The sequence below is a fragment of the Schistocerca americana genome, chromosome 5 (genome assembly GCF_021461395.2).
Source record: "Schistocerca americana isolate TAMUIC-IGC-003095 chromosome 5, iqSchAmer2.1, whole genome shotgun sequence".
Taxonomy (NCBI): domain Eukaryota; kingdom Metazoa; phylum Arthropoda; class Insecta; order Orthoptera; family Acrididae; genus Schistocerca; species Schistocerca americana.
This window is the reverse complement of record NC_060123.1, coordinates 455,886,007-455,958,095: the sequence shown is the minus strand read 5'-3', so window position 1 is coordinate 455,958,095 and position 72,089 is coordinate 455,886,007.

The window sequence follows — 72,089 nt, the reverse complement described above, 5'->3', positions numbered from 1 at the left end:
GTTTACATAAATGCACATGAAGAATATTTTGATCAATATGTAGCGATCACTTTTAAAATCACATTCAATTATTTTAATGTATAATGATAGCGCTTATCCGGAACACAAACTGTTTTATTATCTATGGCTGAAAGTGAAGACATTATTACCTAAGAGTAATGTATGACGTCATTATCCAAAGCCGACGGGTTGTATCCCCTGTTTCACTAGACCCGATTGACCCTTAGTCAGTAGTGATTGTGCTCAGAGCAGGTTGCGAAAGTTTGAGATGTGTGTTCATTGGAAATGTGAAGAAAGGCTTACGCTAAGATACTTGCGTTTTATTTAGACAAGTCAGTTCAAATGAAAAACAATTGTGCTCATGGTGCACGCGGTTTTTGTGCTCTGTCGCTGCCAAGGCAGCAGTTAGCTTCGCAATGCCTATGGGCAGAACCCATATGAAACTGAATTTGTACTTCTGTTGGTTGTCAGTGGCCGGCCGGAGTGGCCGAGCGGTTAAAGGCGCTACAGTCTGGAACCGCACGACCGCTACGGTCGCAGGTTCGAATCCTGCCTCGGGCATGGATGTGTGTGATGTCCTTAGGTTAGTTAGGTTTAAGTAGTTCTAAGTTCTAGGGGACTTATGACCACAGCAGTTGAGTCCCATAGTGCTCAGAGCCATTTGAACCATTTTTTTGGTTGTCAGTGGTTGGAACTGACAACAAACTAGATTCGAGTGTCTTTAATACCATAACGCGATAATAAGTTAGTGGTCAGTTTTACGTTGACAGTTTAGTGTGTGACAAGCTTATGGTCATATTTGTGAAACATCCCGTTGATGGAATGACTGCCTTGTATCCATTTAGTAACACACATCCATTGCAATAGTTTCGTGAATCGTTTCCTATGGAATGCGTCCAGTCAGTTCGATTGTTATTTGCGTTAGGGATCTTACGATTTGAACATACTGTTGTCGTTAATAATAGCATGTCACTGGTAACTGGAAAATATTTTCCCGGTATTAATAACCTCCAACCTCTATCATTACGTGCAATACGCCTAAATGATTTGTTCGTAGCTTGCATAAGAGTTTCATGCGAGCATCATTTCCAGCGTGTAAGAGTGTGCTCGGGCGCGTGTTTGTAAGTGTGCCGGCATGTGTGTGCCTATGTGTTGAAGATTTCTTGACGGCATATGTTAATGAGTGGTTGCAATTGAGATTTTTACTTCGATTTGTAGACTGAATTGTAAGCATCATTGGCTCACAAAAAATTGCTTTATCTCAGTGCAAAGTGCCAGTGCGCCTGATCTGTTCACTCATTCTGATCTCGTTATCGTTTTTTCTTAGCAGTCATCCACCGTTCCTTACAAACGTTCTTGGAAGATATTCAAAAATATGTAACCTTTGTTGAATGCCAAATGGAACGTTTTAATACAGATACAGAAGAGTCAATATCTCAGCTGTCAGAAAATGCAATAGTTTTTAATTCGGAGAGCTCTCGTCTGTTAGGTGACTGTTACAAAAAACTGCAAGATGTCCGTTCGTAGTATTTGTCAATTACAATCACAGCGAATCTCCTGTTATGTGATCTGTTATACGCAGAAGAGCTTCTTCATTATAAGTCTATTCTGTAGGTTACCAGAAAACATGAGGACTCCCGTTTTTGCAGCAGATGCAGCAGGTCCTGTGATAACTAGGCAAGAAGCAAGTCGTTAAACCTACAAGATTCATCTGCTTCAAAAGGAAGTGACGTAAGAAGTACCACACCTTCCGCATGCGCAATGATTACTCTTTCCTCCTATTCTCAAACAGTTAAATATTTGTGACAATGAAGAATATACGTGCCCCTGGTGCTCATTTCACTCGCAATATTTTAAGCTGTCCTCTTAGGCTCTTACCTAAACACACACTTGAAAATCGCTACATATTCGGAAATAAACAGCAAAATATCTATTTCATGCTTCATTTTCTGATCACGTGCTGTAGTAAATAACATAGTATATTGCAGAATATACTTCTATTACATTTGTAAGATGTCATAGAATGTGTTGACAACGCACATATTTATAAGCACATAGCGGGAAGCTAGCCTACGAACCCAATTCCTTGGGCACCGTAATCCACCACGTTATCCATTACGCCACGTCGCAGCTATATGATTTCGTTCTTTTGTCTTGGGTATATAGTGCCACTTGAAGACTTATATCGTTGATGCGTCAATGACCGACATTTAATGATAAGGTGAAGAGTATGTTATATGTGGCGTTACTTTGAAACGGCATACAACAAGTTATAACACAAACCAGTTAAATTTCCAAAATATTTGTGGCGTCAGCTGCTCTTCCGTTTGGAGCAGATGTGTATTGTAGGTATAACACCTTAAAACCAAACACCTTCCGCTACATGACCCTATGCAATTGTGAAACCTAGCTTACTGTTTAGGGTTAATTGTTTGAAACAAGGCTTCGTTAGCCGTCCCGGAGACCGACGCGTCAATGTCCTAAGGCCGAGTAATCACCTTTGAGGAGACGGGCGCCACCTACGTTACGTTGGTCTCGTCCGTATCTGCTGGCGATGAAGAGGCTGAGGAATCGCCTGCTTCTGGAGGCCGCTTCTGTCGGCTATGAAGGAAAGAGCTGCGACGCCTTCGGTGAGAGAACTTCGTTTCCTATACGAACATCTTTTCAGTGTAAGTCATTATGAAATACCCGACCTATAGTGTATATCTGTTACAACGTTCGCCATGGGGCAGATCAGAATATTTCTGACTTCACCCCTAAATGTTTTACACGTGTCATCTCCTCGATTAAGGTAAGACAGAAGGTTGAGTACCAGGACCAACACCACTGTGTGCACACATTCAGGCTTTCAGTCAGGATCATTTAATACGAGGGACACCAGAGAGCACTAAAAACTGTCATCGATCTACTGATAAAGACAAAATTTATGACAGGGACAGCAGCATTTCAGACGAACGTGAGACGTGTTTATCCATTAATTACAATTCATTAATAATACTGAAACATCATTCCTTGAAGGGGTAAACAAACTAGTTTCGGCAGAGTTTGTAGTGAGTACTGATTTTTCTGATTGTCGGTTTTGCCATGGCTGTTTTTGTGAACAGCGTGCGGAGATAACATTCTTCAATTTTCTCTAAAAAAGAGGAACAGAAGCTCTTGAAATGTTAAAAACGGTCCACAAGATTGATGCTATTGGGAAAACTCAATTTTTTGAGTTGTTTTCCCGTTGTTTTCCTGTGGTGAAATGTCAACTGGTGACAGACCTCATTCTAGACTTCCTTCCACTGCCTGAACATATGAAAATGTTGAATGCAGTCATCAACGAAGTTCGACGCGGGACCACTGAAGAAATTGTGAAGCTATCGGAAACGACTTGGTGTTCAGTACAGCGAATTTTGGTTGACGATTTGGGAATGAAAAGGGTGGCAACAAAATTCGTGCCACTACTTCTGAAGGCTGAACAAAATGAAGGTCGCGTGGAAGCACGCTGTGCTATGAAAGAAGCTCCCTGAAATGATCCAAACTTTATTTTTCAAAGGTTACCAGAGGTGACGAAAGTTGGTACTATGCTTACGGTACTGAATCAAAGCAACACTCAAGCGACTGGAAGACTCGAAGTTCGAATCCCCCCAAGAAACCTCGTCAGGAGAGGATCGTCCATTCAGACTTTGTTCCACACGGTAAGACTGTAACAGGTTAAACAGTTCGTAGCGGAAGTGGCCTGATTTGTGGCAGTCTGTCCCTGCTCACACAGCAATGTCTGTACGACAGTTCTAGACCAAAAATGGTATGACCTCTGTTCCTATCCATCCCCCCTCCTCTTCCACCACACTCACCCGACCTTTCACCATGCGACTTTTTTTTTGTTTCGTAGAACGACAAGAAACATGAAAGGTAAGCGTTTTGCCGATGTCACCGAAATGAAAAAAAAAAGAAACAACACAAAACACGACGGAGGCCTCACAAAAGATGAATTTAAATGGTGTTTTGAAAAATACAGTAAAAGATTAGCAAGTGTATTAGTGCAGGTGGAGAGTACTTTGAAGGGGGTGGAGAGTACTTTGAAGGGGTTGATAATTTGTGCTTAAAATATGACTAAATGAGGCAGAAAAAAGTACGACTACTTTTGGGTACCCCTCGTACACCTGATAAGGCCACAAACCATAATTTTCTTTCCTGTGAAGCTTTTTTAATATCTGGATACTCAATGAACACATGATCAAGATTAGAGAATTATGATATAACAAACGTCCACTCGTAAATATTTTTATTTGCTCGACGTACTGACGCACTACATTGCATCACTGTTCTACACAAATTTAGACTTAGGTGTTCTGTTTACAGGAACATTAGTTCCAGTAAACCACAAATATGTTTAAGCCAGGGTATGAGAAATATGATATAAGGAATTTGGTAAGTTAGCGTCGCAAGTCTTGTAATGAATGTCATCAGTCTCTTAATGCTGCTGTTACCGTATTCCAGAAGCTGAAAAAATCACCACTAAACACCATTGCGTTGATATATGTTTCTATAAAAATTATTAGTATGTGAAACATCTTGCAACATTATCTAATAACTAATACAAACATTAAATTTCATGAACGATGTTTATACACTAATGAAATAACAAGAACAGTGCAACTAGAGATACTGAACTCGTTGTGCAGTATTTACACTGAATTCAGGTACAAGGCAGTAAGGACGTATGTACACTATCTTATCAGAAGTAGCCTAAAATCGCTATGTAATGTGAAATTGATCGTCAGATGTGATTGAGTTATCCGCGGTGTCTTTGTTGCTCTTAATTTTCCCTGCTATCTTCCTTAGTTTATTAGCAATCGTACGAGATGAATCGTTGTGTATTTTCTCTGGGATTGTTTTCGGTAGTTCTTCGCTCTTACGCAGTTTCGCGGAGTACTTGGCTACAACCTCACTTTTCTTTATTCTTCATTGACAGTTCCCACCGTCTCTCTTGAAGCTGAAACTTCTTGGTTGAAAGTCGTATAAATGTGTCTTGAAGGCGCTGTAGAGGTTTCTCTGGTTGTTCCTTCTGAATTCGGTTCTTGGAGATTCACAGATGGCCTTTGGAATTGCTTCCGTACTTCGTTGTACTCTGAGATTTTATCTTCTCTTTTGTCTGTGTGGCATATTTTGCATGCCGCTGTTATTAAGTAGATTGTCTTCTCAAAGTACTTAGTCCACGATGACAGTTTACGACTCCTGCGTAAAGGAGTTAATACGAGGGTAAGTCATTTGTTATCCGCATTTAGTTATACTTTTGTTTATCTTGGTAGTACTGTCATTTTACGTTGATGACGCATCCTTTGTTTACTTGTTGTTATATCTTTGCAATTTTCAAGCTGCTAGGTTAGTTTCGATATCCCTGCCGTCATATTAATAACGACTGCCCTGCTGTCTATTTGCACCAAAGGAGAGCAACGTTCAGTCATCCGTTTTTTGTTGTCTGAAGGCGTATCAGGGGCCAAAATTCATCGAAGACCTTGCGGTACAGTACGGAAACAGTATTTTGCCATAAGGGAGTATCTACGAATGAATGAAAAACTCCGAAACGGTCTCACAAGTGTTGCGCACGTTGAAGGAGCCGGGCGACCGTTTACCGCCACAAATGAAGAAACCATTGAGCGTTCACGTGAAATGATTCTCTTAGACAGACGATTAACTATTGAGGAAGTGGCACATCGTCTGCAATTTAGTCACGGTTCTGCCTACGAAATCATCCACAACAGACTTTGGTTTCACAAGGTTCGTGCAAGTTGGATCCCAAAACGACTCTCACGGTTGCATAAACAAACGCGCTTGGACATCTGCAAAAAAAAATTGGAACGCTATGGTAACGAAGGGGACAAGTGCTTGGACAGGATCATTACTGGTGACGAAACATGGATCCATCATTACGAGCCGGAGAGTAAACGCCAGAGTATGGAATGGAAATTTCCAAATTCGCCGTGCATGAAAAAGTTCAAGACCCAACCGTCCGCAGGAAAACTGATGCTTACGGTTTATGGGATGCACAAGGCTCAGTACTAGAACTTTTGGGGAAAGGGGCACAACAATAAACAGTGTACGTTACAGTAAGATGCTTACTACCAGGCTAAAGATTGCAGTTTAAAGCAAACTCCGAGGACTGCTGACAAAATGTGTTACGTTGTTGCACGACAATGCTAGTCCTCATACTGCTACCCACACTGCTGAAACGCTCCAGAAACTCAAATTTGAAGTACTGGATCATCCTCCATATAGTTCCGATCTTGCCCCTTCTGACTATCACTTGTTTGGTCCACTCAGACATTCATTAAGGGGCCGTCGATTTGCCTCGGACGAAGCAGTAAAAGAAGCGGTGTATTCCTCGCTCGCAGCCCATCCGGGAACTTTTTTTTATGAGGGCATCAGGAAGCTTGTACAACGATGGACCAAGTGCGTTCAAACGCACGGACACTATGTTCGTAAATGTTCTTGTAAGTTTCGTACTTGATTACAATAAAATTTTATAACTAATTTGTTGATAATAATTGTTTTACCATCGTCGTAACACAGGACGTACCATTATTTGGGATATCCAGCTACTTTCCGCGTTGCTTTTTTGGAAAGCTCTTGAAAATTAGCTTTGTTGGCACTTGTTTTTCAGTGTCGATTATTACAGTTTTATACTGTAGCATTGATACAGTTTTTTTCTTATTTAATGGGAGAAGTCTACAATTTACGCGGGCCATGATGTGAACTAAGTTAAGATTGGCTCCTTTCTTCACTTCTACATTGTAGTGATACTTCCCACTCCTTGAAGGAGAGATATTACGTCCTTAAATACTTATGTCACAGATAAGATGTTCGTGGCAGGGGGTAGGCGACCGTACCTGCCAAGGTGAGATAGGAATTCCACAGAGCGGACGGTGCGGAAGTAAGAGCTCCATGAAATCTAAGAACGTGAAATTTCAAAGATTATAAATGTGTTGTAACTGTTATCAAGTTGGATATCAAATCAGTTATGAATATAGTAAAGAGAGGGGGTATGCGAGTTGGTAACTATCCTCATTTATCATGTATTGAATTGTAATTTTGAAGATAATATAAGAAGGGGAATTAACCTCACTTGTTATTTATGTGGTGGAGTATGGGAGAACTAGAAGTTAATTTTCAGCAGTTTTATCCGCAGCTTGCAAGGAGGCGAAATCTGACCCAAGTTGGAGGAAGAAGGAACACGAATACAGGGCAGACATTTACCGGATACTGATTACTTAACGGCGACCCAATATTCAGGGAGCAAGATTTTTTGCATATAAAACAAGTGTTTAGGTGGCAACTTAATTTAAATGTTTTGTGTATGAGGTGAAATTTAACAAACAACCATGCAACTCAAACCAATCTCTAACACTCCAACATACGTAATCTACTACATTTATATCTACACTCCGAAGCCACATTACGGTACGGCGCGGAGAGTATTTTGTTTTCCACTGGTATTTCCCCCATTCCTTATTCTAGTCGCACACAGTTCGTGGCAAAAACCATTGCTGGTACGCCTCCGTACACGTTTGAATCTCTCTAATTTTATCTTTTTGCGAGATATATGTTGGATGAAGGAATAATTATATTGGTTGATTTTTCTAGGAAATTAGAATCTCACAATTCTAAAAGTAGACTATACCGTGATGCAGAGCGACTCAAGCAGCGTCTCCCACTGGATCTGACTTAGCATCTCGGTGACCCATTTACGTATAGCATATGAACTTTTAACGAAACGTGCTGCTCTTCCCAAGTATTCCAATTGCGTATGCAACGTGTTCCTCTGGAAATCACCAAAAACTTGAAGAGGAGATCACGAAGTATATTATTTTCTTTCTCTCTTGGGATGTCTTTTAAAATAAAACATATATACAGAGTGGTCCAATGATAGTGACCGGGCCAAATATCTCACGAAATAAGCACCAAACGAAAAAACTACAAAGAATGAAACTCGTCTAGCTTGTAGGGGGAAACCATTTGGCGCTATGGTTGGCCCGCTAGATGGCGCTGCCATAGGTTAACGGATATCAACTGCGTTTTTTTTTAAATAGGAACCCAGATTTTTATTATATATTCGTGTGGTACGTAAAGAAATATGAAAGCTTTAGTTGGACCACTTTTTTCGCTTTGTGATAGATGGAACTGTAATAGTCGCAAACGTATAAGTACGTGGTATCACGTAACATTCCGCCAGTGCGGACGGTATTTGCTTCGTGATACATTACCTGTGATAAAATGGACCGTTTACCAATTTCGGAAAAGATCGATACCGTGTTGATGTAAGGATATTGTGACCAAAATGCCCAACGGGCGTGTGCTATGTATGCTGCTCGGTATCCTGGACGACATCATCTAAGTTTCCGGACCGTTCCACGGATAGTTACGTTATTCAAGGAAACAGGAAGTGTTCAGATACATGTGAAACGTCAACCACAACCTGAAACAAATGATGATGTACAAGTAGGTGTTTTAGCTGCTGTCGCGGCTAATCCGCACATCAGTAGCAGACAAACTGCGCGAGATCAAGTGGTTCAAATGGCTCTGAGCACTATGGGACTTAACATCTGATGTCATCAGTCCTCTAGAACTTAGAACTGCTTAAACCTAACTAATCTATGGACATCACACACATCCATGCCCGAAGTAGGATTCGAACCTGCGAACGTAGCGGTCGCGCGGTTCCAGACTGAAGCGCCTAGAACCGCTCGGCCACACCGGCCAGCTGCGAGAGATCCGGGAATCTGAAAAACGTCGGTGTTGAGAATGCTACATCAACATCAATTGCACACGTACCATATTTCTATGCACCAGGAATTGCATGGCGACCACCTTGAACGTCGTGTACGGTTCTGCCACTGGGCGCAAGAGAAATTACCGGACGATGACAGATTTTTTCTGCGTTCTATTTAGCTACGACGCGTCCTTCACCAATAGCGGTAACGTAAACCGGCATAATATGCACTATTGGGCAACGGAAAATTCACGATGGCTGCGACAAGTGGAACATCAGTGACCTTGGCGGGCTAATGTATGGTGTGGCATTATGGGAGGAAGGATAATTGACCCCCATTTTATCGATGGCAATCGAAATGGTGCATTGAATGCTGATTTCCTACGTAATGTTCTACCGATGTTACTGTAAGATGTTTCACTGCATGACAGAATGGCGATGTACTTCCAACATGATGGACGTCCGGCACATAACTAGCATGCGGTTGAAGTGGTATTGAATAGCATATTTCATGACAGGTGTATTGGTCGTCGAAGCACCATACCATGGCCCGCACGCTCACCGCAGCTGACGTCCCCGGATTTCTATATGTTGGGAAAGTTGAAGGATATTTGCTATCGTCACCCACTGACAACGCCTGACAACATGTGTCAGCGCGTTGTCAATGCATGTGCGAATATTAAGGAAGGCGAAGTACTCGATTTTGAGACGAATGTCGTTGCACGTATTGCCAAATGCATTCAGGTTGACGGACATCATTTTGAGCATTTATTGCATTAACGTGGTATTTAAAGGTAATCACGGTGTAACAGCATGCGTTCTCAGAAATGAGAAGTTCACGAAGGTACATATATTACATTGGAAAAACCGAAATAAAATGTTCAAACGTACCTACGATCCGTATTTTAATTTAAAAAAAACCTACCTGTTACCTGAATTACCCGTATTTGCAGGAGTAGGTTTAATAATGAATAAAAAATAGGAGTGCGGGTAAACTACTGCAAACAGCATAGTGAACGCATTATTGAGGCCAAGATAGACACGAATCCCAAACCTACTACAGTAGTACAAGTTTATATGCCAACTAGCTCTGCAGATCATGAGAAATTGATGAAATGTATTATGAGATAAAAGAAATTATTAAGGTAGTGGGAGGAGACGAAATAGTCATGGGTGACTGGAATTCGACAGTAGGGAAAGGAAGAGAAGGAAACGTAGTAGATGAATATGGATTGGGGCTAAGAAATGAAAGAGGAAGCCGCCTCGTAGAATTTTGCGCAGAGCATAACTTAACGATAGCTAACACTTGGTTCAAGAATCATGAAAGAAGGTTGTATACATGGAAGAACCCTGTAGATTATAAAAGGTTTCAGATAGATTATATAATGGTAAGACAGAGATTTAGGAACCAGATTTTAAATTGTAAGAGATCTCCAGGGGCAGATGTGGACTCTGATCAAAATCTATTGGTTATGAACTGTAGATTAAAACTGAAGAAACTGCAAAAAGGTGGGAAATTATGGAGATGAGACCTGGATAAACTGAAAGAACCAGAGGTTGTACAGAGTGTGAGGCAGAGCATAAGGGAACAATTGACAGGAATGGGGGAAAGAAATACAGTAGAAGAGGAATGGGTAGCTCTGAGGAATGAAATAGTGATGGCAGCAAAGGATCAAGTAGGTAAAAAGACGAGGGCTAGTAGAAATCCTTGGGTAACAGAAGAGATACTGTATTTAATTGATGAAAGGAGAAAATATAAAAATACAGTAAATGAAGCAGACAAAAAGGAATACAAAAGTCTCAAAAATTATATCGACAGGCAGTGCAAAATGGCTAAGCAGGGATAGCTAGACTACAAATGTAAGGATGTGGAGCCTTATCTCACGAAGGGATAGATAGATACTGCCTACAGGAAAATTAAAGAGACCTTTGGAGAAAGGAGAACCACTTGCATGAATATCAAGTGCTCAGATGGAAACCCAGATCTAAACAAAGAAGGGAAAGCAGAAAGGTGGAAGGAGTATATAGAGTGTCTATACAAGGGCGATGTACTTGAGGACAATATTATGTAAATGGAAGAGGATGTAGATGAAGATGAAATGGGAGATATAATACTGCTTGAAGAGTTTGACAGAGCACTGAAGGACCTGAGTCGAAACAAGGCCCCCGGAGTAGATAACATCCATTAGGACTACTGACAGCCTTGGGAGAGCCAGTCCTGACAAAACTCCACCATCTGGTGAGCAAGATGTATGAGACAGGCGAAAAATCCTCAGACTTCAAGAAGAATATAACAATTCCAATCCCAAAGAAAGTAGGTGTTGACAGATGTGAAAATTACCGAGCTATCGGTTTAATAAGCCACGGCTGCAAAATACTAACGCGAAATCTTTACAGACGAATGGAAAATCTGATAGAAGCCGACCTCGGGGAAGATCAGTTTGGATTCCGTAGAAATGTTGGAACACGTGAGGCAATACTGACCCTACGACTTATCTTAGAAGAAAGATTAAGGAGAGGCAAACCTACGTTTCTAGCATTTGTAGACTTAGAGAAAGCTGTCGACAATGTTGACTGGAAGACTCTCTTTCAAATTGTGAACGTGGCAGGGGTAAAATACAGCGAGCGAAAGGCTATTTACAATTTGTACAGAAACCAGATGGCAGTTATAAGAGTCGAGGGACATGAAAGGGAAGCAGTGGTTGGGAAGGGAGTGGGACAGGGTTGTAGCCAATCCCCGATGTTATTCAGTCTGTATATTGAGCAAGCAATAAAGGAAACAAAAGGAAAGTTCGGAGTAGGTATTAAAATCCATAGACAAGAAACAAAAACTTTGAGGTTCACCGATGACATTGTAATTCTGTCAGAGACAGAAAAAGGACTTGGAAGAGCAGTTGAACGGAATGGACAGTGTCTTGAAAGTAGGGTATAAGATGAACATCAACAAACGCAAAACGAGGATAATGGAGTGTAGTCGAATTAAGTCGGGTGATGCTGAGGGAATTAGTTTAGGAAACAAGACACTTAAAGTAGTAAAGGAGTTTTTCTATTTGGGGAGCAAAATAAATGATTATGGTCGAAGTAGAGAGGATATAAAATGCAATGGCAAGGACAGCGTTTCTGAAGAAGAGAAAATTGTTAACATCGAGTATTGATTTAAGTGTCAGGAAGTCGTTTCTGAAAGTACTAGTATGGAGTGTAGCCATGTATGGAAGTGAAACGTGGACGATAAATAGTTTGGACAAGAAATGAATAGAAGCTTCCGAAATGTGGTGGTACAGAAGAATGCTGAAGATTAGATGGGTAGATCACATAACTAATGATGAGGTATTGAATAGAATTGGGGAGAAGAGGAGCTTGTGGCACAGTTTGATTAGAAGAAGGGATCGGTTGGTAGAACATGTTCTGAGGCATCGAGGGATCACCAATTTAGTATTGGAGGGCAGCTTGGAGGGTAAAAGTCTTAGAGGGAGACCAATAGATGAATACACTATGCAGATTCAGAAGGATGTAGGCTGCTATAGGTACTGGAAGACGAAGAAGCTTGCACAGGATAAAGTGGCATGGACAACTACATCAAACCAGTCTCAGGACTGAAGACCACAACAACAACAATCTGTTCGTCTAAAATTGTGAGCCATATGTTTGTGACTATTACAGTGCCATCTATCACAAACCGAAAAACGTGGTACAACTAAAACATTCATAGTTCTTTACGTACTACACGAATATGTTATAAAAAATGGGGGATCCTATTTTTTAAAAAAACTAGTTGATATCCGTTTGACCTACGGCAGTACAAAGACGAAAATCAGGTTTGCTTTAAATATTCGCTGAAATGGTCGAAAGCGTTACTTACCTTTGAGGTCGGACGTGGTGAGTTGATGTTAGCCAAGAATGCCTTTGAGACCACAAACAAGCTATAATCACTGACTTAGATGGGGGTCGTATATTAGGGCTACGAGAAGCAGTGTGTTCCTTCAGTGATGTTGCAGGAAGACTTGGCAGGAATGTAGCCACTGCATATGATTGCTTGCACCCGTGTCACGGGAATGCACAGTCGCCAGTATACTGGGCTCCGGACGGCCACGCGGCACTACCGAGAGCCAGGACCATTGTGTTCAGTGTATGGCTCTGACGCTTGGTACTGAATCTGTAGCAGCAATCTGAGTAGCATTTGGTACGACATTGACACAACGAACTTTTACAATTCGGTTTCTTCAAGGTCAGCTTCGAGCCAGTCCAGTGATTCAAATGTCTGTGAGCACTATGGGACTTAACTTCTCAGGTCGTCAGTCCCCTAGAACTTAGAACTACTTAAGCCTAACTAACCTAAGTACATCACACACATCCATGCCCGAGGAAGGATTCGAACCTGTGACCGTAGCGGTAACGCGGTTCCAGACTGCAGCGCCTAGAACCGCTTGGCCACTTTGGCCGGCTCCGAGCTAGTCGCCCAGTAGCATGCATTCCATTGATTCCAAACGACGGGTATTTTTGACTTCAGCCACGCCAAGCAAGAGCTCACTGGGAGGTAGGGGGGAGGTCTGTAGCGTTTCTTGATGGAAGGTCATTCTGCCTCTGTGCCAGTGATGGCCCTGTGTTGATTAGAAGGAGGCCAGTTGAGGGTCTACAGCCAACCTGTCTGCCTGCGGGATACACTTGACCTACACCTGGAGTTTGGCTCCTGGGTGCGATTTTGTATGACTGCAGGAGCACTCACGCGGTTATTCCACGCACCCTGACTCAGAATTTGTGCGTCAGTATAGCGATTCGAACTGCTGTGCTGCCCTTCATGGATAGAACTCCAGTGGGTGTTCTCCAACAGGACAACACTCGTCCACATACCGCTGTTGTTACCCGACATGCTCTACAGAGTGGCGACATGTTGCCTCGGCTTGCTAGATCACCAGAACTGTCTCCAATAGAGCACATATGGAACGTCATCTGACGACAACTCCCGCGTAGTTCAAAACCACCCTTAGCCATCCCTGTATTGGCCGACCAAGTGTAACAGACATGAAACTCTATCACATAGACTGACATCCGGCGTCTGTTCAACAGAATGCATGCACGTTTACATAACTGCATGCAACATTTAGACGTTTACACCGGTTATCACCATACCAGTATTTCACATTGGCAATGGCTTAGCTCGCGCTTACGTTAAACTATCACCTTACAATGTTACTCACTTAAATATGTTACCTAGTATTACACAATTTAATTACTTTACATTAATTTTTTTTTTGGTGTTGGAGTTTTTTCCTTTTGTATCTGCATAACATTTTTTGCGCATTTGATCTGTGAGTCGAGAGTCTACCTGAAGAGGAGCTGAAGTCTGCTATGGAATCAGTCTTCTGTGTGTGTATACATACTGCCGTGCTGAATTGCTGTAGATTACTTCTTTTCTTACGCACAGGTTTCCCGTTGATTATTCTGCAATTCTCAGAATCAAAGATGTTCGAATCCAAGAATCTTGCCTACTGAAAGGCAAGTATCAGAATGTTCTGGTTTTTCAACTTTTCTAAGGCTCGTTTTATTTTCCCAGTTTGAAGAAGAGTTCGTAAGTTGATTACCCCACGATAGTCGTCCTTCCTGGCTCGAAGATTGCACCTATTTGCTCAAAGGAGTTCGTTAGTTCGATTTCTATTGCTTGAATGAACTTCAAAATTGGTCTGGCTTCGTCTTACGTGTCTATGCAGGTTTCTGATAATCCGAAATTTTCTACGTGCCTCGTGAAAGCGACGACAGATTCCTGTTTCCTGGTATCACGTTATGTAGTTCTTCCTGAAACTGTTTCCACCGTGCTTATCGTCATTTCACAGTATGTTTTGGTGGACAGATTCTTCAGTTCTTTCTTAGAGTTACGATTGTAAGCCATACAGACGGTCGTTCTGCTACTTTGTAGTTCGTAACGTCCCTTTCCAGCAGTAGAAGTCCTTCACCGATGCCCTTTTGGTCTCAGTTGGTCCGCCGATGCTTATTCGGCCGAAGCTAAATGTCCTGTGTATCTATAGAAGGGTTTCCTGTCAGCCATTAGGATACGTCGATTTGGGTTTGAGAACTTCCACGCCTTTGTCCCATGAGCGTCACGTACAGCTCCAAATGGAGGGGTTGTATAGAAAGATGGAAACACCGAGAGAAAAGCATGGTAGAACGTAAGGGCAGGTTGCACATTCGTATTTGATCACGAACAGCACCTGTGCAATGTCCTCAACGTTGCAACTGTCAGTTCTGGTAAGAACAATGTTCTGTGTAGTTGTGGGTGCATTATGTCGGAGTTGAGTGAATTCTTCCGCAATGAAGGTAGCCGAAGTGCTTTGTGTTTCAAGAGACGAACGTTCACTGAAGAGGGCTGGAACGAAAAGTAAGAGGACAACAGCTACAGAAGCCACAGTGGAACTGAATGTCGTACTCGCGAACTCCGCCAGAAAAAAGAAAAGAAAACCTGGAAGGGATCTCCAGTAGCAAGGGATTTCAGAGCGAGCTGGAATTACAAAACCACTCGCAAATGATGAAAATACCCTTAACCGGAAAACTTGGACTGTTGAGCAATGGAAATAAGTCACTTGGTCGGCTATGTCTCTTTTCACACAATTTCTAACCTCTAGCCATGTTTACGTCCCAAGAGTAATTAATAGCGGGGGTTTCATCGTGATTTGGGTTGCCATATCATGGTCTTCCATGGGCTCCATGGGTACTCTGCATGGTCGCGACGGCCGGGGTGGCCGTGCGGTTCTAGGCGCTACAGTCTGGAGCCGAGCGACCGCTACGGTCGCAGGTTCGAATCCTGCCTCGGGCATGGACTTATGTGATGTCCTTAGGTTAGTTAGGTTTAATTAGTTCTAAATTCTAGGCGACTGATGACCTCAGAAGTTAAGTCACATAGTGCTCAGAGCCATTTGAACCATTTGAACCATGGTCGCACTACTGTCAACGATTACATGATCATTTTGGCCTATGTTTGTTCCCCATGCTGATGTAGTGTTCCAAGACCCCAGGGACTAGGCTCATACACCTCGCATTGTCCAGGACAGCTTTTGTGAGCACAAGACTGAAGTGTCGAATCTCCCTCTGACAAGGAAGTAACCAGATTTCAACGTTATTGAGCCGTTTTTTGTCTACTACGGAGAGAAGGGTGTGTGATTGCTATCCGTTATCGTTACCTGGAGTTGCCTCTCCTTTGTAAGAAGAACTGTATCACATTCCTTTGAGAACAATACATTTCGGAACAAGTCAAAGCTGTTTTGAATGTCAACTGTTTTCCTGCGCAGTATAAAACATGGTAACGTGTTGTTCCTTTTTGTGTCACCATATTTTTGTCCACATCTTGTAGCTTACAGCAGTACTCTAGAGCGAGTTTCGCTGTATTTATCGCGTGGTTAAAAAATCTGTGCGCCGTTATTAACGCAAAACCGACAATATTCGTAAAAATTATTTCTTTTGCCCTTATAAACCATTGGAAATTTTTAGGAGAGATGATTTAAAAGCTGATAACACAAGCTACTGACTTTTCGAAACGGTTTGCCCACGAACCGAAAAGTGGTTGTTATTGCTGTTAAGGAAGAACTGAAAGCGATTACTTCACCAGTATTAGTCATTTAGAGTCTCACAGTTTAGATTTGACCAAGCAATATTGGTCACAAAAGCTCGAAATTGTTAGAAATTTCTAATGTAAAGGATACATCCAAACAGAAGTATTTTTCTACAGAAAATAATCTTAATCGATTTTGACACTCTGACACTCCCCTCCAGAGATGATCACCGCCTCAAGTGGACGAAGTGCCTCCAGAGGGAAAAATGCGTTTTATACCCGGATGTAACATCTTTATGGAGATCAGAGATCTATCATCTTATTTGTGTCTTCTTTCCGCAACAGTGTGGTGGTGTTGTATCACAACGTGAAATGTCAGGTACGCTGAAACCACTTAAGATTCATAAATATGTGATACCTCGTTCTCCTTCTGTCCGAGGACACATTATGCTGGTGGTCCATACCGTTGGAGTAGGATATGTACGGAGATGGACAAATAGTGGGTGTCGTAGTAGCCTGCTGACCGATGGCCTTTGTAGTCCGGTCCCTTCAACCCCCACAAACCAACCAGTAGCCTCCTATGTGCAGAATTGAGTGGTGTGGTCAGTGATGCAAACTTTATAGAACATTATAATGTGGATAGAGCTCTAAAACTCATGTAACTTTCATAGTATTCTAAAGACAGTTTCTAGGGTTGTAAAATCCATAGATAGAGTCTTAGCAGAACGCCGTGGCCAGCAGATGTGCAGATGGCAGGGCACACGTGGAGAGAGCGATAGTGGTGGGGCCATGGGCAGGCACTGTGGAGGAAATCCTGAGTGCTGGATGAGACGTGCCGTTCTAAACTGAAGCCTATGCTCAATTTTTTTGTAAATATTACGTAGGGCCCTCGACACCCACATTTTCATGGTGGCCGTTCAGAAAGTCTGTCCATCTTTGCTTAGGTTATGATCTAAACAGAATTCTGCCGAAAATGAGGCGCCTGTTTTCTTAACCATTTGTTAATTTCGAAGAAGTGTCACGAGTGTCAAATTTTGAGTGAAACCTACACATTTCTCCTGCTGCCACTTTCAAATTTAATGCTTTTCCCAAAACACTGTGGAGTTTACACAATTTCACCTCACTAACATGTTGTGCAGACGCAACTGTGAGAGAATACTGAAACGGTAGTGTGTTATGTTTATTGAGTGAGGAACTGAGGAAAAGTACCAGTATTTTATGATAAAGCACATCCGCTGCACAAAATAAAAGTGTAATGCCTTCGCCGGCCGGGGTGGCCGAGCGATTCTAGGCGCTACAGTCTGGAACCGCGCGACCGATACGGTCGCAGGTTCGAATCCTGCCTCGGGCATGGTTGTGTGTGATCTCCTTAGGCTAATTAGGTTTAAGTAGTTCTAAGTTCTAGGGGACTGATGACCTCAGAAGATAAGTCTCATAGTGCTCAGAGCCATTTGAACCATTTTTGTAATGCCTTCACTTTGTTGTTCCAAAACCCTTCGCATTTCTCGTTTCACCAGCTATCGAAGACCCTTAAAAATTAGGTTATTTTATAGAAAAATCTTTGATTAGTGGGATAAAAAGAAAAGGGCAATTGAGCAAAATGTGGTGTTATGTTCGCGAAATTCTTATCGATTCCTGTTCAGGAGTCTGGGAATTCTGACATTTGTCTCTCAAGGTATTTTGTTTAATGTCGTTTGTAGTTAACTACATGGCATATTGCCAACATTGACAGCCTTAATTCAGTTACCACTAGGCAGCAATCCAGTCTGCAATTGGATCGCACCTTCTTCACTCTTGTGCAGAAGGGCGAGCAGTATTCTCCATTTTCAATAAATAATCACAAGAATTTAAAAAAGCCGCTGCAGTAATCGACGCACTTTCCTATCCAAATTGAAGAATTTCCTCATGGCTCACTCTGTCTATTTTGTCTGGGAGTTCATGGACAAAAATTAATGTTCAAATGGCTCTGAGCACTATGGGACTCAACATCTATGGTCATCAGTCCCCTAGAACTTAGAACTACTTAAACCTAACTAACCTAAGGACAGCACACAACACCCAGCCATCACGAGGCAGAGAAAAACTCTGACCCCGCCGGGAATCGAACCCGGGAACCCGGGCGTGGGAAGCGAGACAAAAATTAAGAAAATTCATGTGTTTTATTGTTTAATATGCTAGTTTTCACTCAGCAGCTTGTCATCTGCATACGACTGGCGTAAATTTTATCTGTTATTAGAATTTCTTATGTTAATTTCGTTGAATGACTCGTTTCATGACCGTGGATATTTGCTTCTCAATTTGATCCTTTGGAAGTAGATGTGAACGAAAAATAAAAATAAAAAACACTGATTACTTTCACATGGCCGAAGATCTGCCTTTACTGAACGAATTTCACTGTTTTTATTCATTTTTCTTCCTGTTTTAATGTTTCCTTATTTCTTTCCTTATGGCGCCAGGGCACCTTAACCACAGCAGCATTGCCCGGATGCCACAGCCTATTTACTTCCTGTTATAACAGGTGCGTTCTTTCTTTAATTGTGCGGTAATGATTGTACGCATACCCTCCCGGAGTAAACAACGCGGACCACGACATGGTTCAAAATGGTTGAAATGGCTCTGAGAACTATAGGACTTAACATCTGAGGCCATCAGTCCCCTAGAACTTAGAACTAGTTCAACCTAACTAACCTAAGGACATCACATACATCCATGCTCGAGGCAGGATTCGAGCCTGCGACCGCAGCGGTCGCGTGGTTCCAGACTCAAGCGCCTAGAACCGCTCTGCCACAGCGGCCAGCAAAACCGCGACAACAATACAGGGGGTATCTTTAACGCCTCATTCCGTAGCTTAGCAACAGTCTGAAAAGAGTCGAATGGCGAGCAACACGAATGTTTCCGTAGACATGAAGCAAATCTTACAAATCCGTGAAATGCCGTAAGAGCCATGATTGCAGTCTCCGGTAATCCATCAACCTGCATCTGATTGCGGCCAAAACAAAGACATCGAATGGTCTGTACCTTTTAGCAGATGTATTACATTAACTCTCACATTCATGTATGTTAAATGAATATACAGATATTCGCCACAGAAGTTGTATACGGGGCAATTTAATTTTACAAACCAGTCGTTTAGACTGTTTATTACGGCTTGTCTAAGGTGTTTTGTGTTGCAGAAATATTAATTTCATGAATCTTATAATTACAGGATGATCGAAATGCTACGAGGTATAAATGCTCTTACGAAGCTGCTATGCCACGTGCTTGCTGTAGAAATAACTCTCAACAACGTTAGTACAACACCATGGTGTCTTGAAACACACGTTCTCCGTGGATGTAAGTGGGCTTTTTATTAAATGTCATAGTAACTGGCGTAAACTATGTTGTTTATTACAAATCTGTCGCGATTTTAGAGGGTGTGGTTAGACAAGAATCTAAGCACAGTTTCAGTTTCTGGAGTCTAGGGAAGCAGGGGATACAACCCGTCGGCTTTGACCAATGACGTCATACATTACTCATAGATAATAATTGAATGTGATTTTAAAATAGATCGCTACATATTGCTCAAAACATTCTTAGTATGCATTTATTTAAATAATTGATTGTTTCAAATTCATTCGGTACTTGATTTCATTCTCAGTAATATTGAGGTAATTTGGACAATTTTCAGTAACTTATTTTCGTTTGTAGTTGTGGATTTATCTGTTCCGATGAATCTGGATTGTTTGAGAGAGGCTATGGAAGTGGACGTAGACAGGTTAACAACGATTTGTTTTTTACAAATGCGTGGTACCGTCCGAAATACGTTAGCTAATTTAACATTATGATGAGGGGGGAGGGGGGGGGGTGATGAATGTGTGTCTGTCTGGGTGTGTTTCCGTGATGTTTTGTTTGTTGTGTATGTGGTCTCGTTGCTGAGTATGTCCGATGTCGTGAGTGCGGTGAACATATGCGCCTCACAAGTGTATCTCGTCGCCGTACTCACGACTTATTCGTATGGCGCTGCAGCAAAGATCGGTTGTGGCGGTTCATTAGACGAGGGACGTGGATCGAAATATCTAAGCTCGCCTTGAAAGACATTATGAAAATCATGTAATGTTGGTGTCTGAGATATCCTGGGTGGTTGTGTGTTAATGAATGTCGTGTGAGTAAGCGTACAGTTGTGGATTGGTACTCTTTTTGTTGGGACGTTTGTGGGGAATACATGAAATATAGGGGGTCGTTGGAAGGGAGGGGGGGAGGTGTCATGGTCGAAATTGAAGAGTCGCATTTTGGCAAAAGGAAGTACAACAGCGGGGAGGATTTAGGGGAAGGGGTTATCAGCATGTCGTAGTTAATCACAATATTGAGTTCAGATCATTATCCACATGGGCTTGCACAAATAGGATAGAGGGTTATTGGTCAGCTGTGAAATCTCTTGTAGGGAAGGGGAAACGCCAGATTTCCACACTTCAACGTCACTTGGACGAATATTCATGGAGGCGTAGTCTTCCCCAAACATATTGCCCGTTAAATGTTTTGTTAAAAGTGTTGGGCAAATGTACCGTCCGAAATATGTTAGCTAATTTCACATTAGGATGGGGGGGGGGGGGGGGGGGGTGATGAATGTGTGTGTCTGGCTGTGTTTTCGCGATGTTTTGTTTGTTGCGTATGTGAGTATCAATTTTGGTTGATGTCTTTCTAGGCGAGCTTCGGTTCTTTTAAGAAGATCCCACGTTGTAAGTTCAGGTTACCATTTATTTTCTTTTACTGCATTTGACTATTTTGGCGTATTTCATTGTTGTATTACACCATTACGTATCTTTTCGTGTACTCCAGTACGTAATAGAAATTTCGCAGGTGTCGTTCTTCTTTCGTTTCTCACCACTAACATCAGTACGATTTTTTCGAAGCTGTACTAGCCATATTAAAGGCGAAACGCCCGACACCACTAAAATTTTTATCCCGTCCTTCAGTTGCCCTTTACACTGACACTACCTATTCGAAAAGAACAACATATGCAACACTGATAAGATTTACTTATATATGTCAACTGGAGACCAGTATACAAATGTTGTGTATAGCTAAACAGCTCAACTAAAGAATGGGATACTATCTCACTGCTGTGATGAAAACGATAACTTTCAGTCGATACTGTTAGCATCGAAGGCGAAATACAAGAACTGTAGCCCATAGTGAAGTATGGGATACAATTTGCATATGTGTCGTCTTATTGGCTCTTCGCGTAGTAACGTATGTCCCTTTCCACGTTTTTGTTAGCAGTGTACATATATATATAGGTCAACTGAAGTACAGTAGAACCCCTCTAATCTGTCACTTTCCGGACCGGGACCATGGTCGGAACGAAAAAATATGTCGGATTATCCGAAAAATCTAATATTTATTGCAAAAATAGAAAAAGACATTTAGTACAAAAAATTAGACGATTTAAGGACTAAAAGACGTCTACAGTAATATAAAAAGATGATTTTTTTACACAGTGTTAAACAATATATTAACTAAAAAACATCTACACACACTGTAATATGTATTGGTTTTAAAAGGAAAAAAGACAAACAAATTACAGTACTGCACTGTACTTAATAACGTGTAAATGATATATACTGTAAACTAAAACATGTTTATAGCACTGTATATAAAAAAGAAATTTTTTACAAAGAAATAAGCTACTGTATGTATAAACTAAGAAGTGATTATAAGTATGCATTGTTTTTACAGTAAGAACGAAAACAAATTACTTGGAAAAAAAGTCAGTGATACATCTTTGTATAGCAGATGTTATTCTAGATTTAGCTGCAGTATCCCTCCATTTTTTTATCCACAAAACGTCCACTGGAGTTGAAGTTCTAGTTATACTAGAACTGGCATGTGATTACATTTTCACGCAATTTGGGTGCCTAGATCCTGAGAAATCAGTACCCAGAACAACCACCTCTGGCCGTAATAACGGCCTTGATACGCATGGGCATTGAGTCAAACAGAGCTTGGATGGCGTGTACAGGTACGGCTGCCCGTGCAGCTTCAACATGATACCACTGTTCATCAAGAGTAGTGACTGGCGTATTGTGACGAGCCAGTTGCTCGACCAGACGTTTTCAATTGGCGAGAGATCTGGAGATGTGCTGGCCAGGGCAGCAGTCGAACATTTTCTGTATCCAGAAAGAACTCGTACAGGACCTGCAACATGCTGTTGTGCATTATCCTTCTGAAATGTAGGGTTTCGCAGGGATCGAATGAAGGGCAGAGCAACGGTCGTAACACATCTGAAATGTAACGTCCACTCTTCAAAGTGCCGTCAATGCGAACAAGAGGTGACCGAGACTTGTAACCAATGCCACCCCACGCCATCACGCCGGGTCATACGCCAGTATGGCGATGACGGATACACGCTTCCAATGTGCGTTCACCGCGATGTCCTCAAACACGGATGTGACCATCATGATGCTGTAATCAGAACCTGGATTCATCCGAAAAAATAACGTTTTGCCATTCGTGCACCCAGGTTCGTCGTTGAGTACACCATCGCAAGCGCTCCTGTCTGTGATGCAGCGTCAAGGGTAACCGCAGCCATGGTCTCCGAGCTGATAGTCCATGTTGCTGCAAACGTCGTGGAACTGTTTGTGCAGATAGTTGTTGTCTTGCAAACGTCCCCATCTATTGACTCAGGGATCGAGACATGGCTGCACGATCCATTACAGCCATGCGGATAAGATGCCTGTCATTTCGGCTGCTAGTGATACGAGGCCGTTGGGATCCAGCACGGCGTTACCCTCCTGAACCCACCGACTCCATATTCTGGTAACAGTCATTGGATCTTGACCAACGCGAGCAGCAATGGCGCTATACGATAAACCGCAATCGCGATAGGCTACAATCCGACCTTTATCAAAGTCGGAAACGTGATGGTACGCATTTCTCCTTCTTACACGAGGCATCACATCAACGTTTCACCAGGCAACTGCCGTTTGTGTATGAGAAATCGGTTGGAAACTTTCCTCATGTAAGCACGTTATAGGTGTCGCCACCAGCGCCAACCTTGTGTGAATGCTCTGAAAAGCTAATCCTTTGCATATCACAGCATCTTCTTCCTGTCGGTTAAATTTCGCGCCTGTAGCACGTCATCTTCTTGGTGCAGCAATTTTAATGGCCAGTAGTGTATTGAAGGGTGATGTCAAAAGCGTTTTTTGCATCGTTGTGTGAAATCCGGGGGGGGGGGGGGGGGCGTTCGTATTCGTTGTCTGAGTCCGCCTCACAGTTTTCTGGATAACAGCGGCAACAATCTGGTCGTCATTCACCTCTTCAAAAGTGTCACAGTCTTTGTCACTTTGATCCAGTCTTCAACTTAATTGGCAGAGACGTTCGGTTCCAGAGATTGTAGATATTTAACAATTTCCTGTGCGTCGTTGTTTTGTTCATCTTCGGTATGCTCATTTTCAGTCATAACTTGTGGCGAAAGCTTACGTCACGACCTCCGCAGTGTGTCAGGTTTCAGTTCATCCCATGCTGCAGCGATTGTATAGATAGCATATTTGATGTTCAGGGATTTCATTGCCTCAAATAAGTTATGACCTCCAGATCTTTCAAGATTCTGCTGACATACTTTCTGCGATATCGCCTTTTTAACCATTCGACGACGCCCTGATCCATTGGTTGGATGAGTGAGGTAACATTAGGAGGCAGAAAGAGACCTTTTATGTCCCCTTTCACCTAATCGCCCTCAGATGGATGTGACGGTGCGTTATCCAACATGAGTAGAGTATGAACAGGCAGATATTTTTGTTTAAGGTGTTCTTCACCCAATGGCACTAATTTGTTGAAAAACCAGGATTTACAAAGGTTGCAGTCCATGTAAGCAAATTTTTGACTACGATAATAAACCGGTAAGGAATGTAAGTTTCTATTTTTGAATGCCCTTGGCTTCTTCGATTTGCCAATGACGAACAAGGAGAGCTTGTGGGTACTATCTGCGTTGCTACAAGGAATAGCTGTCATTCTATCTTTTATAAGTTTCGTTCCTACCACGGATTCATCTGAAGCTGCGTTCGTTTTTGTTGGCAACATTTTAACGTTCAGCCCTGTCCCCGTCGATGTTGTGCACTTGGCAGGGTAAGAGTTCATTTTCTTCTACAATTTCTTGAAACCTGACAGAAAACTCCTTAGCAGCTGCGGCATCGGCAGACAGTTATTCACCGGAAATAGAAGCAAATCGGACACCACGACGAGTTTTCCAATGATCAATCCAGCCTTCACTGACAGCAAATTTACGTTCGGCTTCCAGTTTTTTGAGCTAAACTATCGCTTTTTCTTTGGGAATTGGCCCGGATATTGGAGTTCTTTTCCTTCTTTCTTGACAAAACCACATCCACAACGCGTTATCAAGCAGTTCAAGTTTAGGCTTTTTTAATGTTTTGCGATTCTTCAGTGTGTTTTCACCATCAATCGTAACTGTATAGGATTCAATGTCTTTCCGATTCTTCCTCCAATCCTTTATTGTCGCAACAACTACATTCAGTTCCTTTGCAATTTTTTGGAGCGATTCTCCTTCGTCCAGTCTTTGTAGCACTGCTGATTTTTCATTTTGTGAAAGAGTTACGTGTTTACGTTTGAATCCAGATGTGATGAAAAACAGACAACTGTACACACAATGAATCTACAGTAATAAGTACTGTAGAGAATACGGAATAAAACAAACAACGACGTTTTTTAATCCCCACAAAGGAAAAAACTGCACAATAATGTATAGTATAACAATATACACAGCTATAGACACCGCAACAATGGCCCGACAGGCGTCCAGTCAGTGACAAGTCGGCATAGGCTCGCGAGCCGAGCACGGTCGGACTGACTGGAGTGACGGACCATCCAAGGACGGATTATAGGGTTTCTACTGTATGGGATACACATGTTATGTACGTAGCTCCTTCTTCCATCGGTAGTACTACTATTTGCATTAGAAGAGACTATTAGTGTTAGCGGAGGCGAAAGAAACAACACATGTAAAATTTGTATCCCGTGCTCCACGATATGAATGCTAACGAAAACGAAGAATCGACGTAAGCTAAACTTGTATCCCGTACTGCAGTTAACCAATACAGTTCGAATGAGGTTCGAAATACAACCCATATACCGGTATATGTGACCTGAGGTATTCTACGCTACCAATATTTCCATCCATTTTTCCCCCTTCATTTTTCACAGAAATAATACGGTACAAACACACGATATCCTTCACGTGAAAGTACTACTTGCCTTGATATACGTCAACTATATTTTTCGTCTCTCGTATTCCTTTGGTTTTGAACATTCTTGTCAGCTCTTTCATCTGTGTAATAAATGATCTCTGGCCAATTCTGAAGTCATTGGTTAAAGCCGACTTTTTGTATCCCCTGCTTTACTAGACCCAATTTCTGCGAGGGAACCAAGTGGCAGTCGTATATCAACCTTGTTCTCATAGGTATGTGTCTACCTCTTTTCCTAACACCACATTAACTCCGTAGGTGACGTTGGGCAGAAACCTAAGAGCTCCGTTGTACGTTGCTGCGAGTGAAACGACGTGCAGTCATATTTATAATCCTGGTTCTCGCAATTATTTGGCTGTTTTTTCCGAATTTGGCACGATTTGTGAGGGTGAGATTAGGCTGGAATCTAAGAGGACAACTTAAATGTCAGCGAGTGAAACTATTAGCTACCACATTTATAATCGTCGTTCCCACAAAAAGATTTTCGTAGTTCTTTTCCAAACGTGGCATAATTTCCGTCGTTTAGGTTAGGGAGGTGCCTGACAGTACAGGTTACAGTGCTGCGAGTGAAACAATCTGCAGTCATGTTTATAATCATAGTTCTCACGGCTATCTGATTATTTTTTTCAGAATACGACACGATGTTCGCGAGTGAGGGTAGGCAGGAACCTAAGAGAAGTCCATTCTAGTTCTCCATTACACGGCTCGTTATTTTTCATGATTTTACATTAAGTGAATACTGTCGTTTGCTTTATGATATATTTCTGGTTCTTTTCTCTTTGACTAAGCTGCATAGGTCAAGTCTACTTGTCGATACCTACGTTTGTGCCGGCCGCGGTGGTCTAGCGGTTCTAGGCGCACAGTCCGGAACCGCGCGACTGCTACGGTCGCAGGTTCGAATCCTGCCTCGGGCATGGGTGTGTGATGTCCTTAGGTTAGTTAGGTTTAAGTAGTTCTAAGTTCTAGGGGACTGATAACCACAGATGTTAAGTCCCATAGTGCTCAGAGCCATTTGAACCAGCCAACCTACGTTTGTTATTTTCAGCGTTTTTGCAGTAGGTGTGGACTATGGATTCTTTTAAAATTTTCATACGTCTTGTTGATATAACAGTCGATTCCACGATCTTTATTATATAATTTTAATTATGTGTCGGTTGCTATTTCGTTCAGGATGTAACTGTATGGTATCACTCCCTGTAGTACTGCAAAACCGTGTTAAGTAACAAACGTTGGAATCGACAATTGCTATTGACCCATACAGGTTTGTTACACATCACGTTTCTGAAGCAGTACAGAAAGCGATACCATATAGTTAAAAGGTTTAGGAAATTGGCAGTCCATACACAATGAAAATGGCACATTATAAGACAACGTCGAATCGACAGTTAGATTGATACTGTATGTGACTGTTCTCAAGCAATGCGCAGTACGCACCCACTGTAGTAACACTAATACGGCAAGGAAAAACCCAAACAGAAATCCTATAACAAGCTTCTGCACACACCAATGGCTAGAACGCGAAAAATAATGAAACCAGGGAACCGGTAACTAGAACTATCCTACATAGGGCTATTGTACATAGGGCTTGCAACTTTTGTTGCTTAACGAAGAAATACAGAAAGCGATATCATATATCAAGGAGCTGCATACATCTACAATAAAAACACTGAAAATATTTCTTATTTTTCGCAGTAGTCCAGACAGCAAAAGCAAAAATGTACATCTTTCAACAAACCACTACACACTTCTACTGTGCATTATTTTAGAACTTTCCAGTGTGATTTCCTTCTAACTGTGGATTCCTCGTTACTTTATTCTATCATTTTCATTAGATGTGGGTTGTTAATTCCTTAACGATTCAACAGTATGGTATTGCTTGCTGCACTACTGAAAAGACTGCGATAAATAAGAAACACTGGACTCGACAACTAGTGTTCTACACAGGCGAATTCCACAGTTTCTGAATTTGTTATCCATAGCAGTAGAACAGAAAACAACACCAAAAATAGAAATTATGTAACAAAGAACTGCACACATCTGCTACAAATACGCTGAAAATAATGAGTCTATATATCGGTTTTCGTTACTTGTCTAGTGTCTTTCCTTTTAGGAAATTGTGTTGTTTCCCCTTAGTTTCCTCTTGATGCCCTTCTTATGTCTTTTGTATTTTACCATTTATTTCCTTTTGCGGTTTAGTTTGTTCCCGCCAAAAACCCTCACTTCCCTGCGGTAGTCATGTTAAATTAAATACTTATTATTAAGAATTACCGCTATTCAATGATATTACGAGTTAACGATGTGTAAAATTCTAGAGGACGTTAAATGTCGTCTGTGATTCTTGCCCTTACTTGAATCAACTGTGATAATAATTTATTTACCGCGTGTACAAAATGAGACAAAACATTGTGACCACATGCTTATTAACTTGTTTGTCCGCCTACAGAACGATATACATCTCTGATTCTACTTACCAGAGCTCCAGTAGTTTGTTGATAGATTTTTGCAGGTCTGGGCATTAGATGTCTACGCACAGGTAATTTAATTTGTGTAAATAACTGGCCGTAGATTTGTTTTCGCGGTGATGGCGCCCAGTAGTGACGCAGATGGGTTCCATAGGATTTAGTGTGGTGTCACGGCCAGACACCACACTTGCTAGGTGGTAGCTTTAAATCGGCCGCGGTCCATTAGTACATGTCGGACCCGCGTGTCGCCACTTTCAGTGATAGCAGACCGAGCGCCACCACACGGCAGGTCTAGAGAGACGTACTACCACTGGCCCCAGTTGTACGGACGACGTAGCTAGCGATGCACACTGACGAAGCCTCGCTCATTTGCAGAGCAGATAGAATAGCCTTCAGCTAAGTCAATGGCTACGACCTAGCAAGGCGCCATTAGCCTTACATAGCTTGTATCTAAAGAGTCTAACTTGTATCGTCAAGAGCGATGTACCACAAGGATGGATTAAAGTTAAGTATTCCAGGAGCTACGTACTTTTCTTTATAGCATTCATTACGTATCCTGTTGCAGACCTATCTCTATTCTGCGTGAGCTTAGCGCGTGCCTTTCGGCTACTTCCGAGTGGCGTGGTTGTCTTGTTACGCCACAACATTTAGATTGGGCGAATTTGCTCACCGAGACATCAACATGATTTCAATATAATGTTCCTCAAACCACTGCACCACGGTTCTGGCTCAGAGACACGGACAGTTATACAATTGGAAGTTGACATCACCGACGGAGAAGACATAAAGCATACATAAAGTGATGCAGGTGGTTCGCAGCTGTCAGCGTGACTTCGATTACTACCACAGGTCCTATGCAAGCGCAGGAGAATTTCTCTCACACCATAATAGCGATCTCACCAGCGTCATCTGTTGCCCACTGCAAGTTTTGAGCCGCCGTTCACCACAATGACGGCGTTTGTGGAGGCGACCACTGACCTAGTGTAGCAAAAATGTGAGCCACCCGAAAAACCGACACCTTTCCACTGATGCACGGTCGAATCCCGATGGTCCCGTCCATTGCAGTCGTAACTGACGATGTCGTTGGGTCAACATGTAAACACGTTGGGGTAGTCTGCTGAGGAGTTGGGTGTTCAACTATTTCCGATTTACGGTGCGCTCCGAAACACTTGTGCGTGCACCAGCATTATGCTCTTTCGGCATAGATGCCACATATCACCATTTATCCTACACTACAGATCAGACAAGCCTCTGAAACTCACGTTCTACGAAGAGTCGTGGACGTCCAACCATTTAGCGCCTAGAGGTAGTTTCGCTGTGCTTCTAAATCTTTCCGTAGGTGCTCATGACGGTAGCACATGAGCATTTGATCAGTTTCGCCGTTTTCAAGATACTCGCTCACAGGCTCTGCGTAGTAATTATAAGTCGTTTCTCTCAGTGGATTTCCCCATTTGCAGTCCATATCTCCGCTAGGGTGATTCCCTGTCTGTGTCTGCTCCGCTGACATACTCTTGTTGCCGCCTCGCGTCCCGCAACGCCACCAGGCGGCATGCAACATAACAATGGTCAGTGCAGATAAATGCTTTGGCTTATCGGCATATGTATGCTTTTTCTCTGCTATTTTCTTTTTCAGTTACCTCAGTTTCTTTGCGACATAATTCGTGGCTATATAACTAATAGCGTGCACTACAGTCTACATAATGATATACGCCGAAGCGCCAAACACTAGTATAGACATGCGCATTCAAATACAGATGTATGTAAAGAGGCAGAATACAGTGCTGCGGTCGGCGACACCTATGTAAGACAACTAGTGCCTGGCGCAGTTCTTAGATCGGGTACTGCTGATACAATGGCAGGTTATCAAGATTTTAGTTTGGTTCAAATGGCTCTGAGCACTATGGGACTCAACTGCTGAGGTCATTAGTCCCCTAGAACTTAGAACTAGTTAAACCTAACTAACCTAAGGACATCACAAACATCCATGCCCGAGGCAGGATTCGAACCTGCGACCGTAGCGGTCTTGCGGTTCCAGACTGCAGTTTTAGTTTGAAACTGGTGTTATAGTCGGCGAACGAGCGATGAGACACAGCATCTCCGAGGTAACGATGAAGTAGGGATTTTCCCGTACGACCATTTCACGAGTGTACAGTGAATATCAGGAATACTGTAAGACATAAAATCTCGACATCGCTGCGGCCGGGAAAAGATCCTGCGAGAGCGATACCAATAACGACCGAAGAGAGTCGTTCAACGTCACAGATGTGCAACCCTTCCGTAAATTGCTGCAATTTCAAAGCTGGGCAATCAACAAGTGTCAGCGAGTGAACCATTCAACGAAACATCATCGATACGGAACCGAAGGCCCACTCGTGTACGCTTCATGACTGCATGACACAAAACTTTACTCCTCTCCTGGGCCCGTCAACAACAACATTGGACTGTTGATGATTGCAAACATGTTGCCTGGTCGCGGACGTGTACGGTATGGAGACAACCTCATGAATCCAGGCGTCCTGCATGTCATCTGTGGACTAGTTTCCCTGGTGGTAGCTCTGTAATGGTGTGAGGAGTGTGCTATTGGAGTATGGGCCCTGCATGTCAACAGTGGACTATTCTTGCTGGTGGTGGCTCTGTAATGGTTTGGGGAATGTGCAGTTGGATCGATATGGGATCCCTGATACGTCTAGATATGACTCTGATAGGTGACGTGTACGTAAGCATCCTTTCTGATCACCTGCATCCAGTCATGTCCATTGTGGATTCCGACAGATTTGGGCACTTCCAGCACGGCAGTACGAAACGCCACACATCCAGAATTGCTACAGAGTGCCTCTAGGAACACTTGTTTGTGTTTAAACACTTCCCCTGGCCACCAAACGCAACAGACATGAACTTTATTGAGCAAATCTGGGTTCCTTGCAACATGCTGTTCAGAAGAGATCTCTGTTGTGTTGGCAGAAGAGCCAACACCGTGTTACTAGAGGAGGCCGAAATGCACGAGTCTTAGCTCACGCAGGCTGGCGTGAGGAGGGAAGAACTATACAGACGTGAGGTCTGGAACATGACAAGGAATTAGAATTCAGAAAGCGGACGTAGCTAGTTTGATGCTTAACTTTAATCCATTAATGATAAACGTCGCTCTTGACGGTACATGATTCACAATATTGTCTGTTCAGAATTCATTCTAATTACTGAATATGGCGCCTTGCTAGGTCGTAGCAAATGGCGTAGCTGAAGGCTATGCTAAACTGTCGTCTCGGCAAATGAGAGCGTATGTAATCAGTGAACCATCGCTAGCAAAGTCGGCTGTACAACTAGGGTGAGTGCTAGGGAGTCTCTCTAGGCTTGCCGTGTGGCGGCGCTTGGTCTGAAATCACTGCTAGTGGCGACACGCGGGTCCGACGTATACTAACGGACCGCGGCCGATTTAAAGGCTACCACCTAGCAAGTGTGGTGTCTGTCGGTGACACCACAATCTCCAATCCCTCGTGCTCTTGCGAATTTATGGACCGGAAGGATTCTTGGCGTCAGTTCCTTCCAGCACTACATCAGACATTAGTCGAACCCATACCATGTCGTGTTGCGGAAATTCTGTGTGCTCGCGGAGGGCCAACACAATATTAGGCAGGTGTACCAGTTTCTTTGGCTCTTCAGTGTATAATGATATGGAGAAGTTGCTTATATTTACAGTGCAGCTACTCATACAGATCCAGGGTATGCTGTAGTTATCGAATATCAGCGGAAAGTGATAGATATGCGAATGCGGAACCGATTACGCTGAAGAAAAATAATTTCCAATTTTAGCCATGAGCTGTAAATCTGGTGCTGTACGTGATTTTTACGACTGTATGGCATACACTCTGTCATTTTACAAGCTATAGCGTGAGTGGAAATTATGCGTCTCGAGAAGAGTGGCCGTGCACTGTCTACGACAGTGTTTTGTGTGAACGGTACCAGTTATAGCGTTGCACTGAGAACGTGTCGCCGACTGAAAGCCCTGACAAGGCGTCCGATATTATTAAACGCTTTAAAGAAGATCAGAATGACATTCGAAAACACAGATGAACTGTGTATGGTTATCTGTAAACGGAGGTGTCCTGTTCTGGCGGAAGTTACTGACGAGGTGGCTACTGCTGTCACAGAGCGTTCAGCTCGTGCTACGTGTGCTAGTGTTCATGCAGTGTCACGAGAAATGTCCATCCCACGGTCAACAGTACGGCAAGTTTTGTAATCTATTTTAAACTGGTATCCCTACAGGATGCTGACGGTGCAGCAGCTGAAAGCTCACGATACACAGCAACGTGCTCTCGACCCCTTACTCTCACGCCGATTACGTTGTATACATCTTCCTCTCTTTTGGTACGTAGTTGCATATGTATTATGGTTTTAAAGGTAAATTTTGGTATTTCAAGTGACAAATATAGATTTATACAGAGCTCTAGTGCCAGGTATATTTTATATCCTCCTGTCGCTTATCAGCAGGTTAACGTCCCTCTGTGGTTGCAACTTCTTACTATCCTATCTTAGTCGTTTCATCTGGAAACCAGGATACTCCACCGAAGTTTACGTTCACCTGTGGAGAACTTCGTACATTTTCCTCTCTTTTGATAAGAAGTTACACAGCTTTTATTGTTTTAAAGGTTCACATACGAATGTAGTAACTAATATACTCTTCTTTATTAGTAGGTAAACTCCATCTGTGGTTAAAACCACTTAATTTCCGGTCGGCAGCGGTTTATCTGCAGGTAACATTTATCTTTGGGGGGTGGGGGTTGGCGGGCGGGCTGCATCCGTCTTCTTTATTTTGGTATATTGAATACATATGGTTTATGCCCTTTAGAAATTAAATATTCGTATTTCACACGAGATTTAGAGATTCGAATAAGAAATACAGTAACATATATGACCTCCTCTCCTCAGTCAGCTGGTTAACTTACATAGGTGTTTGCCAAAAATTACCGTTCTATCGACAAAGTTGTATCTGGAAAGGAAGGATGACTCACCGACATTCGCCTACACCTGCATCGAACTGCAAATATCTTCTATATCTTCTCTTCTTTTGGCAAGAGGTCAAATATGGTTTTTTTATTTTCAGAAGATGAGACTTGGTCTTTAAAATGATGATTACACAATAACGCTGGACGTGCAGCAACAGACAGGTCTTTACCTCCTTTAAGACTAGGCTAAGTAGCATGTGGGTTTGCAACCAATAGACAAAGCTTTATCCTCAAACGATGGATAACTCACTGAAATTCTGAAATTCCCCTGCACCTGCGGCTATCTCATATGTCTTCCTTTGTTTCGGTAAGTGATCACTTATGTTTTTTTTTGTTTTTTGTTTTTTTCTTTTTTTTAAGGCTGAATTTTGGTAGTTCGCATGAGAATTACAAATTTACGTACGACGTGTAGTAAGTCATGACTTCCTGTTCCTTAAATGCACGTTAAAAATCGGGTGTGTTTGCAACCAATTACTCTCCAATGGACCGCGTTTTATTGTGTAGTAACTCACGGAACAGTCCTGTACATTCGGCGCCAACCACAATACTTCGTTTCTTTTGGTAAGTGACTATTTACGTTTTTTTTATTTTCAGATGTTAAATTTTGGTATTTGACATGATAATTACAGATTCATGTACGAAGTACGGCAACAGACATTTCTTTCTGTTCTTTATCAGCAGGTTCCGAATAGAGTGTAGTTGTAACCAATTAATCTACAATGAACCGCGTTTAATCTTTACAGGAAGTTTTCTTTTCTTTTGGTAATCGTTTGTTTATGTTTCTTTTTTCCATAAGATAAATTTTTAAATTTCACATAATAATCACAGATTCATATAAGAGGTGTAGTATCCTCCTTTTTGCTAAAAATTCTGTTAAATTGAGAAAGTTGTATTTCAGATTAAAAGATAACTCACTGAAACACCTTCACTCATCCAGAAATCTCATACGTTTGCTTTATTTTTGTAAATGGCTACTTAAAGTTTTTTTTTTTTATTTTCAGAAATTAATTTTGGTATTTTACGTGATAATTGCAAATTCATGTACGAATTGCCTTAACAGTAATGTCCTTCTCCTCTATTTCAGCAGGTTAACGTGCATGTGTGTTTGCTAGAAGCTATCGTAAAATATACAACGTTATATCTGGAAAGAACGGCTGCGAACGGCTGAAAGTAAGGGAAAACTACAGCCGTACTTTTTCCCGAGGGCATGCAGCTTTACTGTACGGTTAAGTGATGATAGCATCCTCTTGGTCAAAATATTCCGGAGGTAAAATAGTTCCCCATTCGGATCTCCGAGCAAGGGTCACTCAGGAGGACGTCGTTATTCACGAGAAATAAAACCGGCGTTTTACGGATCGGCGTGTGGAATGTCAGATCCCTTAATCGGACAGGTAGGTTAGAAAATTAAAAAAGGGAAATGGATAGGTTAAAGTTAGATATAGTGGGAATTAGTGAAGTTCGTTGGCAGGGGGAGCAAGACTTCTGGTCAGGTGAATACAGGGTTATATATGTATAAAATCGACTGGGGGTAATGCAGGAATAGGTTCAATAATTAATAAAAAAAATAGGAGTGTGGGAAAGCTACTGCGAACAGCATAGTGAACGCATTATAGTAACCAAGATAGATTCGAAGCCCACGCCTACAATAGTAGTACAAGTTAATATGTCAACTAGCCTCGCAGTTGACGAAGAATTGAAGAAATCTATGATGCGATAAAAGAAATTATTCAGACATTAAGGGAGACGAAAATTTAATAGTTATGGGCCACTGGAATTCGTTAGTAGGAAAAGGAAGAGAAGGAAAAGTGGCAGGTGAATATGGAGTGATGGTAAGGAATGAAATAGGAAACCACCTGGTAAAGTTTTGCAATGAGCATATATTTATCATAGCTAACACTTGGTTTAAGAATCATGACAGAAGTCTGTATATGTGGAAGAGACGTGGAGACACTTGAAGATTTCAGATAGACTATATAATGGTAAGACAGAGATTTAAAAACCAGGTTTTAAATTGTAAGACGTTTCCAAGGGCAGGTGTGCTCTCTGACCACAATCTATTAGTTATGAACTGTAGATTAAAACTTAAGAAACTGCAAAAAGGTGGCATTTTAACGAGATTGGACTTATATAAACTGAAAGAACCAGTGGTTGTAGAGAACTTCAGTGAGAGCGTTAGGAAAAGATTGACAAGAACGGAGGAAAGAAATACAGTGGAAGAAGAATGGGTAGCCTTGAGAATGAAAGAGTGAAAGCAGCAGAAGGTCAAGTAGGTAAAAAGACGAGTGCCAGTAGAAATCATTGGGTAACGGAAAAGGTACTGAATTTAATCGATAAAAGGAGAAAATTTAAAAATGCAGTAATGACGCAGGCTTAAATGAATACAAATGTCTCAAAAATGGACTTGACAGGAAGTGCAAAACGGCTAAGCAGGGATGGCTAGAGGACGAATGTAAGGATGTAGAGGCAAATATCACTAGGGGTAAGATAGATACAGCCTATGGGGAAATTAAATAGACGTTTGGAGAAAAAGAGAACCACCTGTGTGAATATCAAGAGCTCATGAGGAAAACCGGGTCCAAGCAAAAACGGGAAAGCAGAAAGGTGGAAAGAGTATTTAGATGGTCTATCGAAGGGCGGTGTACTTGCAGGTAATATTATGAAAATGGATGAGGACATAGATGAAGATGAAGTGGGAGATACGACACTGCGCGAAGAATTTGACAGAGCACTAAAATATCGAAGTCGAAACAAGGTCCTGGGAGTAGACAACATTGCATTAGAACTACTGATAGCCTCGGGAGAGACAACCACGACAAAACTCTACCATCTGGTGAGCAGAATGTGTGAGACAGGCGGAACACCCTCAAACTTCAAGAAAAAATATAATAATTCCAATCCCAAAGAAAGCAGGTGTTGGCAGGTGTGAAAATTACCGAATTGTCAGTTTAATAAGTCACGGCTGCAAAATACTGACACGAATTATGTACAGACTCTTGGAAAAACTGGTAGAAGGCGACCTCGGGGAAGATCAGTTTGGATTCCATAGAAATTTTGGAACACGTGAGGCAATACTGTTCCTATGACTTATCTTAGAAGATGGATTAAGAAAAGTCAAATCTACTTTTGTAGCATATGTAGACTTAGCGAAAGCTTTTGGCAATGTTGACTGGAATACGCTCTTTCAAATTCTGAAGGGGCAGGGGTCAAATACAAGGAGCGAAAAGCTATTTAAAATTTGTACAGAAACCAGTTGGCAGTTATAACATTCTAAAGGTGTGAATGGGAACCAGTGGTTGGAAGGGAGTAATACAGGGTTTTAGCTTATCCCCGATGTTATTCAATCGGTATATTGAGCACGCAGTGAAGAAAACAAACTAAAAATTCGGAAAAGGAATTAAAATCCATGGAGAAGGAAAAAAACTTTGAGGTTTCTCGATGACATTGTAATTCTGTCAGAGACAGCAAAGGACCTGGAAGAGCTGCTGAACGGAATGTACAGTGATTTGAAAGGAGGATATATGGTGAATATCAACAAAAATAATACGAGAATAATGGAATTTATTCGCATTAAATCAAGCGATTCCGAAGGAATTAGGTTAGTAACTGAAACACTTAAAGTAGTAGATGAGTTTTGCTACTTGGGGAGCAAAATGACTGATGATTGATCGAAGTAGAAATGATATAAAATGTAGCCTGGCAATGGCAAGGAAAGGGTTTCTGAAGAAGAGAAATTTGCTAACATCGAGTATAAATATAAGTGTCAGGAAGTCTTTTCTGAAAGTGTATGTATGGAGTGTAGCCAAGTTGGAAGTGAAACATGGTCGATATATTGTTTAGACAAGAAGAATATAGAAGTTTTCGAAATGTGGTGCTACAGAACAATGCTGCATATTAGATGGATAGAACACGTAATTTGTGACGAGGTACTGAACAGAATAGGGGAGAACAATAATTTGTGGCACAACCTGACAAGAAGAAGGGATCAGTTGGTAGGATACGTTCTGAGGCATCACGGGATAAAAATCGCAGAGGGAGACCAAGGGATAAATACAGTGAATAAATTCAGAAGGATGTAGGTAGCAATAGGTACTCAGAGATGAAGAACCTTGCTCAGGGTAGGGTAGGATGGAGAACTGAATCAAAGAGTCTCTGAACTGAAGACTGTAGCTGCAACAATCTGGAAAGAAAGGAGAGCTCACTCAAATTTCCCTACCACTTCAGCGACCACATACCTACTCCCTTCTTTTGGTAAGTGTCATTGTATGTTTTATATTTTCAGTAGAAAAACATTTCTATAACAATTGATAATTGCGAATTAATGTAAGACGTGCAGTAATAAACATTTCCTTCTCATCCCTTTCAGCATGTTGACGTGCATGGGTGTTTGAAAAAAATTGCTGTCAAAATGACGAAGTTAAAAGACTAAGGGAAGGCTAACTCACTGAAATTGCCCTACCCTTGCGGCGACCTCATGCGGCTACGCTTTTAATTCGTCTGTGGCTAGTTATGTCTTTTAATTATGATTTTCTGTTTCGTAAGTTCATTTATTTCACCTGATAGTTACGGACGCATTAACCAAGCTTAATAACAGACGTGTTCTCCAATTCTTTTTCAGCACGGCAACGTGCATTTGTGTTTGCCTGTAAAATAGACAAAATTCTACCTACAAAGGAATTAAAAGTCATTCAAATTTCATTACTACTGCGGCGACCACATACATCCTCCCTTATTTTGGTATGTGTCTCTTAATGTACGAAGTGTAGTAACAAATATGTTCTCGTCGCCTTTTTCATCAGGCATGTGTGTTACTAAAAGTTATTGTAAAATCGACAACGTTTTACCTGGAAAGGAGTTACAAGTCACCAAAATAAAATAGGCAAAGTTCTATCTGCAAAGGAGTTACAAATCACTCAAATTTCCACACTAATGTGGTGACCACATACCTCCTCTTTCTTTAATTAAGGGATTTAAATGATTATTTTTTCAGAAGTAAATTTTTTGTTTCAAATTATAGCTACAGATGAATGTACGAAACATAGAACAATCTAGTTTCACTTTGCTTTTTCAACGAGTTCACCTGCATTTGTGTTTGCGAAAAGTTATAGTAAAATAGACAAAGTTCTACTTGGAAAAGAAGTACAAGTCGTTCAAATTTCCATATTATTGCGGCGGCCACAAAGCTCCTCTTACTTTTTGATAAGTGTCATTTAATTTTTTTATTTTCAGAAAACACTTTTATATTTCAAATGATAATCACAGTTTAAAGTAGGAAGTGTAGTAACAAAAGTGTCATCGACTTTCTCAAAGTGTTTGAAAGATATTATTGTAAAATAGACAAAGTTTTACCTGAAAAGGAATTACAAGTCAATCACATTTCCGTATTGCTGCGGTGACTTCAAGCTTCCTCTTTTTTAAGGTAAGGATCTTTTAAGGTTTTCTTTTTTTTCAGAAGAAAAGTTTTTTATTTCAAATGATAGTTACACATTAATGTACGAATTGTAGTAACTAATATGTCCTCCTCTTCTTTTTCATCATGTTAACGGGCATGTGTGTTAGCTTAAAGTTGTTGTAAAAAAGACAACCTTTTACCTGTAAATGAGTAAAAAATCACTCACATTTCCATATTACTGCAGCGGCTTCAAACCACATTTTTCTTGGTAAGTTTCTTTTAATAATTAGCGATCAATGTACGAAGTGTAGTAACAAACATGTCCTTTTCTTTTTCAGCTGGCTCTATTGCTTGTGGGCTTGCGAAAAGTTAACGTAAAGTAGAGAAATTCCTACCTGGAAAGGAGTTAGAAATCGCAGAAATTTACAAATGGTTCAAATGGCTCTGAGCACAATGCGACTTAACTTCTGAGGTCATCAGTCGCCTAGAACTTAGAACTAATTAAACCTAACTAACCTAAGGACATCACACACATCTATGCCCGAGGCAGGATTCGAACCTGCGACCGTAGCGGTAGTTCGGCTCCAGACGGTAGCACCCAGAACCGCACGGCCACTCTGGCCGGCGCAGAATTTCACACAATACAGCGGCGACTACAACCCTCCTCTTTTTACTGTAAGTGTATTTTGATGTTTTTTATTTCCAGAAAAAAACTCTGCTTCATAGTATAATTGCAGTTTAACGTATGAAGTGTAGTAACAAACATGTCCTCCTCTTACTTTTCAGTAGGTTAAAGTTTGTATTTAAAATGATAATTACAGATTACTGTACGAAGTGTAGCATCAAATATGTCCTTCTCTTCTTATTAACCAGGTTAACAGGCATGCGTGTTAGATAAAAGTTATTGTAAAATAGACAAAGTTCTACCTTCAAAGGAAATACAAGTCACTCAAATTTCCATACTTCTGCGGCTACCACAAATCTCATCTTTTTTTTTTGGTAAGTGTTTTTTAATATTCTTTTATATTCAGAAAAAGTTTTTCAATTTAAAATGATATTACAGAATAATGTACGAAGTGTAGTAACAATTAAGTATTCATCTTCTTTTTCAGCAGGTTCACCTGCATTTGTTTTCGCTGAAAGGTGTCATAAAATAGACAATGTTCAACTGAGAAAGGAAATACAAGACACTCAAATTAACATTTTTTTGCGGCAGCCACGAAACTCCTCGTCGTTTTTGATAAAGTGCCCTTCAATTTTTCTTATTTTCAGAAAATTTGTTTTGTTTCAAATAATAATTACAGATAAATGTACGGAGAGCAGTAACAAATGTGTCCTCTCCTACTTGTCATCATGTTAACGGGCATGTGCGTTAGCTTATAGTTATTCTAAAATAGACAAAGTTTAACCTAACAGGATTTACAAGTCACTCAAATTTTCCTATTAATGCGGCTACTTCAAACCACCTCTTTTGCTGGTAAGTTACTTTAATATTCTTTATTCTCAGAAGAAAAATTTCTCTATTGCATACTATAAGTACAGATCAAAGTACGAAGTGTAGTGACAAACTAGTCCTCCTCTTCTTTTTCAGCAGGTTCAGCTGCATTTGTGTTTGCTAAAAGTTATCGTAAAAAACGCAAAGTTATACTTGGAACGGAAATAAAAGATACTCAAATATCCTTACTATTGCTCTCGCCGCGAATCTCCTCTTCTTTTTTTGAAAAGATCCTTCATTATTATTTTATTTTACGAAACAACTTTTCTATTTCAAATGATAATTACAGTTTAATGTATGAAGTGTAGTAACAACCGTGTCCTCCTCTTACTTTTCAGCAGGTTAATGTGCACGGGTGTTTGAAAGGTATTATTGTAAAACCGGATTCAAAAGTGGAAAGGAGTAACAAGCCACTCAAATTTCCATACTACTGCGGAAACTTCAATCCTATCTTCCTTTAAGTAACGGTCATTTAAGGTTTTCCTTTTTTCACAAGGACAAATTTCTGTTTCAAATGAAAGTTACAGGTAAACGTGCGAAGTGAAGCAACAAACACACTACTGGCCATTATAATTGCTACACCAAGAGGAAATGCAGATGATAAACGGGCATTCATTGGACAAATATATTATACTAGAACTGACATGTGATTACATTTTCACGCAATTTGGGTGCATAGATCCTGAGAAATCAGTACCCAGAACAACCACCTCTGGCCGTAATATCGGCCTTGATACGCCTGGGCATTGAGTCAAACAGAGCTTGGATGGCGTGTACAGGTACGGCTGCCCATGCAGCTTCAACACGATACCACAGTTCACCAATAGTAGTGATTGGCGTATTGTGACGAGCCAGTTGCTCGATCACCATTGACCAGACGTTTTCAGTTGGTGAGAGATCTGGAGAATGTGCTGGCCAGGGCAGCAGTCGAACATTTTCTGTATCCAGAAAGGCCCGTACAGGACCTGCAACATGCGGTCGTGCATTATCCTGCTGAAATGTAGGGTTTCGCAGGGATCGAATGAAGGGTAGAGCCGACACCCCCGGGATTTCAAGGCCGCCCAGCAGTGTTAGTGACGTCACACTGAGCGGCCCATAGCCGACGCAGCAGTCCACGGACACCTCCGTGCTGACGCGCCTGATGCTAACGATCTTTTGTCCGTCATAGAGAAAGGAGCGAACTATAATTCGAACCAAAGACCAAATTATATATATTCTTGTAAAGAGCATAAAGGTTCATAACGAAATACCGATTACATATCGTTAGCATCAGGCGCGTCAGCACGGAGGTGTCCGTGGACTGCTGCGTCGGCTATGGGCCGCTTAGTGTGACGTCACTAATGCTGCTGGGCGGCCTTGTTATCCCGGGGGTGTCGGTAGAGCCACGATTGGTAATACATAATACATCTGAAATGTAACGTCCACTGCTCAAAGTGTCGTCAATGCGAACAAGAGGTGACCGAGACGTGTAACCAATGCCACCCCATACCATCACGCCGAGCGATACACCAGTATGGCGATGACGAATACACGCTTCCAATGTGCGTTCCCCGCGATGTCACCAAACATGGATGCGACCATCATGATGCTTATAAAATAAATAAAATAAATAAAAAAAATTGTTGTTATTTTAAATCTGTTAATTATTCTATCTGTATGATGGTGATTGTGATTGCAATTGTATTTGCTTATCTGGAACGTGGACGTTTAATTATTCGGTATCAGACGCTTGACAATGGCTTTTTCGTAAAGACAATGTTACTCGTAGTTGACCGTGAAATAAAACTGAATAATCGGACTTCGTAATTAAATCGTTTCCAAAGACTGCTGCGGTAGGTGCGGACTCATAATCTAAATCTCAATATTACAATAATTTGCCAGCCATGCCAATACGTCGTACAGAGGTGATTATCTACTAAACATAAAAAAGTTACAGAGTTAGTTAAATCAGATATATTCAATGAATAAGCCTACAGTTCATAATCCTACTTACTTTTATAAATATAAATTCTTTACAGAATCGAGTGCCTAGTGTGGTTGCAACTCGCAGTATTCTTCTATAACATGAAATATGGCGGTGTGCCAGACAATAAAATAAAATACGTGCTTCTCGCACCACTTCTACCAGAGCTCTCTCCTTCTTAATCAAACATAAGAGTAACGTAATTGTGCTTTTGTTTTATCAGCGACACAGCGCTGCAGTTGTGTGCCATAGGCTTTATTTATTTGTCACTGATTTTTTATTTAATTAATATTTCGCGTTTCCGAGGAAACTCACGCTCGGCATGCAAATGTGCCTTTATATTGGCCCCTGAATTGTGAGGCGAAAGGACACACCTGCAGGCGAGCAATTCACCTAAAGGCACAAGAAAATCTAAGTTATCTACAACTATTTACATGACTTACATTACACATTATACACATTATATACAAAATTTGAATGACGCGGGTGCGCCGTAAAAGTTCTTATGTTGGCAGATAGAGTGCGCGCATGCGCAGAAGCGTCTGTGTAACTTCGGGACTGCCGTTATATCGTACAGTTAGATCTCGCGGCACAGTATTGCAGTTCATATTGTTCGTGTGCGCGCGTTTTTCAGTCGTTGCACAAAGAAAATATTCAACCAAGATTACATATGAAGACTACATTCTATGACAGGTAACTCAGTTTTAAATTTACAATATTTGTTATAACACAATACAACTTAGATTGTTGAATGTTCTTAGTTACATAGTATTGTTTTGAAATACTTCAAAGAAAAATGTCCGTATTTTTCAGGTGCGTTGACCTATACACATAGTGTCGTTATTACAGTTCATATTCATCCGCTGCACAATAATTTTTTACAGGTTAGTATCGTCGTGGTAAAGTTTTTTGATCACAGTAACATCGTTGTATAACAACGTGATTAATACATAAGCGTGTCCATTTCTCATTTCCATTATAGTCGTAGTGATGCAGTTCGTTGTGACTAAAAGCATTGCTTATTACAGATCAGACGTGACCCGTCGAGTAATTGGTCCACGTGCAGTTCGCTTTTTACATTCCGTGGAAGCTTGGTTGCAGAACCTCGGACGGCACATAGCTGGCGTCGATCCTTGGACAGTCCAGGTAAGAGTGTCCGTCACATTTCGAGAACATTTCATTCCCTGAAGTTCCAACCAAAATTCTTCCACCCGTCGTGTTGTTTTCTGGACAGGCACTTTGTGTCCATTTAATCCAGTTAACATCTTGAAGTTGGGTACTGTAGTAATGTCACTAGACGATGCACGAATTATGCACTTCACATTTTCAGTTTTTTTTTTGCTGAATATAGCTCACCTAAATGTTCGTAGTTATTAATCAAGGAAATCGTTCATCGCGTTCACATAGATACGCTGCATAATGAATGGCATTAACAGTTTCTTTCACATAGGTTTCCACGTAGTTGCAGAGTTAGTAATGTTCGTTAATGTCCGTGAACAGTGGTTCACTATGCAATGTCTTTTTGGCACTCGTTTTGTTCAAATTTTTACATAGTAACAGTTACACTATACATCAGTTAAAAAATAAGTAATTATACATACACACGTCACATATTTTCTTAGCATAAACATAATATAGTTGCACATAAACATGTTTACATCATTACATTATTACATTGTGTCACATTTGATTACATGAATTGCAGATATTTACATCCTCTTTAGCGGTTTTGCTGGGATATTATCGATGTTTTTTGTGATGTCATCTGAAATTAAGATAGGTTAGACACAACATTCATTACATCAGTAGGCAAGACCAGGCGTTTTCACTACTCAATAAATATTCAAAATAGTAAGAGAGAGAAAATGTTCGATTCCTCGCGTTTTGTGCGTGTGTGTAGAGTGTCTGTGTGGCCTTGACTACTGATAGATGCTTTTCGTATTGAGAGATGTGCGTCTAATCTATTTCTCAAAGTAAAAGATCGCTTCACAGATGACGTCTGTCAGTTCGTCAGGTGTCACACCAAGTCAGTGGTACCTTCAGTAACAAATGTTCCGTGAAAAATTAATATGTCATCCACTGCTACGTAATCATAAATTTTACTTTAATATTCCGTCTTTCAGGTGGAGGCGCGCGCTGAAAGAAGAGTTCTTCTGTCTTCAACTGCGTCACTGGAACCGCTGAAATGAAAATTTCTATACTACTTATTATCTGTGTTGTAACAACAGAGTTTTTCGAGTTGCTTAGCAATATTTTGATGGGTATGACTTTGACATTATTCAGCATGAAATGCTCTAAGATCTCGGTGTGCGTATAGCCCAATAATTTTGTTAGTTCTAGGATGTTGTAACAGATACGCACCAGGATGCGGTATGTTAACAATTATATAAGGTCCTTCATATAGCAGACGCCACTTAGCGTTGCGTCGTTTGAGTGCTACAGATTTATGATGAGTACGAAGTAGTACAAGCATTCCTACCTCGAATTTTTGTTTTCTTTTTATTATGTTTCTGTGATGTTTGTTTCGTATTTGTGCGTGATGTGTCAATGTAGTCAATACTTCTTTTATTTTCTGTTCAGGTGTGATTTCCTTGTCTGACAACTTAGGTAATGGTTCTATCCACTGATCGTTCTGTTTGCAATTGAACATGATCTCGTTAGGTGTGTAATTTGTATCGTAAATATTTAAGTTATTGTGTACGTCTTCGAAAAGACTTAGGTAGGACACCCAATTAGTATGTTTTGATGAAGTATAGGTCCTCATGAATCGATTTAATTCTCGGAAAAGTCTCTCAGTCGCGTTACATTGTGGACTAAACCTCGAAATAAATATACTTTTAATGTTATTGTCCTTCAAGAAATTTCTCCATTTGTACCCAGAGTAGTATGCTGCATTATCTGATAGAATTGCTTTAGGTTTTCCCACGTGCGTCGGGTAATCACTTGAGAATCTTCGTATTATAGCATTTGCAGTGGCGGATTTTAAAGCATAAAGTTTCACATGTTTAGAAAATATATCGTAAAAAGCTAAGATATATTTGACGCCTCCAGAGCTTGCTGGATGCGGTCCACTGATGTCAGTACACAGAATTTCCAGGGGTTTACTGAGTAAAATAGAATGTAAATCTGTTTTTGTGGATAAATTCTGAGGTTTTGATTTTTGACATATGACACATGTTTTCAGTTCCCTGTAAATTTTTCTTCTCATATTGCTAAAATAACAGTATGTGCTGAGCTTCGCTAAACACTTTTTTGTCCCATAATGACCCCAAACTAAGTGTGTGTGCCAAATTAAATTACGTTCAGACTCTTTGGGAATGCATACACACCAGTTAGTAGCATTTGGATGTCGTCGATAAAATAGCACATCATTGTGTAACTTGTAATACTTAGTCAAAGGATGATTGTGTTTTTCTACCAGTAATGTTATTATCCTATACCAGTGAGGATCAGATTTTTGTAATTCAGCCATGTTTCTGCACATATCAATATAATATTGGTGATACTGCTTGTCTTGCATTAAGAGAATCCTGTAGTCATTTATATTTTCTAAGTCACTGTTGGTATCATTCATACCTTGTGGAAGTCTAGACAAAGTGTCTGCAATGGTGTTGTCCTTACCTCTTATGTACTTAATTTCAAAAGAGTAGTTCTGAAGTGTAACTGCCCATCGTGATAGTCTAGGATGTACAAGTTTACAAGTTAACAAAAATGTCAGGGCCTGGTGATCGGTGTAAATTACTGTATGTTTTCCAAATAAATAATAATTGAATTTCATGAATGCCCATACTATGGAAAGTGTTTCTAACTCAGTAGTGGAGTATGTACGCTCACATTCAGTTAGAGTGCGACTCGCAAACCCAATAATTCTTATCTGTTCCTCCTCTTTATTCTTTACGACTTGAAATAAGCAACAGCCCAAGCCAGTACGTGAAGCGTCACAAGTCATACAAAAATCTAAATTGAAATTTGGATGGCTCAATATGTTAGCATTCACTAAAGCATGTTTAATTGTATTAAAGTCATTCTGGCACTGTTCCGACCAGATCCAAACTTGATTCTTTCTGAGTAGATTTAGCAGATGTTTACTGTTCAAAAGTGGTTGTGGCAAAAAACGTCTGAAAAATGAACATAGCCCAAGGAATGATTTTAACTGCTTTTTAGTTCGAGGGCTAGGAAAGTTTCTGATAGCATCTAATTTACTGGGATTCGGACGTATGCCCTGTGAATTAATGATATGTCCTAAATATTTTATCTCACTGCAACCAAACTTTGATTTTCTTAGGTTGGCTCTGACTCCAGCTTGTGCAAATTTTTCTAAAATTCTTTGAAGAGTGTCAACGTGTTCATTCCAAGATTGTGTAGCTATCAGTATATCATCTACATAGTGTGTGACTGTCTCAACTAAATCGTCGCCAAGCACGGTATCCAGGGCTGTAATGAATACCCCAGAGCTGACATTCAGTCCGAAGGGTAGAACACAAAACTGATAGGTTCGCCCCCGAACATAAATGCAGTATATTTCCGAGAATCAGGAGTGATACCCACCTGCCAAAACGAATTAGCGAGATCTATTGTGGAAAAATATTTTGCATCTAGAAATTTCTGTAATTGCTCTTCTAAATTTTCAGGTTTTGTGTGAACCGGTAAAATTATTTCATTAATAGCTCGTGCGTCTAACACTAACTTAATGCTTCCATTTGATTTTTTGACAACAAGTAGAGGACTACAATAAGGTGAGGTGGATGGTTCAATGACCTTCCAGTCTAACATTTGTTTTAATTCTTGCCACACAGCAGGTCGTTGAGATAACGGTACGTTATATGTCTTATGGTAGAAGATCTTGTGAGGCTTAACTTCAATCTTGTACACATACGTGTTGATAACACCTAATCGTTTGGTAAAAACTTGTAAATATTTGGATAACACTTCCTGTAGTTTTATACGTTCATGTACACTGAGAGCTGTAGCTTCACTTATCTTATGATCAAGCAATGTTTTCAAGTCCATTAGCTCTGTGTCAGATGAGTGTGTTTGCATGTCTTGAATGTCTTTGTCAAGTACTAACTGAACCTTGTACCCTGTACAGTGTTTATCATGCTTTAGAGTTTTCCTGTCCAAATCAATAATAATTACACTGCTTTTATCATTTAAAATACATTTACCTTTGGAGAAGTCTATAATGCAGTCCATCTCGCTCATAATATCTATTCCTAATATGCAATTTGTCACAAGGTTTTGTACAACCAGGAATGGCCATTGTACGGTTCCATTACCTATTTTAACGTTTACAAAAACTTGCTTCGTAACCCTACATGACTTATTACCTAGTACAGTAGTTATTTTACAGTTTTGGGCAGGAAACTCAGGCACAGGCTCCAATTCACACATCTTTTTATAGAAATTAAAAGACAAAACGCTCAGAGCTGCACCTGTATCTAGGATAATAGTAGTTGGAATCCCACCACTACACCAGTAGTAGATGCTAAAACAATTTCATTTGTGTTTAAACGACATTGTGTACTGTCTTGTAAAAGTTCATCTGATATATTGTTATTGTGGTTGTATCTTATAAATAAAACAGGTAGTTTTTGTTTAGAATTACTCGGCATATCATTATTCTGTTGTTCAAGTGTGGTGTCGAATAACTGATTAACATTGAAGTCGCCCCCCAAGAATTCTTCAGCCACGACCTGGGGCAAAGTAGTGACTGTTTCTAGTTTGTTGGATTATCATTTGTACTAGGTACTGACACAGATTGAGGTTGTGCATCAGGTGTCATTTCTATTATATTCACATTCGGATATTGCCTATTATGATCTCCAAACTTTTGTTGTTTCTGTTGCGCATTATAACTTACCTGTCGGTCGTAAGGTATGCTCCAATTTTGTCCTGGTGGCTGCTGTGGTAAAGCAGAGTTTGAATGAAAGTACTGATCGTTACGAGTCCAACCTTGATGCTGTCTTGGCTCGTAGTTATTATTATTTCTATTTCTGTTTGTGTTTTTGTTATTACCTTTGTATCCGTTGTTACCGTTGTAGTTATTACCGCGGTGCCTTTTGTATGGATTGCCGCATGAAATGTTATTACTGTTGTAACTATTGTTTGTATTGGAATACGCGTGTTGATTTTGATTTCCGTACTGAGACGGCATGTGAGTTTGCTGTTTTTGTTGTACCGCGTATCCAACTGTGGGCGCGCCAGAATTGTGTTGGCAAGCCTGCATGTTTTGCATACCACTAGTGTCAACATTGTGGCTGCTGTTTTGCCGCGCGAAGCGCTGATCTTCAAGTAACATGTCAACCGAATCTAAAGCTGTTAAAAAATAATCTGAATCGTCATCCGGGATATGTAGAAGTTTTTCCTTAATGTTGAAAGGCAATTTGGCCTTCAACGCTCGGAGTATATCACGCGTTGCGACTGGTTCGTCTAAAAAGTGTCCCATGTTCAAGTATTTTTCAAAATATCTGCGTAAGTTACCATTTTTGCTGTTAAAAGTTTCAGGTTCTAAAATTTGTCTTCTGAGTCGCTCCTGGACGGATTGCGACCAGAATTTGTTCAGAAAAGCACGCTCAAACTCACTGTACGTGGTACATACGTCAGCTTGACTATATGCCCAGACAGCTGCATCGCCTTGGATGTAACCGACAATATATGAAATCTTTTTCCGGTCACTCCAAGTGCGTGGAAATGCGTTACTAAAAGATTTAAGAAAAATCACCGGATGAATGGTTCGTTTTTCTGGGATAAAAATCTGAAATTGCCTGTGTTTCATTAAGCTTTCATCTTCCTTCGCATTGTGATATGGATTTATTCCACTGTAATTACTGGTATGTTCAGCTGGCGAGTAATTACGATAATGTTGCTGTGGTTTACCATGATAATAGCTTGTGTTTGTGTTTCCACATCGTGGTATGTGTTGTAGTCGTGGTGTGTTTTGTTCTTGTGTATTTGTCGTGTGCGGAATGTGTGTATCATACTCGAATGTATATTGGTTTCTGAACTGTACATTTTGACTGATATTTTCGTTACATTCAGACTGTAGTTGATCGGTGAATTGTCTCATGGGTGCAGTGACGGATTGTACTGCGTCACTGATCAGCTGTTTGTTATTAGTAATGTATTGCGCTACGGAGTCGTGCACAATTGTTGGTAAATTTTCACGTAAGCATCTATCAAAATGTTTGTCTTTGTTCTCAACCCAGTCATGAAATTCTTTATTAATATTTTGAAAACGAGCTGTGGCATCTGATTGTAAGATGTCAGTCAGGTGTTGTTCAACATTGTCAAATTTATTCTGTACGTCAGTAATTCGTTTTTCAAGGTTGTCATGTACTGAAGGATATGTTTGAATTTGTTCAGTAAGAACTTCACACGTGACATTAAGGTTTTTTACTTGTGTCTGTAAAAGTGCTACGTCAGTTGTAGTCTTTTCTTGTCTCGTATTGAGCTGGGAAAATTTAGTACTGAGTTCGGACATCTGTTTGGTCAGTGTGGCGTCTATAAGTTCCACACGCTTACATAAAGTGTCATTACCTATCTTGATTGCTATGAGATCAGATTTGATTTCGTCATTTTGTGTTTTTAACTGTTCATTCTGTGTCTCTAATTGTGCCTTTAAGGTTGCCATGTTTTCGGCGTTTTGTTTCATTAGCATTTGTAACATGTCGGCAATGTTTACCGTTTGCAAGGTCTCTGCCCCCGCCGCGTCATTAGACGTGACGTCATGCATTAACATGGGCTCTGATTGAGATTTTGAAATTTTTGTAGTGGACGGCCTATCGTCAAAATTTTCGTCAACACTTGCGTCAATGTTTGATGAATCGTCACTACCGGTTGCTGTCGTAAAGTCATTTTCTAACACTTGTCTCACGTCCGAGTCGGATTGCGTCTGAATAGTACGTCCTTGCTGTTCCATTTTTGCGTATTGTTTTCTAGTTATTACCATGCCACACGTGATATATGTTTCAAGAAAATTTTTGACACTGATTTTAAAATAAAATGTAGTTGAGCATGAATCGCTCGTAGCAACAATGGCTGTCTGTTAATTTAAAAATATAAACTGAATTTGAGATTATTGGTAATGGCTGCTGGCCATGTTACATGATATCGTACAGAAGTCGGCCATATTGTACACTCGTGTATTGGTATTGTTGCATACGTTATTGTTTAGGGAAAAGTACTGAGAATGAAATTTATCACTGAAACTGTTATGCAGAAAAGAAACACTACAGAATTTACTGAAAAGCTAATACACTGAATTATACGTCTGGTCAAGCCTACCAATGCAAAGATGCTGCGTCTTACCTTATTTTGCTGGAAGTTTCATTGCGTCTTCCCGCAAAATTTCAGAATTGGAAAATATCTTCAGATTTTGTTATCTCTCATACATTGACGTCCAGGTCCAGAAAGTTGATTTTTTACATGAAACAAAGAGAACAATGTAACAAATGACAAAATAACAAGTCCGACACGCAGTCGCCAATATAAAATAAATAAAATAAATAAAAAAAATGTTGTTATTTTAAATCTGTTAATTATTCTATCTGTATGATGGTGATTGTGATTGCAATTGTATTTGCTTACCTGGAACGTGGACGTTTAATTATTCGGTATCAGACGCTTGACAATGGCTTTTTCGTAAAGACAATGTTACTCGTAGTTGACCGTGAAATAAAACTGAATAATCGGACTTCGTAATTAAATCGTTTCCAAAGACTGCTGCGGTAGGTGCGGACTCATAATCTAAATCTCAATATTACAATAATTTGCCAGCCATGCCAATACGTCGTACAGAGGTGATTATCTACTAAACATAAAAAAGTTACAGAGTTAGTTAAATCAGATATATTCAATGAATAAGCCTACAGTTCATAATCCTACTTACTTTTATAAATATAAATTCTTTACAGAATCGAGTGCCTAGTGTGGTTGCAACTCGCAGTATTCTTCTATAACATGAAATATGGCGGTGTGCCAGACAATAAAATAAAATACGTGCTTCTCGCACCACTTCTACCAGAGCTCTCTCCTTCTTAATCAAACATAAGAGTAACGTAATTGTGCTTTTGTTTTATCAGCGACACAGCGCTGCAGTTGTGTGCCATAGGCTTTATTTATTTGTCACTGATTATTTATTTAATTAATATTTCGCGTTTCCGAGGAAACTCACGCTCGGCATGCAAATGTGCCTTTATATGCTGTAAACAGAACCTGGATTCATCCGAAAAAAATGACTTTTTGCCATTCGTGCACCCAGGTTCGTCGTTGAGTACACCATCGCAGGCGCTCCTGTCTGTGATGCAGCGTCAAGGGTAACCGCAGACATTCTCTGAGCTGATAGTCCATGCTGCTGCAAACGTCGTCGAACTGTTCGAGCAGATGGTTTTTGTTTTGGAAACGTCCTATCTGTTGACTCAGGGATCGAGACGTGGCTGCACGATCCGTTACAGCCATGCGGATAAGATGCCTGTCATCTCGACTGCTAGTGATATGAGGCTGTTGGGACCTAGCACGGCGTTACCCTCCTGAACCCTCAGATTCCATATTCTGCTAACAGTCATTGGATCTCGACCAACGAGAGCAGCAATGTCGCGATACGATAATGCGCAATCGCGATAGGCTACAATCCGACCTTTATCAAAGTCGGAAACGTGATCTTACGCATTGCTACTCCTTATTTGACCGTAAGTCCTCCAAAGCTCTTTTAAATTTCGATTCTAATACTGGATCCCCTATCTCTTCTAAATCGACTCCTGTTTCTTCTTCTACCACATCAGACAAATCTTCACCCTCATAGAGGCTTTCAGTGTATTCTTTCCACCTATCTGCTCTCTCCTCTGCATTTAACACTGGAATTCCCGTTGCACTCTTAATGTTACCACCGTTGCTTTTAATGTCACCAAAGGTTGTTTTGACTTTCCTGTATGCTGAGTCTGTCCTTCCGACAGTAATATCTTTTTCGATGTCTTCACATTTTTCCTGCAGCCATTTCGTCTTAGCTTGCCTGCACTTCCTATATATTTCATTCCTCAGCGACTTGTATTTCTGTATTCCTGATTTCCCCGGAACATGTTTGTACTTCCTCCTTTCATCAATCAACTGAAGTATTTCTTCTGTTACCCATGGTTTCTTCGAGCTACCTTCTTTGTACCTATGTTTTCCTTCCCAACTTCTGTAATGGCCCTTTTTAGAGATGTCCATTCCTCTTCAACTGTACTGCCTACTGCGCTATTCTTTATTGCTGTATCTATAGCGTTAGTGAACTTCAAACGTAGCTCGTCATTCCTTAGTACTTCCGTATCCCACTTCTTTGCGTATTGATTCTTCGTGACTAATGTCTTGAACTTCAGCCTACTCTTCATCACTACTATATTGTGATCTGAGTCTATATCTGCTCCTGGGTACGCCTTACAATCCAGTATCTGATTTCGGAATCTCTGTCTGACCATGATGTAATCTAATTGAAATCTTCCCGTATATCCCGGCCTTTTCCAAGTATACCTCCTTCTCTTGTGATTCTGGAACAGGGTATTCGCTATTACTAGCTGAAACTTGTTACAGAACTCAATTAGTCTTTCTCCTTTTTCATTCCTTGTCCCAAGCCCATATTCTCCTGTAACCTTTTCTTCTACTCCTTCCCCTACAACTGCATTCCAGTCACCCATGACTATTAGATTTTCGTCCCCCTTTACATACTGCATTACCCTTTCAATATCGTCATACACTTTCTCTATCTGTTCATCTTCAGCTTGCGACGTCGGCATGTATACCTGAAGTATCATTGTCGGTGTCGGTCTGCTGTCGATTCTGAGTAGAACAACCCGGTCACTGAACTGTTCACAGTAACACACCCTCTGCCCTACCTTCCTATTCATATCGAATCCTACACCTGTTATACCATTTTCTGCTGCTGTTGATATTACCCGATACTCTTCTGACCTGAAATCCTTGTCTTCCTTCCACTTCACTTCACTGACCCCTACTATATCTAGATTGATCCTTTGCATTTCCCTTTTCAGATTTTCTAGTTTCCCTACCACGTTCAAGCTTCTGACATTCCACGCCCCGACTCGTAGAACGTTATCCTTTCGTTGATTATTCAATCTTTTTCTCATGGTAACCTCCCCCTTGGCAGTCCCCTCCCGGAGATCCGAATGTGGGACTATTCCGGAATCTTTTGCCAATGGAGATATCATCATGACACTTCTTCAATTACAGGCCACATGAAGTTCTAGCCACTCAAGTTAACATTCTATAGCGGAGGCCACGAATCTCCTCGCTAATTTTGATAAGTTTTTTTAAGGTTTTTCTATTTTCGGAAAAATCTTTTCTATTTCAAATGATAATTACAGTTTAATGTACGTATTGTAATAATAAACATGTCCTGTTCTTTATTTTAAGCAGGTTAACGAGCACGGTTGTTTGAAATGTATTATTGTAAGACACAGAATGTTCAACTTGAAAAGGTGTAACAGGTCACACATATTTCCACACTACAGGGCCGATCTTAAGACCAATCTTTCTTTAAGTTTTTCCTTCTTTTTCATAAGGAAGGTTTTCTATTTCAAATGATAGTTACCGATAAATGTACGAAGTATAAAAACATAATTGTGCTCCCCCTTTTTTTCAGCTTGCTAACCTGCTTGTGTGTTTGCCAAAGGTTGTCGTAAAATAGACAAAGTCCTACCTGGAATGGTGTTACAAGTCGCACAATTTTCCTCACTACAGGGGCGACTTCAACCAATCTCTTCTTTTTGTAACTGTATTTTAATGTTTGTTGTTTGCTGAAGAAAAGTACTCTGTTTCCTAGTACAACTGCAGGGAAATGTACGAAGTGTAGTAACAAACTTGTCCTCTTCTTCTTTTTCAGCAGGTTCAGCTGCATTTGTGTTTGCTAAAAGTTATCATAAAATCGACAGAGTTCTACTGGGAAAGGTAATACAAGTCAATTAATTTAACATTCCATTGCGGCGGCTACGAATATCCTCGATATTTTTGATAAGTATCATTTCATGTGTCCTATTTTCGGAAAAAAACATCTCTATTTCAAATGATAATTACAGTTTAACGCACGTATCGTAGTAACAAATATGTGCTGCTCTTTATTTTCAGCAGGTTAACGTGCACGGTTGTTTGAAATGTATTATTTTAAAATAGACAAACTTCTACCATGAAAAGGAGTAACAGGTCACACAAATTTCCATACTGCTGCGGCGCCCTCAAGCTTAGTCTTTCTTTGGGTAAGTGTCATTTAATGTTTCCGTTTTATTTGAGAAAAAAAGTTTTCTATATCAAATTGCTAGTTACAGATAAATGTACAAAGTTCATTAACATACATTTCCTCCTCTATTTTTTTCAGCTGGCTCACGTGCTTGTGTGTTTGCTGCTGAATTTCGCTACTACCAAATACAAGTCAATGAACTGTTCCATGGAAGACTGAAATCATTACTGAAGATGCGGTAACGCGCGGAAAGACGAAGTGCGGCTGACGCTGAATTACTGCACTGCTAACAGTGTAACTAACAACATAGCTATGAGACGGGCGAAACAAAGCGCTTAAGCCGGCGAACTGCAGGGAACGGATGTGACCTTGGCGTGTCTTAACTCTGCAGTGGCCACATTAGTTGCCGCATTTCTTCAACTAATAAAAGCACGTTAACTGAAGCTTTTAGCTAAAGCCCTTATCTGTCTGGCAGACTATATAAAAATGAAGAAGAAGGCGGCCTCATGCAGAGCGTTTGGGTGCACCATAACGACTTGTTAAAAATAAAGTTATGTAGAAAGCTACTGCGTACTGTATTCGTTCAAGTTATAAAAGTGTGCGCACTGAGTTCTTTAAGAAAACCTTATATTATTTGAAAAAAAAAACGCAGCTTCTGCTGGCAAATTATAACTACAAAGGAATAAAAGGCCTGGTACAGAGCCCTAAGATGTACTATTCGTAGGTTCCTTATGTCCAGAATATCATTGTTCACTTAAGCGACAATTTTCTGCTGGCTATGGCCTTCCTGAAGCCAAAAAGTATAAGGGTGTTTTCTATGCCACTGACCTGTCATATTATGTTTGAACTGTGCCTGTAGCTACAAAAAGTCCTGCTGGAGGAAAATCCGCAACTGTACAATATAGTAGAGGCTAAAAATACAGCTTCTGTTCTAATGCTTTTTTTAAAACTGTTCAATACTTAAACCACGACCGGTTTCAGGCTCTTACATGCCGATCATCAGGTGTGATAACTTAGTGCTGTGACCCCGAGCGCCGCCATGGACGAGTATATGATGCAATGTTCCACAAACTACAATAGAGCGTGGTTTAAGTATTGAAAAATAAAAAGAACCTTACAACTGAAGCGGTATCTTCAACCTCCACTCTGCCTGCAGTGGTGTTGGAGACCTTGGCGGCGAGCACACGGCATTCGCGAGGCATAGCTCAGGAATTGCGCGGCGCGTGCGGCGGAGGAGGCGGCACGGCAGAGGTGCACTTAACGGAAGCACCCACCATGGCGCACGCTTATCTCTTAATTCAATCTTTTTGACGAAATTGAGTCCATTAGGCGGAAGCGCCCTGGCGAGCGCACGGGGAAAATTGCGCTGCCACTTAGCCGAGATAATCTATGTTCACCGAAAAGTGAGATTACATGTTTTACATTAAGGTTTTTGTGATAAGTGGGCTAATCCTTGCTCCGCGGCCGGTGGATGAGTTACGCACCACCGTTTGATTACGAAGAGCGTTTTAAGGTTTTACGTCAATTGCAAGGCCGAATGTCTCTTTCTGTCCACGTGGCTGCATTATAAGGCAGCGCATTCAAGCACGAGTAATCAGCTCTGCGCACGGCGAGACGCATGTTCGAGTGCAGTGGCGGCTGAAATGAGGCTGGAAGGGCAGGAACATAACTGCTACATTAAACTGAGGAGGGGAGCGGGGGTTGATTTAATTGTGCTCTTCCCATCAACACAATTAACGTGCTTTTCCTGTTTTATTTTTTTTTCTACAGCCGCATTTCAGATACCAACTTAGTGTCGCTTCAGTATAAAAAATAATGCGGTCCGCACTCATCTCTTATGTCGATACATCTAACCTTCTCTTAAATAAGCGGGCGTTTGCGAAAATTATTACACCTTCTGACATTTTCTCTTTTCTGATGACCGCGATTAACGTATGAACCTAAAATGTAGCAGCGGCATTTTACTTCGAGTACAGTTTTAACTCGAACACACCATTCGTCTCTACAGTTGTACAAATTTCTCACTGGATATTTATTGAATGTGAGTCCATCGACTGGTTTTGCGAAAATCACTACTCCATTATACATCAACTATAATAAATGTTCTGTGTTATGTATTACCCGTGCTCTGCCTCTACCTCTGATTTCAAGCACATGTGCGTAGCAACGATTTCATCCTGATGTTCTCTCAATGATGGATCTGAATAAGTTTTTAGTCCTTCTCATTCTTCTGATGAGTCTTTCTTTAATGTGAAGATTATACATCAAAATATCGTAACTCTTCTGGAGATGCGTAATTCGTATAATCAAGGAAATTAAGAAACCAGAGCCGAACGCAAATTTCTTGACTTTTCCTTGCATAGGTGACTCCACAGTGACATAATTTGTTTCCACCATAAGCACACGGGGATGGTAAAACTTACCAAAGATGGAAATAGGCTCCATTTAGAAAGCTAAAACAGTTAATTATTACACTTTAGTCTTATCTCTTACTGTCGGTGAAATTGTTAGTCACAAATACCATGTGCAGACATTATCATAGTGCCGTTAAACTTTTCCATTTGGTTCTTCTTTCCGTTCCTTCGAGACAGTCACTGTCTATATTTCCGTGACGTGTAGTACAATAAGCCAGACGAGCAATTTTCAAAACTTATTGAGTTGTGTATTATTCTTTCACACTCGTATATTTCAGTCTTAAAGTATTTGCTTCTTTTGCATGTATCAAGAAAACCGCACACTCATCCTTAATTCATCTGGGCAGTGTTACGAGTTACTGCTGATTTTTCTCCTATTTCTCGTCTCTTCCATCTACCTTTTCGAAATTCTTTGCTAACTGACACAGCTGTACCCGTCCTTCTCCTCAAATGGCAGGTCATTGCCATTTGTAATTTTTAGCATCTGGACCAGCTCCAGTATTTCCATTTTACCCTAATTCCCATTCTTCACTTCTTAGGTCGTCCTTGCGACGTATAAATGGAAAGTCTGTAATAACCAAATTTCATATCGTGACATGTCGTTCGAGCACGTATGGTAGTTATTGATTCCTCCTATCATCCCCTCCCTCTCTCTTTGTTTCTGCAGTTACCTGAACTTGACTTTGTAATTCGTATCTCCTGTATATTTCTAGATACTTCCTTTCAATCTACTAGTTTAGTTAGAGGGCTCCATTTTCTTTACTTATTTCCAGCAGATTAAGTAGACCGAACATTATGGTTGAATCAGATAATACAACATACTATCATGGTTGCAACACACTGCATCAAGTAATATAAATCAGTTTAAGAATGCTGTATTGATAAGAGACGATTCGACTGGTTCGTTTGTTAAACAGCTCAAATAGTAAAACACAAGACAGTAGTAAGATATTCTTCATAACACATGAGAAACTGAGAAATATTTGAACAGTATATCTTGTGCTTTCGATAACTAAGTTGTAAATACAGGCAGTGTGCAGTCAGCTTGGCTGTAGTGCCATGCACAGTACTAAATCATAGCAAACTTTGGTATCAATGAGAACTTCACTATCCTGTCTATCTTTCAGAGTGGGTCTGAATTCCAGAAGAAAGGTCTTTAACAATATCTTGGCGCACACGAATTAAGATACCTCTCCAAATTACACACAGAAATATATACACGCTCTAACAAATAGGAACTTTTTCTAATAGTTAATTAAATGCATCTATGTACGTTTATGTCTGTACTCCACCGGCTAGCCAACAAAAAACTTAAACTTAAATGGGAACCCTTGAATTAAAGTGGTCGTAGTTCTGGCAGAGACACGTGTAATAAATCTACACTCGTGTTCATAAATTAAGGATAAATACAGAATGCGGTGCCACACAACGTGGCACTACACAAAACAGGCGCTAATAGCATGGGCACATAGGTAATACGCACAACACAGATATGTAAGTCAACGGTATTGTTGATAAGTTGAGAAGACGTCCCGCCGTCCCGAAACACATCCGCTACAAAACGTCACTGTTTCCTGTGCATGTACGCCGACATCAGTGGTTCAAATGGTTCAAATGGCTCTGAGCGCTATGGGACTCAACTGCTGTGGTCATTAGTCCCCTAGAACTTAGAACTACTTAAACGTAACTAATCTAAGGACATCACACACACCCATGCCCGAGGCAGGATTCGAACCTGCGACCGTAGCAGCCGCGCGGCTCCGGACTGGAGCGCCTAGAACCGCACGGCCACCGCGGCCGGCGCCGACATCAATATGGGATATGATCACCATGCACACGTACACAGGCCGCACAACGGGTTGGCATACTCTGGATCAGGGGGTTGAGCAGCTGTTGGAGTATAGCTTCCCACTCTTGCACCAGTGCCTGTCGGAGCTCCTGAAGTGTCCTAGGGGTTTGAAGACGTGCAGCGATACGTCGACCAAGGGCATATCAAACGTGCTCGATGGGCTTTAGGTCTGGAGAACAGGCAGGCCACTGCATTCGCCTGATATCTTCTGTTTCAAGGTACTCCTCCACAATGGCAGCTGAGTGGGGCCGTGCGTTATCATCCATCACGAGGAAGGTGGGACCCACTGCACCCCTGAAAAGGAGGACACACTGGTGCAAAATGACGTCCCGATACACCTGACCTGTTACAGTTCCTTTGTCAAAGACATGCAGGGGTGTACGTGCACCACTCATAATCCCACCCCAGACCATCAAACCACGACCTCCATACAAGTCCTTTCAAGGATATTAAGGGGTTGGTATCTGGTTCCTGGTTTACGCCAGATGAAAACCCGGCGAGGATCACTGTTCAGACTATACCTGGACGTCCATGAACATAACCTGGGACCACTGTTCCAATGACCATGTACTGTGTTCTTGACACCAGGATTTACGAGCTCTCCTGTGACCATGGTTCAGTGGAATGCACCTTTCAGGTCCCAGGTCGAATAATCCACGTCTGTTTAGTCGTCTGTAGACTGTGTGTCTGGAGACAACTGTTCGAGTGGCTACGGTAAGGTCCCGAGCAAGGCTACCTGCAGTATTCCGTTGCCGTCTGCGGGCACTGATGGTGAGATATCGGTCTCCTTCTGGTGTTATAGACTGTGGACGTCCCGTACTGTAGCGCCTGGACACGTTTCCTGCCTGCTGGAATCGTTGCCATAATCTTGAGATCACACTTTGTGGCACACGCAGGGCCCGTGCTACTACCTGCTGTGTTTGACCAGCCTCCAGTCGCCCTAGTATTCTACTCCTCATCAATGTGTTCTTTGAGCCATTTTCAACACAGAGTCATTATTAGCACGTCTGAAATCGCCTGCACACTTAATCGCTGCACGGTACTCTGATATGCACCAACACACCTCTGCGTATGTGGACTGCTGCCAGCGCGACCATGCGATGGCTGCAGATCAAATGCACCGCATGGTCATACCCCGAGGTGATTTAAACCCGCAAACCGCCCACCAGAGCGTTGTTTCTCCATGTATCAGCATTCTCGTTAATTTCTTCTTCTAAGAAGAGTATGGTGCAATTACGCTGCCGCCATCGTATATGTCTTGTGGGCATCATGATTTTAAGATATGAGAATGTAGGACCTGTATAGAAAGACGCAAATAGACGGCCATAAATATAATATATTTTCCTTCTCTATTTACAACAGTCTGCTAACGCTGGGCTGGCTTTACGTTTCTGTAACTATAGACACCTCGTGGTTTTGAGGCGAGGTACTCGTCGACGTATGTTCGGAGCGCGTTTCCATCCATTAAGTAGCTTCCTTGTTCAATAGAGAGAGGAGGAGGTGAAAATCTGGGGGCGCTAGATCAGCTAAATAAGGTGGGCGCAGAATGGCTTCCCAATGAAACTACTGTAACTCGTTTTCCGTCAGTATATTAGAATGCGGACGGCCGTTATAGTGGAGTAGCATCACTTCATGTGGCCTTCCTGGTCGTTGTTCTAGGATTGAGTCTTAAGACGTCTCAGTTGCGGACATTAAATTTCAGCAGTAATGGTTACACCTTGGGGAAGCATTTCGTAGAATAACTAACCGCCGCTGTTCCACCAGATGCATAAATTATCTAGAGTGGATGAGCGCAAGTCTTTGTTCGGGGAGTTGCTTCTTTGTTTGAGCTCAACCGTCAGTTTCTTTTCCTTGTGTTAGCAATTATTGTCAGAAGTAACGGTGTGGAATAGGAATGGTCGGTGTTGTTCCCGAGACAATTGCTGACGACCAAGCAAAAGAGCACATATGGCCATACGCTGATTTGTGTGATTTTGGCTTAGAGCACGCGGTATCCAGACACACGAGTTTTGAACCTTCACCATTATGTGCAAACGTCGCACAATGGCGGAACGATCACAGTTCATCACATTTGCTAGTTCTCGACTACGATCTTCATCAAACCCCGAAGACCTTCCTGAACGTGGAGAATCACTAATGTAAAGATGATGCTCCTTAAAAATAGAAAACAATTTTCTTGCGGTTCTCTGTCCAGTGACATTAACCCCATACACGGTGCAAACGTTTTTGGCTGTCTCCGCTGCTGTCAACCCTCTACTGAACTAACAGGAGAATGAAACGTCATCCTAAATTGTACTGAATAATTTTTTCATAAAATTATTGTGAACAATTAGTTCATGAGCCCACTCGAAGTGTAAATGGTTGCGAAAGCATACTTGAACTCTTAGCAACAAGTAATCCTGGACAAATAGGAAGTGCCGGCCGGGGTGGGCGAGCGGTTCTATGCGCTACAGTCTGGAACCGCGCGACCGCTACGGTCGCAGGTTCGAATCCTGCCGCGGGCATGGATGTGAGTGATGTCCTTAGGTTAGTTATGTTTAAGTAGTTCTAAGTTCTAGGGGACTGATGACCTCAGAAGTTAAGTCCCATAGTGCTCAGAGCCATTTGAACAAATAGGAAGTATCATGATGGATACAGGGGTTAGCGACCTCAAGGCGGTTGCTGCTAGGCTGAATACAGTAACAACCACAACAATCACAAAGAAACGCAAAGTACATCTACTTAAAAAAGCTGAAAAATGCTCTTAACGCCTTTTTAAGAGACAGTCTCCACTTTTTCCGATCTGATCATGCAAGCGAAGAGAAGGTATGGAGTCATTTCAAATAGTACCGACAACAATTGAGATATACTGTATATACCACATAAATTAATAAGTGATATTACTCATCCCCATGGTACACAAAACGGGCCAGATCGCTGTTGCCGGAGCAATGAAAAAAAGTGTGCCAAATTTAAAAGAACGCAAAATCCCAAGGTTTTGCAGAAGTTCTAAATACAGCGCGTACTTCAATGCGAGATGCTTCTAATAATTACTACAACGGAACTCTGTCTCGGAATCTGGCAGAAAACCCAAAGAGATTCTGGTAATACATAAAGCAAACCGGTGGTAAGATGCAATCAATACCTTCACTGCTCGATAACAACTGTGAAGTCACTGGTGACAGTGCCACTAAAGCGGAATTAATAAACACGGTTTTCCGAAACTCCTTCACCAAAAAATACGAAGTAAATATTCTTGAATTCCATAGAACAACAACTGCCAAGATGTGGAACACAGAAGTAGATAATCTCGGTATAGCAAAGCTGCTTAAAACGCTTAATGAAGACAAGGCCTCCGGTCCAGATTGCGAATTAGCCAGGTTCCTTTCAGAGTATGCTGATACGATAGCTCCGCATTTAGCAATTATATACAACCGCTCACTCATAGAAAGATCCGTACCTAAAGACTGTAAAATTGCTCAAGTCACACCAATATCCGAAAAGGTAAGTAAGAGGTAGTCCTCTGAATTGCAGGGCCATCTACTAACGTCGATCTGCAGTAGGGTTTTGGAACATATACTGTATTCGAACATTATGAAGTACCACGAAGAAAACGATTAATTGACACATAGTCAGCACGGTTTCAGAAAATATCGTTCTTGTGAAACACAACTATACTCATACTGATGAAGTAATAAGTGCTATCGACAGGAGATGTCCAATTGATTGGATATTTTTAGATTTCCAGAAGGCTTTCGACACCGTTCCTCACAAGCGTCTTATAACCAAACTGCGTGCCTATGGAATATCGCCGCAGTTGTGCTTCTGGATTCGTGATTTTCTGTCAGAAAGGTCACAGTTTGTCGCAATTAGACGGAAAGTCATCGAATAAAACAGAAGTAATATCCGGCGTTACCAAGGAAGTGTTATATGCCTTCTATTGTTCCTGATCTATATTAATGACATAGAAGACACTCTAAATAGCCCTCTTACATTGTTTGCAGATGACGTTGTCATTTACCGTCTTGTAAAGTCATCAGATGATCAGACTGACTTGCAAAGTGATTTAGGTAAGATATCTGTATGGGAATTGACCCTGAATAAAGAAAAATGTGAAGTTAATCACATCAGTATTAAAAGAAATCAGCTAAATTTCTATTCCACGATAAGTCACACAAATCTGAAGGCTGTAAATTCAGATAAACACTTAGGTATTACAATTACAAATAACCTGAATTGGAACGATCACGTAGTTAATACTGTGGGTAGAGCAAACCAAAGACCGCGATTCATTGGCAGAACACTTAGAAGGTGCAACAGGTCTACTAAAGAGACAGCTTACACCACGCTTGTTCGCCCTATTCTGGATCTGGGGTATTGCTGTGCGGTGTGAGATCTGCATCAGGTGGGGCTGACGGATGACATCGAAAAAGTACAAAAATGGGCAGATCGTTTTGTATTATCGCGAAATGGGGGAGATAGCGTCACAGACGTGATACGTGTGTTGAAGTGGCAATCATAAAAACAAAGGCGTTTTCCGTTGAGACGGGATCTTCTCATGAAATTGCAATCACCAATTTTCGCTTACGATTGCGAAAATATTATGTTGGTACCCACCTACGTAGGGAGAAATGATCATGAGGGTAAAATATGAGAAATCAGGGCTCGCACCGAAAAATTTAAATTCTCGGTTTCCTGGGGCGCCGTTCGAGAGTGGAACGTCAGAGAGACACTTGAAGGTGGTTCATTGAACCCCCTACCAGGCACTTTCTTGTGAATAGCAGAATAATCACGTAGATGTAGATGTAGTGCATGGGGGCTTAATTAAATAAATGAAAATAATTTTTATTTTTAGTAGCTGTCTGTCCGATTACGAAGTCTCGTAAATGGTTGGCCCTGAGTAGTATTACTCCGCAATCTGACTGCATAGAATAACAACAAATAATGAAAGAAAATTTCTGTTAACACAATTAATTAATTAAGTCCCCAGCAACTATAAAACCTACGAAACCAAAGCACAAGTGTAGCTGTTCTGTGTGTGGAAGTGTGATTCAACGTACACATCTGGCACGGTTCTTCCTCAATAAGACAAGATATTTTAAATACCATTTATACTGAAGTAGTTAAAAAAAATAAACAGAAATACTTTAATTACACATCGAAACCAGAAATACAGTCTAATACAAGAACACGAGCCAAATGCTTTGTTGACTGAACCTGTGACCAAGGGGCATTATTGTATCACACATTTGAAATAAAAAAAAAATTTCTTTGCCTTTATATATATTGACGAAAAGTACTCTGATCATTACAATATCTCCATTCGAACAGCATCTGGTGTCTAGCCCATCAAAACATCTGCACACAACATGGCCTCAAATAGTACAGGTATCAACATCCTCTCTCCAAAGCACTAACTACCACCACATCTCAGCAACGACTGACTACTGGGACTTTTCGACAAGCACTACCAGTGGAGGCGGCGGAATAAAACTCTTTGGCGCAATCTCTGGAACTGTGGCTCAGTGTAGCCACCTTTCAGTAGATCACGACGTCGGAAATGTTCCGATATCTCTACTTCGCGCGGCATGTTCTAGCGTCCACAGCGGCACTCACTATCTCTAAATGGCATAATGACAAATTTAAACTCAAATAGCAACAGTGAACTAGAAATAAAAAATGACAATCGATATAATAACCCATAGTAACAGGGATACCAACATGCAAAATAAAAACGTTACGAACTTATGCACGAATCTAATGTATGTACATATAGTTACTGTGAATGTATCAGTATCCTTTCCTCCTTCTTCCTCCACTCGCGAGAGGCATGTGGGAGGAAAGACGGGTGGTACCGTTCTGTAGGACCCCGAATTTCTCTGATATTAACGATGTGCTCTTTAGAGGATATACATTATCTGACCAGAAGAATCCGGACACCTACTAGAGGACATCAGTATGGAGTGCATCCTCCCTTCGCCTTTATGACGAAGGAAGGTAAGGGCTTAACGCCACTTCTGCATCGAGATCATTAAAGAAGGAATATAAAATGCAGAATTTCCGGGTATGTGGAAGGAAATCGGCCGTGTACTTTGAAAGGCAGCACGCCGGCATTTGCCTGTAGCTATTTAAGTAAATCGCAGAAAATTATATCCGAATAGTCGGACGCAGGTATAAACTGTCGCCCTTCCGAATGTGAGTCGAGTGTGCTAAACATGCGTCACCTCGCTCAACAGCTTTATGACGACTTCGCTGAAGTCTTCCGTGAGTAGGTGTCGCCGAGCAGAGTGGTCGCACCGTATGAGGCGCCATGTCACGGACTGCGCGGCCTCTCCCGCCAGAGGTTCGAGTCCTCCCTTGGGCATGGGTGTGAGTGTTGTTCATAGCATAAGTTAGTTTAAGTAGTGAGCAAGACTAAGGACCGATGATGTTAGCTGTTTGGTCCCTTAGGAATTCACACGCATTTGAACATTTTAATTAGGTGTCCGGATGTCTGTGGAGGGATGGCAGCCATTCTTCCTCAATAGTCGAAACAAGAGAAGGTAGTGATATTGGACGCTGCAGTCTGGAGAGAAGTCTACGTCCTAACTCATACCAAAGGCATATCTTTTGGTTCAGATAGTAAATTTCGAAGGGCAGTCCATTGCATGAATGTTACTGGCCAACAAATCTTGCCTCACAGATGATGCTTTATGACAGGGTGCATTCTCAAGATGTTGCAGACAGTCGTCTGCGAACCCGTCCTCTACTATTCGTAGTGCACAACGCTTGAAAATGTGCTCATATGTTTCTGCATTTAGCCTTTTCTAAAGTGCAGTAAATGGACAACATTTCAAACCAAGATGAATGTTCCCACACCGTAACACCACCGCCTCAGTACTTCACTCTTGACACTACACATGAATCCAGGTAACGTTCTCCAGGAATCTGCTGGACAACCTTTAGACTTGCATTGGACATGCATAGGATACATATATGATCACTCCAAAATACACATTTCCTGCCATCCACTATCCAGCGGTGGCGCTTTTTACACCACTTCAAGCATCGCTTAGCGTTGACTACAGAAATATGTGGCTTATGAGGACCTGATGGATTATTGTACCCCATTCTTCTAAAGTCCGTACAGACCATGATTGTGCTAGCTGAAGAGTTGCTAGAGTTTTGGAACTGACGAGTGGTTCCTTTAACTTTTATGCGATGTACAACTACCCTCCGCAATGCTCGATAGTCCCTGTGCAGCATGGCAGGTCAGCCTGGTCCTGGCATAGTTGCGGTTGTTCCTCCGCTTTTCCACGTCACAATCACATCACTAACAATCGAGTTGGGCCGCCTTAGAATTGCTGAAATATCCCTGAAGGACTTGTTACTCCTGCTACACGCAATGACTAGTCGACGTTCGATGACACTGAACCCTCCTGCCCGACTCATCCGGCTGTAACTGCTGCTCGGCTGACGACACGATACATTTACATCTACATTTATACTCCGCAAGCCACCCAACAGTGTGGGGCGGAGGGCACTTTACGTGCCACTGTCATTACCTCCCTTTCCCGCTCCAGTCGTGTATGGTTCGCGGGAAGAATGGCTGCCGGAAAGCCTCAGTGCGCGCTCGAATCCCTCTAATTTTACATTCGTGATCTCCTCGGGAGGTATAAGTAGGTGAAAGTAACATATTCGATACCCCATCCAGAAACGCACCCTCTAGAAACCTGGACAGCAAGCTACACCGCGATGCAGAGCGCCTCTCTTGCAGAGTCTGCCACTTGAGTTTGCTAAACATCTCCGTAACGCTATCACGCTTACCAAATAACCCTGTGACGAAACGCGCCGCTCTTCTTTGGATCTTCTCTATGTCCTCTGTCAACCCGACCTGGTGCGGATCCCACACTGATGAGCAATACTCAAGTATAGGTCGAACGAGTATTTTGTAACCCACCTCCTTTGTTGATCGACTACATTTTCTAAGGACTCTCCAAATGAATCTCAACCTGGCACTCGCCTTACCAACAATTAATTTTATATGATCATTCCACTTCAAATTGTTCCGTACGCATACTACCAGATGTTTTACAGAATTAACTGCCTACGTTTATACTGGCGCTCCCGCTTCTCCTGACATCTAGTGGTCACTTGCGCATTATACAGGGGTGTCCGAATAGCTGTTGTGAGACACTGTTTCTAACATACACCGTCGTTCTCCTGACGTCTCCATCTGTAGTTCGTTCAGCTTTCCGTCGACACTTTGCGTCTGAGTCAGTAAATCGTAAAAAATGGTGGAGCTCTTTCAGTCTTTTCTCTCCCTTCCGTTAACCCAACTGGGTTAATGTTCCAGACTGACGAGTCAATCCCAAAATATTGTCAAACAGGGTTTTGTAAGATATGTCTTTCGTGAATTAACACTTTCCTAGAATTCCCCTAAAAATATAAATAGCAACTTGCCTTTCCCACCGTGAAAAATCCGCCTTAAACGTCTACGGAGAGAAAATCCTAAAAATGAAAGGTTGAGATAGCATGTAGGTCTTCTCTTTTTATTTGATAACATTAACTGTTTTATATTATTGAGCGAATTTTAGGTTTTTCCCAAGTACCAGCTCTTTGGCTGGTGTCAGCACAAAACAAACTACGGTAGTGATGTCCAGTCGATTGTAAAATTAGTATTTAACAACTACTTGTCTTTCTCCAGGCGAACTTTGACTCGATCCATTTGGCGGCAGATTATTCCCCACGATGGGAAATACCGAGCTTGATGAATCGACGATTGAAACCAATATGCGAAACGTGTAGGTTCGTAATTGATGTATGGGGAAGGCAGTTTTCAGGGAGAGCAAATGAGATGCCGATTACGATGATAATACTCATCCACTGATAGTATAGCTACATGGGTCGTGTCGTAAACGCAGACTGCAGATCGCGTTGACAACGAAATGGTAACTGATGCTGAAATTACGCCAAAAAAGTTATAAATAGGGGGAAAAAGGAGCAGGTACGTGAGCACTGTAGACCCACATCCGACCGGCGGCAGTAAAATTCTCTAATCCGGCCACACGGCAGTGTAAATAGGAGCTGATTATAGCGTCAGCGGCGCGAGCACCCGCTCTAGCAAATAAACTTGTCGCCGTGCCTGCGACAACAGTGCAGTGTACCAAAAAAAAAAAAAAAAAAAAAAAAGGGCTGCCTGATTTATACGGCGAAAGTAATGGTCCCGCTCGTCACTCTGTCGACGGCCGCTGCGCCGAGTAATTTTGTGGTTACGTTTCATCTCATTTAACGTTTATGATGGAAACAAAAACACTGGCGTTTGATGTGCGATATTAGCATGAAATAATTATTATTTGCGATAATGGATATCAAACAGTCGATGATTAAAGTACGTGATTCTGAGCGCCTGTGACCGAGGCCTTTGTGGTCGCACTGCGCCGGCGTTGCTGCAGGCTTCCGCCAGGCGCAACCGTACCTTCGCCGAGAGACACGTGGGCTACGAGCTCGGTGGCGTGGCGTGCCGGCAGGATAGTAGGCAGAGATTTGGCGTTGTGGAGGTGGGAGTATACTTGTTCTGGAGAGTCTGCCATTCAATTTTAATTACCATCTTGAAAAAATAAATATAGGGTAGATCAGGGTTCGTTGACATACATTTCGTTCTTTTATTTTTCTATGTCTTTATGCAGTACATGGAGAGCTTCTGCTGAATACCGCGTATAGCTTAACTTTCTGACTCCAGAATCACTTTGGATCCATTAATTAAATGCATATGCAGGTAACCTCGGAAATTCTGCAACAGTGTCAACAAATCCCACGCCCACGGTTAGTTGGCATACCCTTAGGGGTTAGTTGCCATAGCTTGATACGAACTGGGCTACTTAGGCAGGACATGGCAATTTTTAGGGAGAAATATTTTATTTCATCAAAATTTCGGTTAACTTACTTTCCAAAGAATAATTATTCAAAGAAATAACACCTGAAAAAAAGAATTTGCGTTTAAATGTATAAACAGCAGTTTGAATGTAAACGTATGAACTGTTACAAAAAATATGTTCAGCTTACAATTATAGCTACCTGCAGTTATTCAGACAGAATTAGTTCAATGTGTTAAACCAACCACGAATGTTGGAGTTGAGTACTCATTTATCTGAACAAGTGGGTTCAATTTTCACACAGTTTTAATTTGTTCGTGTCACACTGAATCATCCTCATCTGAACATCCACAATTTCCCACTTTCTGACCATTTTAGAAGCTCGAATGTTGTTGACATCGGTTTCCATTATTTTCCCTGGGTACGGACGGGCATGATACTTCTAGAAAACAAAATCATTTAAATGCACTCAGTTTAAGCAGGAGGTACTTCCGATTGTGGGGCAATCTTTGGTTTTCTCGATGTAATCTACAGGTTATGTGAATTTGCTCCCCTTCTATCAGTACTTCATTGCAGATCGCTGGAACAGTGACGCGTACCTAGTAATTGGAAAAAAAGCGCGGGTCATTCCTGTTTTCAAGAAGGGCCGGAGGACAGATGTACATATTTATATGCCAATATCGCTGAGGTCAATTTTTTGTAGACTTACGGAATATGTTTTACGTTCAAGAATCTAATTGTGACGTTTTTGGAGAACGAAAATATCGATGCCGTGTTCCTTGACTTCGGCAAGGCACTGAGTGAAACAATACATGCTTATCGAGTACCGAAGGAGACTTGTGACTAGATTCAATGCTTCCTTGCATATAGAACTCAATACCCCACAATTAACGGAATAAAAGCGACAGATGCAAAGGTAATTTGCGGAGTAGCCCAAGGAAGTGTGATAACATAGTTATTAATTACAGTGTGTATAAATGATGTAGCAGAAACCGTCGGAACTTCTTCAATAGTGTTCACAAATGAATCAGTAGTCTATAACGAAGTACCAGTGTCAGGTGAAAATATCTATTTGCAGAATGACCTGCAGAGGACTGATGAAAGGTGCAGGCATTGGCAGTTGACCCTGAACGTAAATAAATGTAACATATTGCGTGTACACACAAAAAGCAAACCACTTCTGTGCAACTACATTATTGATGACAAGTTTCTGGAAACAGTATCTACTGTAAAATATAGAGCAGCAACTATCTAGAGCGACCTTAAATGGAACGACCGCATAAAAATAATAGTAGAAAAAGCAGAAGGTAGACTGAGATCCATAGGAATAAGAGTAAGAACATGTAGCTTATCTACTAAGGAAGTGGTTTATAAGGCACTTGTTCACCCGATTCTGGGGTATTGTTGACAATATGGGACCCTTACGACGTAGGAGTGAATTAAGACATACAGAAGGTCCCACAATAGGAGCGGGTTTCGTCATCGGATCGTTTAGTCGGCGCGAGAGCGTTACGAAGACGCTCAACAAACTTCAGTGGCATACTCTACAAGAGAGGCATCGTGCATCATGCAGAGGTTTACTATTGAAACTTAGAAACAGCACTTTCTAGGAAGAGTCGGATAACAGACTACAGTCTCCCACATACACATCGCGTAATGACCACGAAGAGAAAAGGATACCTTTCCGTTGTTGTCAAACAAGCCTGAAAGACCAAGTGGCAGACCAACTCTCTGTAAGAGCAGGGAATCACAGATATAGTGGAGGTCCTATTGTCCGAAGACCAGCGTATCAGAATCGAAGCGAAAGTGAAAATATGAATATGATCATGGGTCATTAACACATATCTTGGGCGACAGTTTGTACACGACACAGGTCACCTGCAACTGTGATCTGTCGTAGCTTACTCCCATTCAAGAAGCTCACCGAACCGAGACAGTACTGTAAATGTTGCAGCGGTGTTCGGTCGAGCCATAAGACTTCATTCACTGCCTAATCGCGATGAACGAGTGCAGGATAGACCGCTATGGCCCAGATTCAAAGGAACAAAGCAAACAGTGGAAATCTGTAGATTCATCACCGCCGTAAAAGGCAAAGACCGAAAAATCATTGGGAAGATAATTTTCAGTTATTTTATTGACTCGCAAGATGAAGTGTTAACAGACAGTGCTTACATGAGTCTGCCACGTGGGCATACTACCGAAATCAACTGACTACCTTTCGAGAGTTGTCAAGAAGAAGCGTTACAGAAGCTGTGAAAGGGAGTGATTTGCTGCGCGACGACGCTCCACCTCATTCCACACAGACACATTCACACGTGTTGGTTTCTGAACTCACTCATGATCATAAAATAAGGATAATTGCAGATTGTGGTGCCACATAACGTGGCACTACACAAAACTGGCGTTAAAAGCATAGCCACATAGGGAACACACACGACAGAGATCTGTAAGTCCACGGTATTGGTGATAAGTTGAGAAAACCGTCCCGAAACATATGTGCTGCAAAACGCCACTGTTCCCTGCGCATGTACCCCGACACCAGTATGGTATTTGATCACCATGCACACGTGCACAGGCCGCACAACGGGTTGGCATACTCTGGATCAGGTGGTCGAGCAGCTGCTGGGTTATAGCCTCCCATTCTTGCACCAGTGCCTGTCGGAGTTCCTGAAGTGTCGTAGAGGTTTGGAGACGTGCAGCTATACGTCAACCGAGGGCATCCCAGACGTGCTCGATGAGGTTTAGGTGCCGGCCGCGGTGGTCTCGCGGTTCTAGGCGCGCAGTCCGGAGCCGTGCGACTGCTACGGACGCAGGTTCGAATCCTGCCTCGGGCATGGATGTGTGTGATGTCCTTAGGATAGTTAGGTTTAAGTAGTTCTAAGTTCTAGGGGACTTATGACCTAAGATGTTGAGTCCCATAGTTCTCAGAGCCATTTGAACCAATTTTGAGGTTTAGGTCTGGAGTAGAGGCCTGATATCTTCTGTTTCAAGGTACTACTCCACGACGGCAGCTCGGTGGGGCTGTGCGTCATCCGTCAGGAGGAAGGTGGGACAACACTGCACAACTGAAAAGGTAAACATTTTTTTTTTGTCATCAGTCTACTGACTGGTTTGATGTGGCCCGCCACGAATTCCTTTCCTGTGCTAACCTCTTCATCTCAGAGTAGCACTTGCAACCTACGTCCTCAATTATTTGCTTGACGTATTCCAATCTCTGTCTTCCTCTACAGTTTTTGCCCTCTACAGCTCCCTCTAGTACCATCTAAGTCATTCCCTCATGTCTTAGCAGATGTCCTGTCATCCTGTCTCTTCTGCCTATCAGTGTTTTCCACACATTCCTTTCCTCTCCGATTCTGTGTAGAACCTCCTCATTCCTTACCTTATCAGTCCACCTAATTTTCTTGTCTTACACCCTTCTTAATACGAGCTCTTCGTTTGGATCGTCCACTCTAATTATTCCCTCTTGGTTGTTGTACATATTGTATACGACCCGTCTCTCCCTATAGCTTACCCCTACTTTTTCAGAATCTCGAACAGCTTGCATCATTATATATAGTCGAACGCTTTTTCGAGGTGGACAAATCCTATGAAAGTGTCTTGATTTTTCTTTAGCCTTGCTTCCATTATTAGCCGTAACGTCATAATTACCTCTCTCGTCCCTTTACTTTTCCTAAAGCCAAACTGATCGTCACCTAGCGCATTCTCAATTTTCTTTTCCATTCTTCTGTATATTATTCTTGTAAGCAGCTTCGATGCATGAGCTGTTAAGCTGATTGTGCGATACTTCTCGCACTTCTCAGCTCTTGCCGTCTTCGGAATTGTGTGGATGATGCTTTTCCGAAAGTCGGATGGTATATCGCCAGACTCATATATTCTACACACCAACGTGAATAGTCGTTTTGTTGCCAGTTCCCCCAATGATTTTAGAAATTCTGA